The following is a 72,089-nucleotide window of genomic DNA, read 5'->3' on the forward strand; positions in this document are numbered from 1 at the left end:
AAAAGATACAAATACTAAAAGTGCTACATTTAAGATAAGTATATAACAAGAATTTGCTAGAAAAACTCCTGTATAAATATATCACTGCATGCCAAATGAATCAACTTTCGCTAAAGGGTTTTCCTTTTTTTAGGCATATCTTTAATGATAGGTATCTGCAATACCTACCATTACTTCATTAGCAGTTTTTGAATCAACCGCAAAACCCTGTTAATATGTTTAGACAATGGCAGCTTTCTGGAATAGTACACTCGGAATGAGGTCTTTTGGCGCATGTTACAAGTTCAGATGTTACCTATCTTTTGTTGTGGCTTATGAATCAAAAAATTTAAACTAAAAGTAGAAGGAATAATCTTTGGATATTGGCAACATTCCCACATTTGACAGAAATAGCTTGCAAGATCCATCAATTAAATTTTGGCAATTTTAACATAAAAAGTTACTTCTTACGTACCCTGAAAAAAAGTATTATCTGTGAAGCTTCATGGGAAAAATAACTCTTTTTGCGGGCTTTTGTTATTATCGTCGTATTATTTATTTACTGTTTATACTACTTTCCTTGCTTCCCATAAAACAATGCCAAATACTACTAGCTACAAAAAAATAGTCGGCCTGTAGCACATTTGAACTTGTTAGTTAACAACGAGAGTTGTGTGCTCCAGACGGTTGAAGAGTCTAGAATAGCATATCAATGTGTATTCTCTAAATAGAAAACAAATTGTTTTAATTACTATGAAAAACCATTTTCATCGCATTGCTTGACATTCGCATAGAAAAAAACTAGGAATGCTTGCAGAAATACAGTTGTTCATTGCCAACTGCCCATTTAATTCACCATATGCTGTTAAAAACACCAGAAGGAAGAGTTGAAATGCTGCATAGATATAATGAACAAATTCTACTAAGACAAAAAAAGACTTCCAGCCAATCAGAGAGTTGTGTATAGCATTCTGTCAATACTGGCACCCAGAAAAGGTCAATGGTAGGTATCTTTAACATGAGAGAGTTTGTCATAGAAATAAGAGCTTGAGATTTTATTCAAAAATTTTATGCATCATGTCTTTATAAAAGTTAAAAGAAATGGACAATTTTAATGCAAACGTAAAATTTTGTTGGTGGAATTCTATAAAGTATATTTTTTTAAACTACTTTTTGAAAGATCTTTGATTATTTTTTCAGTTTTTCAACACTAGTACAAACATTCAAATCCTACCTACTAACTATTTGGAAACAAAACATTTATTTTTATATATAAACAAGTTTTTGTTAAATGAACTAAGCGCGTTTGTAAAACCTTTTGAAATAGTCTCATGTGACAACCCTCATAGTTCATAATAGTTGGCTGATAAACGGAGCAACAACTTTAGCGGTCTGGCACCATTTTCTGCTTGTTCTACAAAAAAAGTATTCATAATAGCTAGCCTTGGTACCTATCCAAAAACATTGATCATGGATCATAGAGTTAACAGATCTACCCAAACTTTTGCCAGAGTAAATTCAGGATATCGGGTTATCATTTTGCTAAAAATGATTTCCAAACATATTATTGCATTTTCCGAAGTTTTATATGTTTGGTTTAGGATCGACACAAAAAATTGTAAACATGGACCTAAAGTATTTCTGTAAAGAAAATTCTTCAACATTGGAGCTCAGATATTTCTGATAACTATATTTTATATAAGAGAATGGGGGTTTGAGAAGATGATAGCGTTTTTTTTTCAGTTCTTTTCCCTGAACTATAAAATATACTATGCACAGCTATGATTTGTCAAATAGATTGATTTTTGTACAATATTTTTTCTGCTGATACCTAAAAATCTTAAACCTTTATTACGGAATCTTTAGCATTTACAGCAAAAATACCGTAAATAGCATGTACTACTTACGTAAGCAAAAATACCTTGTTCATAAGCAAAAATACCATGTACAGTTTATGTTTTATAAAACGTTATATTTGATGTTATAAAACGTAACTAACTTTATGTAGGCAAAAACAGGCATAAAGGCATGCAGGCATGAACTGATTCCAAAAAACCAGCAAAATATTCCCTAGTGAAAGAAAGAACCTTATGCTGACAGAGGCTGTGATAAAATATACTAACAATAATATAAAAAGAGTGCAAGTGGTAAGAGGTATTTTTTCTGGCTGACTACCAACTAAACATATGCCAATGCTCAGACAAAAGTTAGGTTTCAGTTGCCAACTTTCAACTAGAAAACATAAAAGGAAGTTTGTACAATAACTGACAAATCAATTTTATTAAAAACCGTTGTCAACCGTTGGCTACAATAATAATTAAGGATCGTCTTCTTTTGTGCTTTTACATTTGAACAAGATAGAACAACTCTTTATTACTAGATTGTGTTTCACCGCATTCTATCTAACTTAGCTACAGATGAACTTGCACAAAAACTTTAGCAAATTATTTAGAAAAATCATTATTTTTCTATCATTCGCGACTGTTTTTGATGCTTGAGGTTATCTGATTGCCAGGATGTTCAAGATTAAAATTAATAAAATTGGATCGCAGTTAAAATGCCGAGATTAACCAAAAGTGTAATTATGACATGTCTAGTTGGCAAAGGGCCTGCCAAATAGAGACGCTTAATCCTGGAACTTGAATACAATAACTGATTTCAACTACCACAATGACAACAACTAGTGACACCATTCCGCATATATTTTTCTTCTGTGTGTTTGAACCGCAATCAAGTTTTGTTGATTTTTATTTTACAACACTTTAACAGTCAGATCACCTCAGCCATCACAAACAATTGTAAACGATAGAAAAATACCAATACTTTCAGATAAAATCTACTAAATCTTTGGTGTAAGTTCATCTCTAAGCGCTTGTCCACAGCAATATTTCCAAAGTTGTCTTATTCAAAATCTTCTATCAACACTGTTGGTGCAGACAACATGTTTAGAATAAATCTCTGGTTGTTTTGTAATCTCTGTACCATAGCCTCAGCAACAAGCAAATTTCCTGAGATGTTAATAAGCACCGAGTGGATACTTTGCAGTCACTTTGGATTAAACGTTATAAACTAACAAAAGTCATAACTTGAGGCTAAATTACTTTACTTGATATGGAATGAGCAACAGTTTTTTTAATGCACTGTAGTTGTTAACCCAGCATACGACTGCAGTAGTGATTGACGTAACTCATTTGCAATCATCGAGAGTGTACAAGTATTGATTGGTTATGTAAAATAATATTTAATCTGTAAAAAAATCATAAGCTGTTTCAATAATGTCTTCCGCAATAGTTATACTCAAAATACTAAATCTATGTCGACATCAGTCTAAACATGAAAAGCATCATGAAACTTTAAAATTGATCGATTGCATTCAATCTTCAGTTGACTCTGGAATTGAATATGCAGAGTCAGAAAAAGAAACGGAAGTGAAGGCTACGTAAATTAAATTAAAATTTTTTTTAATGTTTTAAAGGTATTATGAACATTTTATACTTAAGTTGTGTTTTGTTATGATTGAACAACAATTCACTTTCTAGTAAGTCACAGTTACGTGAAGTGAATAACTCAATTTAACAAAGCTCTGCGGATGCCATTCACAGATTCAGTATAGCTTAAAAATTGTAGCTCATGAAATTTATAAAAACTCTTTGAAAGTTTATGTAACCTCAAATTTTTTTCTCAAAACATTAACTGAAGCTAAATAGTTTGAGAAACTATAAATAGTTAAACATCATAAGGGCGGTGTTTGCTGGTAAATTGATGTTCTATGCTTTTCTATATTTTATTTATTTTTTAATGTAACAATAAATTTTCCCAAGTGAGGACATATATGTGAATAACAAAAATAATTTTTTTTCCAGTGTTGAAAAAAAAATTGATATTGACTGTTTTATGTTGTCTATTTTTAGTGTAGCAATAAGTTTTCCCAAAAGACGACATACGCTTGAATAAAGGTAATTCGACTTTCTCTTTTTAAATGTTGTTGTATTAATGGACAGACATGAAATATGCACTACCATCTTTTGTAGTCGAGATAGCTGACACGCATCCTTTTGACCTTCTCAACCATTCAGAGTTTGCTTCGTGGTAAGACCTGACGCTAGATGACAATAGAAACATTACTTGCTCTAGTTCATGCTTTCTCAGAAGAGAGCCTCTTTATCCTGAGGAGCCATTTGGAAGCTGTCAGCTATTTCTGAAAGGAGAGCAAGAGTGCTAAATTACACCGGCTCTTGCTATGAGCATTACCATGGCTACTATTGTAGCTCACAAACCGGTGTTGAAAACTTTTCTGTAAATAATTTTTCAATTCAACTAGTTTGAGATTTGAAGATTTGACATCTTGAGATTAATGATTTTTGTTAATATGACATTAATTAAATATATAATATATATATATAACATATTGTATACAATATATTATATTAATATTATATTATCAAAAATGCCTACTCTCAATGCTTGCTTCCAGAATCATGTAATAATATATTGTATCTATAATACAATAATAATTAAATAATAAATTATTATCAATAAAATTTAAATGGTTTTATCAATACTGTGAATACTATTCCTCATGTAGCTTCATTTGTGTTAAAATACAATATCATATATTTGGTTAAGAAACAATTCATATATTATTGCTATCAATCTGGAAATCCAAAAGTCACTAAAATCAACACATTATGAGCAACATTTTACTACAAAAAATTAAGCTTCCATAAATATGCAGAGATAGACCCCCACAATTGATGCCACCACCATTTCATCTTTATAATTTGCCTGTGCTAGGTGATGGGGATTAAGGCATGCAAACTGAATGACTTGACCAAAATCTGTAGCAGCCGAATATAAGCTCGCAAAAATTAGTTCTTTTAAAAACAAACTTTAAATTGATAAAAATATTATCAGTATACCTGTAAATTCTTATGTCTTACATTTGAATATATTGAATTATGTTGCTGAAATAAATAAAGCCTATACACTAAAATACACCTGAATTTGAACACACTAGAACATTCTAATCCACAAAATTGAGTTATTTGTACAGTGAAATCTCTATTTAAAAAAACTATTATTTCTGGAACTCATTTGGTAAGTAGAAAATTTGGGAGGTAAAAACTGATTTTACCTTGTGTAGGCCCTATACCCTAATCTGTTTCATGCCCCACAAAGCTCGAAAAGAACATGTGTATGAATTATACCAATGTGTAATGGTAAAAACCTGTAGCAAATGCATGCTAGATTTATATTACTATATATAGGGAACAGAAAAAGTACACATGGAAAAAAGAACAACAGAAAATTAATGAATAAAAACTGTGAATGGAATTTTCATCTTACTTTTGCTGTTTGCTGAATTAATGGGTCGCAGCAAAGACCAATGGAAATTGGGAAAGTATATTGTTTTATTTTTTGCCTTAATAAATGTTTTTAAGAACATAAGAAGAAAGATTTATTTATATCGGCATAAGCTGAAAGACAATATCATCATACAGAAAACATAGAATTGAAATTGTTGAAAACAAAAGTTGTTCTGCTCTGTACATGGTATACAATAACTGCAAATAATACAGAGAATGAACACAAAACACTTGTTTTTACTAACTTTTGCTAACATATGAAAATTAAATGAGTTGCGTTGCACAACTAAAGATACGAAAAACAAAAAAACAAACAGATTTTCGGTTTTTTTGTAGAAATACTTTTTGCAAGTCAAACCGTAATTTCTACCAAAAGTAATTTCAAAACTCAAAAATTTTGCATGTAGATCCTTTTGTAAGTAGAGTTTCTACTGTATTGCATAATCATTTATGTTATTGTAAAATAATATGTGAATATCCAAAGAAGTTACTAACTATTAAAAATTTCATCTTTCCCATGATTAGCCAGTAATGCAAAAGCTAGCTTGTATGGAAAACCAGTAGACTGGTTGACATTACTTGCTTTAGGAGACTTTTTGTACATGTGAAGGGATGGTAAAAAAGAGTGAAGAAGGATAGCTCAAGCATTAGAAATCAAGAGTTCTTAGTCTTTTAACATTTTACCATGTTTGTTACACTGTAGTTTTACAAACTGATTTCTTTAAAAGTTAGGGATCTCAAGATTATTTCGAAGTATACCAAGTACATTGCAATAATATCTCATCATCTTACCTTTGGAATGAAACAAAATCAGAATGAGTGATAATACACTGTTCGTATTGCAAAAGAACAAGAGGACAGAACAACTAGCTCAATTCAACCTACTCAAAGCAAACACTAACTGCTTTATGTTGTGCTTAATGGATGCATAGTATCCAGCCTGACCCTGTATAATGGAGAAGCCAGAAGAAGTAGATGTCACATATACAATTGTGCACAGCCTTCATATGCGCCTTCAAAATACTCTGCAGTACCTTAACTATTCCATTTATGAGTAAAACTTTGTTAGTATAGCTGCACATAAAACAACTTGCCATTATTATCACAACATCAACTAATACTATTCCTTAGTTTGTCATCCACTTAGACACACCCCCATCCACCTCCAAAGCCAGCATGGAAACACCTGTGTTGTTCTCATTCTGTCGTGAATCAGTGTCACTGTTTGTAGGTGAAACACTGATGTGATATGCAACCTTTGTGACATGGAAATTACCTTAGCAACCAATGGCTTTGCACTTCTGTGTTCACATAGGTCTCGCCTTTCTGTTGCTTTAAATGCAAAAAATTTTGTTGTTGAAACACTGTAATCTGTTTTTACATAAAACCATTGTTCCATTATAACTGAAAACATGATCTGCTTGCAAGAATAGTGAATACTTTCACTATAACGTTTATTGTAATACTCCGCTGCATACTTTCATCTGTCCTCCCGGCTGCAAATCTCTTGTTGATTAGCAAGAGCAGGCATAAGGTGATCCGGAAAGACCAGTATACGCGTTTTGCAAGAATAGTGAATACTTTCACTATTCTTGAGTGTTATCCTCAGTTGAAGGCGTAGTCTAATTGGTAAGTTTAATGCATCTAGACTTGAAGGTTCTAAAATAGAATCCTCTGCAAAGCAGAATTTTTGTTATTAAAACTTTATCGCTGAGGGAGCAGGTAAAACAGGTTAAAATATGCAAGAATTTCCATTCCATTGCAGCAGCTGATTAATAGATAGATATGTTCATCCTCATCCTCTAGATGCTGCCACGGCATCTCACTGAAACAGCGCAGCACTTTCACAGGTGGTGTTTCAGTTTCTGTAAGGGTGTTAAGGTCACGCTCTCCGTTTGAATGGAGGTTGACAGTTTAATGCTTGTCGGCCCATGTACAGGTAGTACCAAATTACACATAAAGATCCACATGACCTGATTATATTATAGTAAGGATCTAATAAACGTAAATACTGTTAATGTTATTTCAACAACTACCTCTGTAGCCTCAACACAGTACGGCTATTCTAAACATCAAGAATTTAACCTATGACCTTAAAATTTCAAGTATAGCAAAACATCTTAATGCTGTGGGTTATGGTTCTTACTAAGATGTATATGTGTGGGTAGATGGTTAGATTGCCATCATAAAGCTTAAATCAAACTAACTTTGCGTTATCTATTCTAATATAGCTAAATAATTTAATACAAGTTATGCTTTTGTTTAGCTGTTTATTAAATAGCCATAGCTAATGGTTATATAAACTAGGTTTAGAAGGCAACAGTGCAATACATACTATGAGAGTGAATAAACCACATTTTGTGTTATTATTCATACAGAAACATAACAACAGTTGTTGGCAACAAGGATGGGATATTCTTAAGCAGTACAATTGAAATTCTTACAAGACTATAACCCGAAAACTATACAGCATCCTCAGTATATACAAGTATGTTTTTGGAAGTGGATAAGTTGATTGAAGTAATTACAGCTTATCAAGAACAACAACAAGCTTATCTGGAAGAAGTTAAAAAACCCATGGAACTACTGGTGAAAGGTCAAACCGAGACAACAGCCGCTAAGCTAGCACCATCGGCAGCCTTACCCAAGTTTTCAGAGTATGATACAGCCACCGAACTATTGACTGATTATATGAATCAATATGACACTTTTGTAGCAGCTCACTCTATACCTGAGGAAATTAATTAGTCACCTGTTCTCTACAAACAGATCAGCAACATGGCTAGCCAACTGGAGACTCCAGAACTTATAAATGAAGTTACCATGGAAAAAATAGATAATTTCTTAAAAGAACAATACGATCCCATACAATTTTTAGAACGTGAGCGGTATAAATTCTGGAGTACTATGAAGAGGAAAACTGGAGAAACTAATCATGAATTAGCGAATAGAATTAGACAGAAAGCGACCACGTGTGACTTTTCTAATATTAATGGATCCATTTGATGAAGCTATGACAACACAGTTTGCCTGCTCAGTAAATAATGAAGCAGTTCTCAGAGCACTGTTCAAAGTAAAAGAAACTGAGCTATCTTTCAAAAGAGCTATCAAAATTGCAACTGAAACAGAGGATGCAGCTAAGATAGCCAATAAAACTGTATATGAAGAGCAACAAAAAGTCAACAAGGTATAACCAGATCATAGAACTAAGACACGAACAGGAACTTCAAACTACAAAGAAACAAGACAGACAACTTTCAATTGCTACAGATGCAATAAACTACACATGCTGCTAAGGAATGTCCATACAGATCTGCTACATGTAATTTTTGCCAGAAGGTAGGACATGTAAGAGTTGCCTGCTGAAAAAGAAAAGAAACTACTAATGAAAGACCTATAGCACAGAAATCTACACCAAAACAACAGCTTAAAACTATTCGAAGAATGCATACGGAAAAACTCCAAAAGAGTATTAAGATACAAGAACAGATCATAGAGATGGAGTTAAATACAGGAGCCTGTGACAACTTCCTTACTGAGGAAGTCTAGTGTAAACTTGGAAAACCTGTACTCTCTACAACAACGACAAACTATGAATCTGCTTCAAAACATCCTATTGAAGTAATTGGACGGTGCCAGCTGAATACTAAAACCGTAAAGGAAATCATATTGCTTTGAACTTTGTAATTAGCCGGGTTCCAAATCTTAACCTGATAGGAAGAGGAGCAATCAAACTATTGGGGATATCAATAGACAACCTGCTCATTCAACAAACTACTACGACTTGTAAAGTAGTAGACCAGGAAACAGCTGACAAAAGTCTACAACAATCTTGCGAGCAACTCTGCAATGAATTTCCTGATCTATTTAACAACGATCTAGGCTGTCTAAAGGATTACGAGCTAGAAATAAGATTCAAAGCAGATGCAAAACCAGTGTTTCGCAAACCTTGACCTGTTCCATTTGATATTCAAGATAAATTAAATCTAGCCTATGAAACTGTAATTCAAAGAGGAATTTGGAAACCAGTACAGTTTAATCAATATGGTACGCCTGTAGTTCAGGTCAAGAAAGCGCAACTTTTTAACAGTCATCAAAGATTGATCAGAGTATGTGGAAATTACTCACAAACAGTAAATCCACAATTAAAAACTCACTGAAAGCCTATACCTCTACCCGAAGACCTGATGAACAAATTAGGAGGAGGATACGGATACACTAAAATTGATCTAGCTGATGCATACAACCAAATCCACCTAGGGCCAAACAGTCAGAAAAAGCTTGCTCTTAGCACTCAAAAAGGAGTACTCTACAGATGAGACTTCCGTTTGTAATCACTTCAGCACCTGGATATTTTTAGGAGATAATGGACCAATTGACAGTGGATCTACCAGGTGTAGCCGTATATTTAGATGACATACTGGTTAGTGGTACTGATGCTACAAGTCATTTACAGAATTTGCAACAACTACTTACAAAACTGAATGAGAAAGGTTTACGATGTCGTAAAGAAAAATGCCAATTTGCTCAACTCTCGGTAGAATATCTTGGTCATCACCTTTCAGCAAAATGAATTTCTAAAAGACTAAAAGCAGATGCTGTTAAACAGATGCCTGCACCTACTAACGTGAACAGTTTACGTTCATTCCTTGGATCAGTACAGTTCTACTGCGAATTCCTACCTAACCTATCAATGATTACAGAACCATTACAGCAGCTAACGAAGAAGAATGTGCAGTGGAAGTGGAGTGCAGAACAGGAAACCAGTTTTCTTCAGCAAAAGCAACTGCTGACTGCTGACACAGTTCTTACATGTTTTAACTCAAAGCTGCCTATAGTCTAAGAAATAGCATGTGATGCTTCAGAAAAAGGAATTGGAGCTGTGCTATTTTACAGATATAAGAATAGTAGTGAAAGACCTATTATGCATGCTTCTAAAACATTGACGGCTACCCAAAGAAAATATGGTCAGATTCAAAAAGAGGCACTAGCTATCATATTTGCATTAAAGAAGTTTCACCAATTTATCTATGGCAGAAAATTCACCATTGTCACTGACCACAGAGCGTTGACATCAATGTTTGCACCTAACAAAGGAACTCCTGCATTTGCAGCTAACCAATTAAAAAGATGGGCTCTCTTACTCAGTCAATATGAGTATAAAATTGAATATAGAAAGACTAACCAACATAGGAATGCAGATGTTCTTAGTGGACTACCTGTTGGACCAGATGTTGAGTTTGACAGAGAGGAAGACAATGCTGACGTAGACATCATTTGCACCATTAAAACAATTGGAGCTCAACTAATCTTACAGATCCAGGAGTAATAGTCAAGGAATCTTCTAATTCCCTTACAGTAATGAGATATATAACAGAAGGATGGCCGCATCGAGAAGAAGCAACTCCAGCTACTTCTGAAATCAAAGAGTTTAAAAAGTTAGAAAACTCACTATCTGTGTGTAACGGTTGTCTACTTTATGGAAACAGAGTAGTAATTCCTATCAGCCTACAAAAAGATGTACTAAAGATATTGCACCTTGGACATTTGGGATAAAAAGGATGAAGCAGCTAGCATGCACAGCAGTATACTGGTCTAGAATGGATGCTGACATTGCGGAGACAAGCAAGTTGTGTACATCGTGTGCTGAAAATCAGAGACTAACTTCAAAGTATCCTGTACATCTGTGGACGCTACCAGAGAAACCATGGAGTCGTCTACACTTAGATCGCGCTATCAACTTTATAGGAAGTAACTGGCTAGTTCTCACAGATGCCTAAACGAAATACCCATGCATTCACAAGACCAGTTCTACATACACAAAATCAACTACTGATATTTTATAACAAGATTTTTTACACTTTAGCTATCTACACACATTAGTTACAGACAATGCTACTACCTTTAAATCAGAAGAGTTCCATCAGTGGTGCAAAGAAAAAGGAATTACACACTTATTAGGAGCTCCTTATTATCCTGCAATAAATTGAGCTGCTGAGAGAATGGTGCAATCATTTAAAATAGCTTTGAGGAAGTCTACCCTACCACCTAATACAGCATTATTTAAATTCCTGATGTAGTATAGAAGAACACCTTTAGAGACTGGATATTCACCAAGACAACTGCTACATGGAAGGCAAATCCGATGCAAAATTGACACAATTATTCCATCACCAGCCCATTCAGCTCAAGGGAGACAATCTAGAAGTACACAGCTTCTGAATGACACAGTAAACAAGATTCGCAGCTATCAAGTTGGAGATCCATGCTATGCGTTATACCATGGCCCTAAAAGATCTAATCAGCCTCGATGGGTTCCAGCATTAGTGACTAAAGTCTATGGCTAGCAAAGTGTTAATGTTAGAGTATGGCCAAGTGGACCTACATGGAGAAGACATGTAGAACAATTACAACCTAGATTTAGCACAAAAGAAGACCTACACCCTGTAGATATATCTCAAACATCATATAAAGATAGTGACAGGCTACCTATCCCGGTACCTCCCAAAGAACCAGTGTGTCAACCAAAAAGATCAAATCCTAGACATCCTCTAGACAGTGAATATGGACCAGATAATCCACGTAGATCATCTATAAGAAGACAGCAAACACAATTTTATCCGTAACGTTTTGTCTGTTCATATTATCTCCAGACTAGTGAGGAGGTGATAGATTGCCATCATAAAGCCTAAATTAAACCAACTTTGCGCTATCTATTCTAATATAGCTAATAATTCTAATACAAGTTATGCTTTTGTTTAGCTATTTATAAAATAGCCAGAGCAAATGGTTATATAAACTATGTCTGGAAGACAACAGTGCAATACATACTATGAGAGTGAACAAATCACATCTTGTGTTTTTATTCATAAAGAAACATAACTGTAGAGCATAAAAATTGTCAACCCAGCAGGAACTATGTTAGTCAATTTTGTTTTAATCACAATACTAACCGGCTACAAGGGTGACTATGAAGTGATTTCAGGTTGACTGCAGGGGTGTCTACAAAGATGGCTGCAAGAGTGGCTGCAAGGATAACTACAGTGGTGGCTGACTGGGGAAGCTACAGGGATGGCTATATTATAGATGACTGCATGGATGGCTGCAGGGATGGCTACAGGGGTGGCTGCAAAGATGTCTACAGGAATGGCTGCAGAGATGGCTGCAGTGGTGGCTGAAAGGATTGCTACAGGGGTGGCTACAGAGATAGCTACAAGGGTGGCTACAAGGGTGGCTACTGGGATGGCTAGAGGGGTGGCTACAGGAATGGCAGCAGGGATGGCTACGAGTGTGGCTATAATGGATGGCTACAGGAATGGCTAGCAGGGATAACTACAGGGATCTATGCAAAAACAACAATTAACACTTTTAAAACAAAAATATTTTTATTGTTTGCTTAAATAGCCACATTTTGGCTGTTGTCTTCAATGGAACGAGCTTCTTCTGGTTGTCCATTACCTTCCACAATGTATTTTGAGTGCGACTTTTCTTTTCTATAGCTGAACTAGTCAATATTAGAGTCCAAACAACTTTTTGGCAGAGCAATACTTTGACGAATTGTTTTTAGCCCAAATGCAATGCGTAAAAGTTTTGCTCGCTAAACACAACCTTCTCCCTAAAACTAATTGTTCATTTACTATCGTAAAGGTAAGCCGTTTTTTATACATATATTATGAAATATCAAGATCCCGTTGAACAAGGAGCTGCAATTAGCTTGAAGCAGTTGTTGATTATTTTTATGGTGTTGCTTTCAAAGTTTTAACAAAACAAAAAAGAAAATATTTGGAATTGAAAATCGAGAGAATTGATTGTTATTGATATAAGCAATTTATTATTAACACGATTTTGTGGACACTTTTCTACTGATCAATTGATATTATGGGTTCGTAATGATCAAATAATGTCAAAGTGATTGTCAAATGGAGGTGGCATTCATTTAGAGAGTAGCAATCTATTTTTAAACATTTCTCTCAGGGTGGCAGTAATTAGAGAGGGCGTTCAAATAGAAGTGACGTTCAATTAGAGGTTTAGGGTAAATGGCTGGAATTCATACATATGACTGTAGTGAAACTGGGCTGACTATACTCTAAGTGTTGTTTTTCCTTGCTTATGTTATGTTACGTAGTTCTTTACCTTGACATCGGTGATCATTCTGGGCGGAAGTTAACACAATAAACTACAAAAAAATTGCAACTCTTCAAGTCTACCTTTAGCCAAACGTAATAATACTTTATGGTGGCAGCAAGTTGGTTTGGTGATTTCCATGTCCAGTGATTTTTGTTGAACCAGAGAGCCAATTATTTAACTAAAGTACCGAAAATATAGCAACTGGCCAAACTGTTTTTGTGAGCTTTGAGTTGACCTGCAACATTTCAACAGTATATCAACCTGTCATACAACAGCCTGCTGCAATTGACTTACTGCAAGACACGGAGGAAAGTTACAGGTCATTTGTGTCAAGCTAAAAAACGTTTTATATACTAACCGAGCTAAACAAACGGCCAAATGAACACCAAGTGGCTATGCTAAAACATTGCGTAGACGTTGAAGCGGTTAAAATCATTGAAACAAGCCAACATTATGAGGAAGACTCGTGTAATATTGGATGATATTTTTAAAATTTTACACATATACTGTGTCGGAGAATGTAATGTCATCCATGATCGATATTTATTCAACTCTATATCACAGACTGAAGGACAGTCACTTGAGGCATTTTATCTTAAGTTGCGTCAAAAGGCTCAGAAGTGCCAATTTAGTTATGTAGAATCAGACCTCATTTGCAACAGGATTGTTCTAGGCATCCGCGAAGACTGTACTAAGAAAAATCTGATAGCCTTCGGGAATAATCGTACACTAGAAGAGGCCGTAAAAATATGCAAATCACAAAAATTGGCTGCCAGGGCGATGAAAGATATTAGCTCACAAGCACTCATTTCTGACTTGCCAACTAAACTAGTCGAAGTCATCTCCCAGTCATCACGACGGCAAAAACCAGCCCATTTAAGTAAACCAAATGTTGGCAAGTCAGACACATGTAGCTACTGTGGAGGAATAACACATCCAAGGTCTCAACACCCAGCTCGGTCAGATAGGTGCAAGGAATGCAACAAAGTTGGCCACTGGGGAAAGACTTGCAGATTAGCGATCTATTCCAAGCGAGTCAATTTGGCTTAAACAGAGTCTGATAGCCCCGCAGAAGAAACTCTGTTCTGCGAGGACCTCAAGATCGATAGTGTCCACAACCATCTAGGATGGTCAGCTACTATAGAAGTTGATAAGATACCAGTGAAATTCAAGCTCGATTCTGGCGCAGATGCTTCAGTTATGAAAACTATAGAACCCATGGTTCAGAGGGTCAATCTAGACCAAGCCCGATCTCGTCTTCGTGGTCCTGGAAATCACAGCATTAATTGCCTAAGAACTTTTACAGCGTGCCTCAGATATGGCAGAAAATCTACCAACGAGACTATATATGTGATAACTAACCAGAACACTAACGTACTAAGTAGGGAAGCCTGCAAAAACTTTGGGCTGCTAACATGCAATGTGTACCAGGTTGAGACAGACATAGAGGAAATATATCAGCAATACCCTACAGTCTTCAATGGACTGGGTTTTGTCAAGGACTACTCTTACGAAATAAGTCTCAAAGAAGATACCCGACCTATGTGTATATACACTGTTCGCTCTGTACCACAGCCTCTGTTACCGAAGGTTAAAGATAAACTCCAAAAGATGGTAAAAATGGGCGTTATATCCCCGGTAAAGGAAGCCATGGAATGGTGTAGTGGAATGGTGCCGGTACCAAAACCAGATGGATCCGTGCGCATATGTGTGGATCTGTCCCACCTAAATCAATCAGTTAGGCAAGAGATTTATCCAACTGCTTGTGTCGAGGACAGCCTGGCCAAACTTGGACAGAGTAAGGTTTTTCTCATCTGGATGCCAATTCTGGGTATCATCGAATCAACTTCACAAAACACTCTTGATTGCTGATCACTTTCCTTACACCCTCTGGTAGATATGCATTCAACAGACTGCCATTTGGAGTTTCAGCCGCACCAGAAGTTTTTCAGTGATATATGAATGAACTACTAAGTGATATCGAGGAAGTAATAATTCACATGGATGTTATTCTGATCCATGCCGCTACTAGGGAAATTCACGACGACCGTTTCAGGAAAGTTCTTAATCGTATCGCTCACTCAGGCATGACTTTCAATAGAAAAAAGTGTCTATTCAGGCAGACATCGGTCAAATTTCTTGGACATATCATAGATGGGGAGGGTATACACCCTGACACAGAGAAGACCAAAGCCATTTTAAAATTCCCTGAACTTCAGAACCAATTAGACATCAGACTCCTAAACGGTATGTTGAATCAGCTAATGAAGTTCATCCCTAATCTAGCGGAGCTCACGGCACCGATTCGTCAGTTACTCCGAGAAAACCAAGAGTGGGTCTGGGGCACGGCTCAACAGGACGCATTCGAAAGACTGAAAGGAATACTGGTTTCTGACAAAGTTCTTGCTCCGTATGACCCAAAACTTGAGACAATACATGCCACAGATGCATGTAACAGCGAAGTAGGAGTGGTCTTGTTTCAGAATCAAACTGATGGTACACGATGACCAGTCAGCTTTGCTTCAAGATCCTTAACGGAGGTTGAAGGAAGATATGCAGTCATCGAGAAAGAGGCGCTGGCAGTAGAGTGGGGCTGTGAACGATTCAACCAGTACTTACACGGGCTAATGTTCACCGTAGGGGTAGACCACAAGCCTCTAGTGACGCTGCTCAATTCGAGGAATCTTGCGGATATGCCGGCCCATGTCCTTCGATTTAATTTTTGTCTGATGAAGTATTCTCCCACAGTTACCTATGTTCCATGGTCGAAACACCAAGTAGCAGACTATCTATCAAGGACCAATGGAGCGTCGATTACTTTTAGCAAGGTGCAGTTCTTTGATGAAGTGGAATACTTCAATAAGGTGTTCATACCAAAGCACTCATCTGTGAATCGCACATGGGATGCTCAAAATGATGACCCAATCCTGTGGAAGGTAATAGATTTCTGTCAATGTGGCTGGCTAGCCTACAAAAGTGAACATCCATCACTTACACCTTATTTTGATCATCAGGGCCATCTAACTGTAGATAAGGAAGTGTTGCTCTATGATGGCAGACTTGTGATACCTGGCGGTCTTCAGCTAGAGATGCTCAATCTTGTACACAAGGGCCATCAGGGCATAGCGAAATGTAGAGAGAGAGAGAGAGAGAGAGAGAGCAAGGAGAGATATATGGTGGCCAGGTATGAGTGGCGACATAGAAGCGGTAGTTTGTCAATTGCAACATCTGCCAACAAGTTTTTCCTACTCCAAGAAACACTGGCACCCAAATCCTTTCCTGATCGCTCATGGGAGAGACTCGAGATAAATTTGTTTGAATTAGACGAGAAGGTCTGCCTTCTGATTGTAGACTACTATAGTCGTTGGATTGAGGTTCATGAAACTACAAAAAACCAGACTTCTGCTAATACAGTAGCCATCCTAGACAAAGTCTTTGCGACACATGAGTTCCCAGACAATGGTCCTCAGTTTGCCTCACAAGGTTTTGAGCGATATGCGAGAGACAACAATTTTACACTAATTACCTCGTCACCCCGCTATCCATGAGCTAACGGAGAGGCTGAACACACAGCTGGCACCATGAAACGCCTAATGGTTAAGACAGGGGATCTCTCTACAGCTCTGCTGAATTATCAATCAACCCCTCTGGAGAATGGATCATCTCCCTCACAGCTTCTGATGAGCCAACGCCTCAAAACGCGTATACCGGTCCTTCCGGATCACCTTATGCCTGTTCTTGCTAATCAACAATAGATTTGCAGCAGGGAGAAGGACAGACGAAAGTATGCAGCGGAGCATTACAATAAACGTCATTGTGCTAAAGACCTTCCAGAGATGAAACCAGATCAACAGGTATACATCCGGGATCAGAAAGGCATAGGAGTAGTCTTACGACAAGTAGCTCCTCATTCCTACACTGTAACCAATAAAGCAGACAACACAGTATGCCGAAACAGATCAGCTCTTGTTCCAATGACAGCTCCTTCAGATACTCAGATGATCACACCAGCTAAGCAACAGTGTAGACCAGTAGATATACCGGAAAAGGGGCAAGACATTCAGTCTCTGAACATTAACAGTAAACCGCGACGTGATCGCAAGCCACCGCTAAATCTTGTAAAAAACTACCAAATATCCATTGGATAATTATGACACTTTTTGTACTGAGACAAATCCTACTGATAATCATTTTCGTGGTATATCCTAGCTTTTGCCGTACACACTTTAAGCTGCATTTGTTGCTTGTTTCAAATCCCAGAAGGGGAGATGTAGTGGAACTGCGCTGACTATACTCTAAGTGTTGTCTTCTCTTGCTTATGTTATGTTACGTAATTTTTGACCTTGACATCAGTGATCATTCTGGGCGCAAGTTAAAGCAATAAACTACGAACAAAATCGTGACTTTTCAAGTCTACCTTTAGCCAAACGTAATAATACTACAATGACAGCAATTTTTTTTTATGTATGTAGCATGCTCACTCCTACTCATTAGTTCCTGATAGTAGTTATTTTTACTATAATAACAGCTGTGTCTGTCTGTCCGGTTACAAAAAATAGTTCAGGAGTAGTTTCAAAACCAGTTCAATATAGTAGACTCGAGTAACTACAGTGTATTAGTAACAACCTTTGGACTGTTGTAAAAATACTGTTAATGATTCACACATTACTACACCCACAAAGGCCAACTTTGGTTAGGCAAGTATAGTAATAATGTAATTTGCAATTTCTAAAGCTATTTATGACGACTGAAGCAGTTAATCGTCTGTTGTTTTTCTATTTAATAATTTAGCTAAACTACCAAAATTTTAGATGATAAAGAAAAATTTAGAAATATTAAAAATATGTAGTCTGTTGTATGACAGCTCAAAGACTATAGAACCTGATTATACTATTTTTAGATATCACTCAAAGCCAACTTCAAAACCAAGATCAAAGCCAAAACTTGTCAGATCTGTAACCTATTTAAAACTAGCTAATTTTTATGGGATGCTCCAAGGTACGTGGGCTTCTGTCAACAGGAGTGTGATTTATATCAAAACATAGCAATTCAAATCATCAGAATTAAATGTTAATAATAGGTTTGAAAAACTAAAAGTTATTTTTTAAGCTTACTTTTGCAGTCCTTGACTGTCATACCCCTTTTGACTTTGTGTATTCCCTTTTAGAGTCAATAAAAAACTCAATGCAATCACTGAAACCTGAAAAAGCTGAAACATTTTTTAGTTTACATGCAGGTCGATGTCAACATATGTAGGCTAAATATTTTAGTTATAAACATTGCGGAAGATGTTATTGAAGCCAAGGTTTAACTTTTTCTGATTAGTCAGAATTTATGCTACAAAACCAGTCAAAGATTTTTTTATAGCTTATAAATGACAATACTTGAATCGAGGAAAATTTGAAAGCGAGATAACTCGTGTAGGTAGCTTGGCAATGATCTAAATTCACGAGTATACTCACAATGGTTGCGAAGGAGTTAAAATTTATTAATTGATAACATACACTTTCCACATACTCCCAATTTAAATTTTTTGAATGATACAGAAGTTACCCCTTTGCCACTCCACAACAGTCTTGTATCCGCATCTAAAACCCAAAAACATCTCATATAAGAAACAATGATGTAACATAAAAATACTTGCCTTTTTTACTATTGGTTTAGAATTGATTGTTTGATCTGTGGGATTAAATTAAAAAATAATGTTTTAAATTTTTACTGTTGTATGAGTCTAGTGAAAAAAAAATGTATTAAATTATGTGTATAATAATTATATAATGATATAGTAACATATAATCATGATACATTGATGTAATTATGATATATACATATATATATATAATATAATATGATAGTATTATATATATATATATATATATAATATAATATGATAGTATGCCATAAAATATATTTAGCTATGCTTAGTGTAGTATTTAACCTAACCTTACTTTAAGAATGTACCTTTTATTAGATTGATGAATAGCAATGAAACTAGTCATCATATCACCTGTCACATCTTGCCATGCCTCCTGTCACAACTCATCACATCCACCTGTCCTATGTCACCACACCGCTTGTCACTAAATCATGCTTTACCAACTGTTTCACTACATCACAGTCTAGCTAAAATTCATTACAACCCCTATTACATCTCATTACTCCACCTACCATATTTTATCCCACCACCTGCCACCTGCCACTGTTTACCCAAGACACCCCATAAAGCACCTGGTAGTCTATCGAATCAACTTTGTGACATAGAAATTACCTTAGCAACCAATGGCTTTGCACTTCTGTGTTCACATAGGTCTCGCCTTTCTGTTGCTTTAAATGCATAAAAATTTGTTGTTGAAACACTGTAATCTGTTTTTACATGAAACCATTGGTCTACTATAGCTGAAAACATGATCTGCTTGCAAGAAGAGTGAATATTCTCACTATTCTTGAGTGTTATGCTCAGTTAAAAGCGTAGTCTAATGTGTAAGTTTAATGCATCTAGAACTGGAGGTTCCAAAATGGAATCCTCTGCAAAGCAGATTTTGTGTTATTGAAACCTTATTGCTGAGGGAGCAGGTAAAACATGTTAAAATATACAATAAGTTCTATTGTATCGCAGCAGCTGATTAAGACATGTTGGTTCATCCTCATCTTCCAGTTGCTGCCATGACCTCTCACTGGAACAGTGCAGTGCTTTCATAGGTGATGTGTAAGTTTAAGTATCCGTTCTAACAAACGGCAGTGCAACTAACTCATTATTCTATATAAGATTTTATAATTAAACATTAACATGTATTGCTAGACATACTAAAACAATAATTGTAATAAACTATGTCATCTGCCAAATAAGGACTGATACAATGCCAGCTGAAAATTACCCAGGGCCAATTGCCAGCTGCCAATTCTTCAGTACCAAGTCTAACCCAAAACCTTTTAAACAGAAGTGAGATAAGTTATAATTGGATAAAAAATTTTGTAGATGTGTAGAGCATCATAAGATCATGTAAAAATAAACAGTTTAATAAATTCTTTCTGCAACATGCATGATAAAACCACTTTTATTGTTGCGGAAAACATTAGTGAATTATTTTTATACTAAAATGTGATGGCTGAGCTTTATTTCAGCACCAAAAGTTGCAGAGCTTCTCGGCTGATTTTTAGCTGTAGAATGCACAAATTATTTCAATATTCAGCAACCTTCATAGAAGTGCTCATGAGATGATAACTCTTACATTGAGATGATAACTCTTACTTGGCCACATGGTATGTTCCAAATTCTGATAGCTAGTAGGTTCTCCCAGACATTTCTTTTGTCTGGGAATTAATACTTACGAACGAAATACGTGACACTGAGCCTTGCAGATGTTAGTAAATGATCAATGTTTTCCAAATCTGTACATTTACATTAAACATCATTTACTTTTTTGACATCTCGACATTACGACATTACATAAATTTATTAACTGTTTAAGGAAATGCTAAGATATTATAAGCAACACAGACAACTCAAACATGGCATTTTAACGCATCATATTATAAAGGTGGTTAAACTGTGTAGGAACAAGATGAGATGCTGTCAACCTTTTCATCAGATCCTTTGCATAATACAGAAATTCCTGCCCCACTCCACGACGGTTTTGTGTCCACACCTAAAGAGAGTACAGCATATTGTTATACATATGTTTGTTATGACTTATAATCTAGATTGATCAACAAAATATGTCACAATGTTAAGGAAGAGTAACGATGTGAAAGTCATATGTCAAGGGCATCACAATTTTATTTAAACATATTGAGACTTATGGCAAAATGAGAAGATAAATCTTACTTGGCCACATGGTTTATCGGATATTTCCCATAGCTAGTAGTTTCTCCCAGACATTTATTTTGTCTCACATTCTTTTCATATCCATTTGTACTACTGTAGCCTTTGAACTCAAAGTAACCACCTGGCAGCTTAGAACAGTCCATCATCACATCCCACATCCAGTAATGGTCACCGAAGCTAAAAAGCAAGTTCACTGAACCCTTAGACCAATAGATATATATTAGGTGGTTAGCTCATTTTGAAATGAAGTTCTGGCATTGGTCAAATAGGATAATAATAGTAATTAACCACAGCAATGGCCATGTAAGAGATAACAGCAGGTGAAACTATTTGTGAAGGAAGAAGCTCAGCAGACATCTTTTGATTTATGAATATAACTTTAATATTTAGTTATACCCAATTGTCTAAAGGTAGGTTCAGAGGTCATGGTTTTGTACCCGGATTCCTTTGGCTGTTGTTTTAATCAGTTTATATAAACGATGTCTGATTGGATTTGTCCTTTTTTATTGATCAAATCTTTTCTAGCTTCTCCCTGCCAACGAGTCTGTTAACTTCTTAACCCTGATTGAATGACTGATGAATAGGTATGAGTTAAAGAGACTTTCTTTATTTGTATAGCAGTCGTGAAAACTACAAATGAAACTGAATGATATGATGCAACTTAACTAAAAGTATAACATACTAAACTGATATACATATAACTTTCATAGCATAAAAAGCAGAACAATAACAAACATTCTTTAATTGCCAATAGTAATAAAACATTAGTGGTCGTATAAAGTAAAAACTACAATTAAATGTATAAAATGTAAATTCATATCTTGTCTGACCTTCAGGGTTAAAGTTAAAGTCCTTTGAAATAGTTTTCAGTAAAAAAGCTGCTTTTTAACTTATAATAAGAGGCAGCCGAAATAGCTGCCGACTATATAATAATGTCGGTAAGTGGAATAATGTATGAAATAGAAATACACATGCAAAGTAGTCAGAATGAAACTGACGGCGTGGTCAAGAAATTTCTACATGGTTGTCCGTAAGTGGCATGTAGAAAACTAATAGACAAAGAAAGTTCTGGTTTATATCCTGGTTTATAATTTCATGATGTCACGCAAACAATATGTTTTGCAAAACTTTGGTAATATTGTGACAGTGAAATCATATTGAAAGCAGTAAAGGGACAGCATCTTGGTGTAAAGGTTAAATATAATGACTATATATTCATCACTGTTGACTGTTGTTGACCCCAAGACCAGGCTGCACCGACACAAGTCAAATGAGAGTAGGATATTTCACAACTAGTTTCTTACAGAGTCTCTACCAACAATTCCAGCTAAATTATACATTAAAATCAATATTCGGTTTAAAAGAATCTTAGAGATGTTCAGTTAATGTTATACACTAAATGATACAAATTTAAAATTATTGCGTGATAATTGCCTCTGTAATATATATCTCAATTTATTTTCCCTCATATACTCGTTGCTCTATAATTTACTATATATCAAATTGATGAAACCCTTTCTTTCCGAAAAACTGACGAGTTTGTTTGTAACAAAAATCTAGTCAAGTTGAAACATGTTCACGTCTCCTCCGAGCCATTTAACATGCCTCTGACAATTTTTACTGGGTTTTTAAATGCTTGCTTTTGGTGCATAGCAGCATTTCTGCAGCAGAATTTTTCCACTTAAATCAGTTTTATCTTTTTACAATTATTTTCACCAATTCAGTCAGTTTTGAATATTTGGTTCTAATTTGTTTTACTCATCGTCATGTTCATGATTCGCTTTACTGAAATTTTTGTCACTACTTGTTTGATTAATAATCGTGTGGCTCTAAGACTTAATGAAGCGGTCGATTGTGGTTCAACTCTCTACTTTGGTTGGGTTACAGTAACATCATTCTTAAATTAATGTAAATTTTGTTTCACTAGCTAGAACTGGCAGAGTTTCGCTATCAACTGGCGCTCCAATTGCACCTTTTGATCTGCGTTCAATTGTTTCGGCAGTCTTAGGTAGAAAAATACTCTTTCATTAAGTGCATTGCTAATCACCAGCCATCCTACCACCTAGTGAAACTGTCCGTAAAAATGAACACACATTTGGTGCCTTTCGGAAGTAGATAGGAAAGTATACTGGCTAGCATTACAGCTACTTTTTGCGAAGGTCAACTAAGTACAGTCTTTGCTTTTTGCCAGCCCTTCTAGCTCCACCATGCTTAGCGGCCTGGCACACGCCGAAACTTTTGATTAGCTTCTGGATGCTTTCTGTTAAACCGAGCTGCAAGTTAGAAGCAGCTCCTCTTTTTCTCCTTGCCAGAGTTAGCCAGGCAGGTATCTAAAATACGCAGTTCGATAAGGCTAGCTGTAGATTTTTGTAAAGCCAGTGAGCATACGATACACCACCTTGGTTGGTTTTGCGAGCTACCAGGGCTTTCAGTGCCTCATCTGTCGAGATTCTCAAAAAACCCCAAAGGTTGTGCAAAAACTCGACTTTATTTTTTCCAGCTATAGTTGTTCCGAGGGCATCTTCTTGCAGTCGGCTATAGCTCTTTACACGGTTGCCACAAGTCTGTGACATTTAGCCAGTAACCTTGCTAGTTCGGGGATTCTTCAAAAACTGTTGTGGATCTGACTCGGTTAATCCTTGAGAATACCTGGGTTCAACCCCGACCTTTCTTGAAGTGGGAGACATTTCCAACAATGGTTTCTTATTGGACCTGGCTGCCTACAAGAGGCTTCCTGCGGTGCCTAGACTTGGTCTTTCCACTTTACAGGCAAGAGACACTTTCAGGCTGCCAACCGGCAGCCAACTTGGTGCATGTCGGTAAATTCTGAATTGGTCTTTCTCTGCTTAATTGCCGAGTGTTGGCCTGCCATTCCTTAGCTTAATGTGTTTGCATTGGCAGCAATCCTCGCAGGTCTGTCTGCTCAGATAATCTGCGTTTCCATGTCTCTAGCTAGCCTATTGCTTCAGAGTAAACGGAAAGTTGGATAGAATTTCCAGCCATTACACGGCTTGGTTGGAAAGCTTTCTGCTCCTGCATATCTACCAAAGATGGGCATGATGTGTTTTTAAGAGCAACTCCTATTTATAAAAATAGTCGGAAGTCCTTTACAACTTTGATTACTTCTAGCATTTCCCTCGTGTTACGCAATAACTTCACTATAAAATATATACATGTATATGGGAGTTATCTCTTTTGCCAGCTTAGAGCTGCACTGATGAGACTTCAACAGCCAAAACAGTACTGTCTTTAGCAGGGGCATTTGCTCCCTTATTTCTGGTTGATTGAGGTACCTGTGAGGGATGCAACACTATCAAGGTGCAGTCACACTAGGCGATATTCACAGTAGTGCGATATTGCACTCCGCTATGCTAATCTGCGCTAGAACTCGCTCAGCAAGCTCATGCAGAGCAATAACGCTAAACATTGTCTATCACAGCATTGTTGCGAGCGTGGTGCAATTTGATTGGTTGGTTTTTCCTCAAGAAACATTTCTATGACTGGAAATTTTTTTCGTATCGGTGTTTACCAACATACAGCAACAAAAATTTGCTAGTTTGTTATAATTGAACTATCATCAAAACAGACACCGAATTGTTCAAAGATTTAACAAGCGCACACCCAGTCCTGTACAACACAGCACACAAAAATTACCAAGAAACCCAGTTGAAAACCGACATTTGGGAGTCAATCGTTGTGCAGGTTGACCATCTTGAGAATAGTAAATATTGATTATATTAGACATAAAAAATGCTCTAAAGTGAACTATATATAACATTGTAAAATATTGCTAGTAAAAATACAAGAATCGTTTTTTATGTCTACTTGTAGTGAACAATCCATGAAAGTGATAATAAGCCTAATAATAAAAGCATAAAAGCGGAAGTTGTTCACGTCGTTGCCTAGAAATCCCATACCGGCTTAAATTTATTAACAACTTCAAAGAAACTATTGATACAAAATTCTTTTGGCAGTTTGTGAGCGTGCCCACATGATGGTTTTTTGGTGAATCACTCTAATGTGTTTAGACACACGTCAGCGATATTTCCGCACTCTTCATGACGCGTGATAAAATCGTAAATGTGTTTGGATCTTCAGTCTTCATGAATAGCTCATAAGTTTAGTGATTTAAACACTCTTGCGTTAGCACATGGACTTTCCTAAAGTGTGAAAAAACTTAATTGTTTCACGAAATGATGTCAACTCTCATTGCTAATGGGATTTATCTTCCCTGTCTGTTTTGGGTTGCACTAATGAAGCTTCAATAGCTAAACACTACAGTCCGTAGCATGAGTAAAAGAAGCAAGTACTCATGCTACAGACAGTACTGTTTCAGTTATTGGAGCCTCATCAGTGCAGCTCAAAGCAGGCAAGGGAGACAAGTCCCATTGCCAATGAGAGTTGAAATCCTGCCATGAAACAACTAGGTTGCTTCACAGACTTTAAGAAATTCAATGTTCGGACACTGACAATGTGGCGTGCTGCATTGAACTGGTGAACAATAGGGCTGAGATCAATTCTTCTTCGGTACGAATTCTTTATTCCAAGATTTTAATAGCTATAGCCCAAGGGCCACACATACTTTCAAAAGAAGGTTGCAGCTCACTAGAAGAGAGTGCTCAATATTGAAATAGAGGCATATTAATATATTAATGTATATATATATATATATTTATACACTAATATATATATATATATTTATACACTAATATATATATATATTTATACACTAATATATATATATAAATATATATATATATTTATATATATATATATATATATACACACATACTTTCAAAAAAAGGTTGCAGCTCACTAGAAGAGAGTGCTCAATATTAAAATAGAGGCATATTAATATATTAATATATATATATATTTATACACTAATATATATATATATATATACTTTAAGAAAGTCAATGTGCTGGCATATATATATATATATGCCAGCACATTGACTTTCTTAAAGTCTGTGGGGCAACTTAGTTGTTTTGTGGCAGGAAGTCAACTCTCATTGGTAATGGGATTTGTGTCCCTTGCCTAAGCTCTGAGCTGCACTGATGAGGCTTCAATAGCCGAAACAGTACTGTCTGTAGCATGAGTATATATATATATATATATATATATATATATATATATATATATATATATATATATATATATATATATATATATATATATATACGTCATGTATCTCTATTTTTTAAACTTTTTTCTGTAGTGGCAGACAATTGGAGGTGGCGTTCAAATAGAGAATGGCGTTGTATTTTTCAAATAGCTCGTCTGAATTTTTCGGAGGGTAAATTTAGCACTATTACGGATGAAACGAATGTCGCCTATATTTTCCTCTCTTTTTTGGTGAAGTGATATTAAACTTTTTTGATGCAATAAATCTACTAACTTGCCTCTAATTTGTCAAAGATCTTTTAATAAATGTACATCAAGAAATATCTCTACTACATACAATTAATATCTATTGCTTGCAATTGACCTTCGATGACATTATAGCCTATAATCCTCTTTGCAATTCGCTGGCATTTTCAATTTACATTGCACTCTAAATTTGAAGACATAATTTATTTTATATTTGTATTTGACATTGTTGAATAAAATCTCATTGCATGCTTTGATATGTTTGCTACAATTTTTAGCCAAAGCTTGCGTTTTATGTGCAATAGAAGTGGAGTTGTGAACATCGATCCATCGTAAGCCGCATTAAGATAGCTGCAAGGGTGCTATTAAATAACATGCTATAAATCTGCATATGTGTAAATTATGCAATAATAATTTATCAAATGATACAAATAATTATTTATATTTGTGAACAAGTAACATCAGTGAATCATACTTATAATACATGCAGAAACAAATGTCATGTTTTTAACACAAAAATATTTCTATCGTTTGCGCAGATGGCTGCGTTCTGATTGTTGCTTTAAATGGAAAAAACATCTTTTAGTCGTCGAATACCTTCAACATTCCGCATTATCTTCTGAGCACAACTTTTCTTTTGCACTACCGAACTAGTCGATATTAGCGTCGAACAAATTTTAGCGCTGCATTTAGCACGAATGCAACGGTTAAAAATTTGCTTAGTAAACGTAACCTTTGGTCCAAAACTTGCGAACCGGTTTCTATATGCATGTCCTTCAAAGTATTAGGACCTCATTAAACAAAAACTATTAGCCTGAGACAGTTAGTAGTTATTTCTATGGTGTTGCTTTTTATGGTGTTTCTATGTTGTTAAACAGAGAACTACTACTAGCCTGAGACTGTTATTAATTATCTCTATGGCGTCGCTTTTAAAGTTTTAACGACAAAAAACGAAGCTTTAGAATTGGATAACGAGAGAATCAGTTGTTATTGATATAAACAATTCATTATTAATATGATTTTGTTGTACTCTTGATCAGTTGATATTAAAGGCTCACAAAGATAAAATAATGTCAAAGTGGCGGTCAAATGGAAGTGGCATCCAATTGGAGAGTGGCGGTCTATTTTTCAACCCTTTTCTCAGAGTGGCGGTCAATTGGAGGTGGCGTTCAAATAAAGATGGCGTTCAATTAGAGGTTTTACGGTATATATATATATATATATACTCATGCTACAGGCTAATGCACAACTTTGCACGGGTAATAAAAAAGTTTTTGCACAGTAGAACGCTTGCAGGTCGACATGCCGTGAAGGTTCATGACGTAATGATTATAAGCACAATTAATCCAAAATAAAGTAGGTGAGAGACAAAATGCTACATGGCTTAGACTGTAGTAGTGCGCTTGCCTCCACATCTGTACTTTTGAATGTATGGGTTCAGTTCCTTTGAACTGCGATTCTGTTTTCTAATGCCAAGATAGAAGTATCTTACTATAGTAAATATTTAGACTAGCTCAAGCTACTCAAATTCATATTGTAAAGAAACTCAGCCAATGGCAACTAAATTACCTACCACTGTTTATAAGCTGTTTTGAATCTTGAACAAACGTGTAGCGCAAGAAGTAAGAAATGTTTTTTAACAATCGGTTTTAGCTATGCCTTGAGCTTCCAAATATTTGAAGTATGCACTGGCCGGACTCTCACAGAAATAACAAACACTTTCATCTAAAAGTTAAAATAGTAAATGTTGTATATGCGGATTGAAAATAAATTTTATGTGCAAAACAGTTTTATTATCCAAGCGAGGTTAGGCATTTATCTAATTTCTACTAAAATGAAAGCCGTGTCTGTTGATTTATTAGCCATTTATCGGTTAAGAAAAAGATAGCCTGGTTCAGGAAACGAACTCATAAACAACGAAATGACAAATGTATGTGGCCTCATAATATCAATCAACAGTGGAGTCTGGCTAACGTGCTGTGCTGTGAAACAAATTGTCAATTACAAAATTTGCTAAAAGCTAATAACGTATTATTGCTAAACTGGGAGAAAAACTGATCATGTCCTTCAAAGAAGGAAGAAGAGGAAAGTAAATCACAAACTCATAGATCTTCGGAACTCACCTATTTTCAGGAAAATATTCGTTGCTAGCACTGTTGCTACTTGTCCAAATCATAGGTGATCCCAAGGCCTTTTCACCATTCTGTAACCTTCCTTGTCCATTCTCAGCGCCACCCCAGCTCAATGCTTTGTCTCCGTGGGACCACGTGTTGTATGCGTGGTACCAAGCTTTTCGTTCTTTTGTCTGCAGTTTGATGTAGTTGTAGGTGATAGGAATTGAAGCAAGATTTTTGGCAGCTGAACAAATAAAAACAAGATTTCTGTAAACGAAACAATTTTAAATCAAAAGTCACTTACTCATTTAGAAAATTGAAAAAGGAAAAATAGTTGAATATAATGTCAACATCGCTTGCTATAGGTCTGTTATTTTAGCCCAGCATGTCTGAGCCTAATGGCAAAGCAACCTCACACACTAAAAAAATGCCAAGTTGCAAAAAAACAGCTTAAGGTTGGATGGCTTTCCTGCTACTTTTAGTTGCCTTCTAGAAAAATAAACCGTAATTTGACTTAGCAGTCTTACAATCAAATAATTAGAAAGGATTATTGATTTATAGTTTTATGAAATGTCAAAAAATTGCCAATTCGTTACCTGCATTCCCACAAACCCCTTCGTACTATTTTGAATAATGATAACAATAGTAATAATGATATTATCGGTGGTTATCAGTTCACCTGAATTACATATTACTCCAATCACACTGGCTTCTGTATATTTTTCAGAATGTAGCTCTTATACAGTATAATTGCCTCAATACTAATGAGGTTGAGACCAGAATATAGAGAGCAACATAAAAGCGCTTGGCTAGATGAATAGACACAGAGACAGATGAATGGACGCAGAAACTGATGAATGGACACATAAATTGATGAATGAACACAGAAACTGATAATTTGGCACAGAAACTAATAAATGGCCACAGAAACTGATGAATCGTCAGAAAAACTGATGAATAGACACAGAAACTGATGAATGAACACATAAACTGATGAATGGACACAGAAACCAATGAATGGATACACAGAAACTGATGAATGGACACAGAAACTGATGAATGACCACAGAAACTGATGAATGAACACAGAGACTGATGAATTGGCACAGAGACTAATGAATCGACACAGAAACTGATGAATTGACACAGAAACTGATGAATAGACACAAAAAGTGATAAATAGACACAGAAACTTATAACTGACCACAGAAACTGATGGACCGACCCAGAAACTGATTAATCAACACAGAAACTGATGAATAGACACAGAAACTGATGAATAGACACAGAAACTGATGAATCGACACAGAAACTGATAAATTGACACAGAAACTAATAAATGGCCACAGAAACTGATGAATTGACACAGGAACTGATGAATCGACACAAAAACTGATGAATGGACACATAAATTGATGAATGAACACAGAAACTGATAAGTTGGCACAGAAACTAATAAATGGCCACAGAAACTGATGAATCGTCAGAAAAACTGATGAATAGACACAGAAACTGATGAATGAACACATAAACTGATGAATGGACACAGAAACCAATGAATGGATACACAGAAACTGATGAATGGACACAGAAACTGATGAATGACCACAGAAACTGATGAATGAACACAGAGACTGATGAATTGGCACAGAGACTAATGAATCGACACAGAAACTGATGAATTGACACAGAAACTGATGAATAGACACAAAAAGTGATAAATAGACACAGAAACTTATAACTGACCACAGAAACTGATGGACCGACCCAGAAACTGATTAATCAACACAGAAACTGATGAATAGACACAGAAACTGATGAATAGACACAGAAACTGATGAATCGACACAGAAACTGATAAATTGGCACAGAAACTAATAAATGGCCACAGAAACTGATGAATTGACACAGGAACTGATGAATCGACACAAAAACTGATGAATGGACACAGAAACTGATGAATGAACACAGAAACTGATGAATAGGCATCATTATAGGCAGAAAAATGATAAGCCTGCACTAGAGACTTAGAATTAGATGATAATATGAAGTATGAAAAGAGGAACAGAGAGTCTGATACTAGCAGCACAAGACCAAGCACTATAAACCAATTACAGGAAAGTAAGGATTGAGAAGAGCATTAATGATGCTAAGTGTAGACTGTATGTAAGATGAAGAATGAAACAGTCAGTCATGTTGTAAGTAAGTTCTAAAAGATAACACAAACATAATAAAAACATTGACATGATAAACCAATAGTAGCAGTTCACTGGAGCATCTGTAAGAAGCATAACCTCTCAAGCACAGAGAAATGGTATGACCATTGGGAAGAGCCAGTGTCTGTAAGTGACAGAGTGAATCTGTTATGAGACTTCAACATGCAGACTTATAAAATAATAGAGACCATGAGATCAGATTTAGTACTAATCAACAATGAAACAACAGAGTGTAAGATTATTGACATAGCAATACCATGAGACGCCAGGGTGGAGAGGAAAGATTATTGACATAGCAATACCATGAGATGCCAGGGTAGAGAGGAAAGATTATTGACATAGCAATACCATGAGATGCCAGGGTAGAGAGGAAAGATTATTGACATTGCAATACCAGGAGATGCCAGGGTAGAGAGGAAAGATTATTGACATAGCAATACCAGAAGACGCCAGGGTAGAGAGAAGAGATTATTGACATAGCAATACCATGAGACGCCAGGGTGGAGAGGAAAGATTATTGACATAGCAATACCATGAGATGCCAGGGTAGAGAGGAAAGATTATTGACATAGCAATACCATGAGATGCCAGGGTAGAGAGGAAAGATTATTGACATTGCAATACCAGGAGATGCCAGGGTAGAGAGGAAAGATTATTGACATAGCAATACCAGGAGACGCCAGGGTAGAGAGGAAAGATTATTGACATAGCAATACCAGGAGACGCCAGGGTAGAGAGGAAAGATTATTGACATAGCAATACCATGAGACACCAGGGTGGAGAGGAAAGATTATTGACATAGCAATACCATAAGATGCCAGGGTAGAGAGGAAAGATTATTGACATAGCAATACCATAAGATGCCAGGGTAGAGAGGAAAGATTATTGACATAGCAATACCATGAGATGCCAGGGTAGAGAGGAAAGATTATTGACATAGCAATACCATGAGACACCAGGGTGGAGAGGAAAGATTATTGACATAGCAATACCATAAGATGCCAGGGTAGAGAGGAAAGATTATTGACAAAGCAATACCTTGAGATGCCAGGGTAGAGAGGAAAGATTATTGACATAGCAATACCATGAGACACCAGGGTAGAGAGGAAAGAAGATGAAAAGAAAAAGTTTAAAGAGCTGGAATTCGAACTTCGAAGGCTGTAGAATGTCCAACCAAAAGGGATACCTATAGTGATTAGAGCTATTCAACAATATCAAGCCAGATTATCTCATATCTGGTTGAGGCCACTGCTGAACTGTCTCTCAAACCAATTCAGAAAACTGCGCTTTTTAGGAACAGCCCAGATTTTAAGGAAGACTTAACAGCAGAAAAGATATTAAAGTGTTTATCTTTTAGCTTTAAGCTTAATCCTGAGCTTACTTACTACCAGTCACTCGGTTGTGAAGATAGTGTATACAATAACAATTATACTATAATATGGAGTGCCATTTGTAAAATTTTGTGATATCCACAATATAAAAACTTTTTTAGTATATAAGTTCACATGTTTAATATGTGAAAATTCATGTTTAGTATGCTAACTTACATATTTAGTATGCCAACTTACATGTTTAGTATGCTAATTTTCATGTTTAGTATGTGAAGATTGGTGTTTAGTATGTCAAAATTCATGTTTGGTATGCTAACTTTAATGTTTTGTATTGCGAAACGCGCATGTTCGCTATTCCGCTGCGATCCTGTTTGATATGCCAATACGCATGTTTGTTATTCAACTTTTATTTTATATGCGATCTCCTTTTTATTACATTTCGAAGAAATGCTCCTAAGTCAATCGCGCCCTGTTTTACACGTAGCCCGTGGCCCATCGATAAATAGTTGGCAAACGTGGAGAATTTCCATCAATAACCCTGGGGAGCGAAGACACTATAGCGAGATTTCCTCACTTGCGTACATCCGAAGCTAGCTTTGCCACACTCGTTTAATAGAAAATTCTTTCAAATTCAAAAGTTGCTTGACTTTTAAAAAATGTAAGAGTCAAGATTCTATTAAGACTCAACTTTCTATATATGTGATTTTTTATTACAGCAAGTGAGTATTGTAGGTTACTGTTCTGTTTTGTAGTAACAACGACGTAGAGTTCTTCAACGACCTTTTTTATAATATATTGAGGAAGTTAGTTACGGTATTAGATGTTATTAAAAGTTAGATAGTTATTGAGGAATTCTCCAAGTTTGCCAACTATTTATCGATGGGCCACGGGCTACGTGTAAAACAGGGCGCGATTGACTTAGGAGCATTTCTTCGAAATGTAATAAAAAGGAGATCGCATATAAAATAAAAGTTGAATAACAAACATGCGTATTGGCATATCAAACAGGATCGCAGCGGAATAGCGAACATGCGCGTTTCGCAATACAAAACATTAAAGTTAGCATACCAAACATGAATTTCGACATACTAAACACCAATCTTCACATACTAAACATGAAAATTAGCATACTAAACATGAATCTTGCCATATAAAACATGTGAACTGACATACTAAACACGAATTTTCACATACTAAACATGTAAGTTGGCATACTAAATATGTAAGTTAGCATACTAAACATGAATCTTCACATATTAAACATGTAAACTTATATACTAAAAAAGTTTTTATATTGTGGATATCACAAAATTTTACAAATGGCACTCCATACTATAACGAATAATGACTAGAAATTCCACTGCCATACAGCCCATGACCAAAGTGATATCGGAAAAAAAAGGGTACTGATGGTTGAGAAATGCAATATTAGCAGTCAAATGGCACTGCAGTGCAATAGGATAACTGCAATGGTAGCTGTAATGTACTGGGTGTGGGTGTTATTATATACAACAAACAGCAATAATGAAAGGAAAAGATTATATGTTTATATCTCTTCCCCCAGCAATAGGAGAAATGCAATATTGGCCAATATTAGAAGTAAAATGCACTGATATTATTAGAATAACCAATATTATTAATATAGTAATAGTATAAAACCAATGCACAATTTTGTTTACATTTCAAAACGTCATAGCTAACAATATCAAGAAGTGATATTTATATAGATTTTTAGAAAATCTATTTAAAAAGTGTTTGATCATGACAAACAGCAATAATGAAAGGAAAAAATTATATGTTTATATCTCTCCCGCTGCAATAGGAGAAAGGCAATATTAGAAGTAAAATGCACTGATATTATTAGAATAACCAATATTATTAATATAGTAATACAGTAATAATAGAAAACCAATGAACAATTTTGCTTACATTTAAAAATGTCATAGCTAAAAATATTAAGAAGTATCAAAAAGAATATCCAAACTTAGTAATAGTAATACAGTAATAATAGAAAACCAATGCACAATTTTGTTTACATTTCAAAACGTCATAGCTAACAATATCAAGAAGTATCAAGAATAATATCCAAACTTATAAATAATTAAATATCGTAATCTCATAAGAATCGTTAGAAAAAATATTGTCATTACCTTTACTTACACTGCGTTGGACATCAGTTAGAATACCAAAGTACTGGAATGTTTTTAAAAAGTCATATACTTTGAAATTGGCGAAGATGAAACAATTTCAGTACTCCTACGTTAGTGACAGAAACCGTCGACAATGCCATAGACTGGTGAAATGTGCACGTTATTTTTTTGCGAAATGCGCACGACTTAATCGTTCTATTCTCTGTCGCCCGCCATTTCAATTTCCAGTCTTAACTTTTATTAAACCAAGCTTTTCAAGCGTTTTGTGACAATTTTCGTCCTAATAAATCTGTCTATTTGTGTATAATTCGATCAGATGGGTAAGTTTTTAGAGAATTTTGACAATTTACACAAACTTTGTAACATATTTAAATAGGCCTATATGTGTTTTGTATCGTTATTATACTTTACCTAATCTACAAAACAATGGTTAAATTTGTTGATGAAATTTTAATACAAGGGTTCGTCTCCTTGTTGATGAATAATTTTCGTAAGTTGTGTGCACATGCATTTATCATAAAAACTCCCAAACTTCGCATCCACTCGTTTGGTCGTGGGATAATAATAATTGAGGGTGCGGATTTTACTAAAGGTGCGTTTTCACTGGAACAGTTTGTCAGAGAGATGCAGCCGGAATAACTTCTAATATGTTTACATTTGAAATACTTTTTTGCGAAAGTTTTACAGCAAACCGACTCAAACAGCGGCTATACAAAATAGGTCCAACTTTTTAGCCAAATAAAGACAACATTGATAGCCACTCAATTTGCTTGGATTTTCTGCGCTATTAACATTGCAAGACATGATTGGTCAATTCCATGTTTTTCTCTGTCAATGGTGGCTGTCAAAAAAGTACAAAGCATACAGAATTTCACTGATATTGTGTCAGTGACTGGAACAAAACTGTTTGCACAAACTGTTTTCATTTTACTTCAAATAGCTTTTGTCTTTGTGAAAGTAACTCCAATAAACATCGTAGTGTGAACACACCTTAATCCTAGCTCTACTGTTTTTTCAACACATTTCAATTTCCCAACAGAACCTACAAGTATTGATACATTCTTTTTGTAAAACAACTATTTTAATACAAACCAAATACACCTTGAAAAAACATAATTTGAACAAGAAATTTTTAAAAAATTACAAAATACCTAACAATGAGCTTATACAAAGTTTTGATAAATCTTTTCAGAAAGTATTGGTATTTTTCTATTACTTGTAATTTTTGTTAATGTTGGAGGTAATCTGACTGCTAGGATGTTTCAAAATTCAGAGCGACATGACTTGATTGCTCTGATTAAGCAAAAGGGCAATTATGACATTTATAGTTGCAACACAAAACAGAGGTACCTAAATCTGCAACTTGAATGCAGAAGCTGATATTAACAGTAACAGTAACAATAGCAACTAATGACATCATTTTGAAGGTATTTTTCTTCTGAGCATTTTTTGTTGCAATTAAGTTTTGTCAATTTTAATCTTGAAGCAGCCTGGTGGTAAGAAAACCCCTAACAAAAAAATAATTGCAAATGATTGAAAAATACCAACACTTTTTTAATAAAAGCAACTAAGATATTTTGTGAGCACATTTTTAATGTTTTATTGAGTGAAAAACTGACCATAGCAGCATTGAAGATATTTTAGATTACTATCGACAGCCGATCTAAGCATGATAATATGCACTTTTCCATTGAAGACTACAAAAAAATTACCTCGCAATTAGGTTGGTTTGTTGATCGGCTCACTTTTTATAGATTACCTTTTGATTTAATTTTATCATAGCAGCTAAGGTTTTAATAAGAAGAATTAATTTATTTCACCATGTTATACTACACTATGCTATATTGTAGTTTTATTAATTACATAAAAATATGTTACATTATGTCATATTATAAAAGCAACTAAGATATTTTGCGAGCACATTTTTAATGTTTTATTGAGTGAAAAATATAATAGCATACTACACTATGCTATATTTTAGTACTATTAGTTACATAACAATATGTTACATTATGTCATATTATGCCACACTATGCTACATTGTAGTACTATTAATTACATAAAAATATGTTACATTATGTCACATTATACTTTGTTACATTGTATTAGATTATGTTATAATATATTATTTGCAAAATATTAATATATCTTGTTATATTTTATTATTGTAGATTATAATATTTTAAGTTACTGCTTAATTATAATGTGCGATATTATATTATTTTCACTATATGCTGTTATGTTGTATTATATTTTATTTCATCTAATGTTTATACTATATGCTAGTACGTTATAGCAAATTACATATAAACTATTGTATTGCGTTACATTGTTTTAGATTACATTATACCAGAATATATAATATCGTAATAAATTGTATCATAGAGCGATTCTTTTGAACTTTTGAACATACAGTTTATTATATTTTACTACGTGACGCATTATATTACAGTGTATGGGACTATCATAGGCTAATTTATACTATTTGATATTATACTTTATTTAATGTTATACTTTATTTAATGTTATACTACCTAATCATATACGTTCTAATACTATGCTATCTAACATTAAACTACCATGTATCTAATAGTATATTAACTAATCCATCGTTTATTTTGACGTCATCACCCTGTTTGCACATACGCTCGTCCATGAAAAAGCCGTCATCTTTGTAAAAAACGATCGTCATTCTCCTGAATAATAGTATTTTTCGATGTTGTTTTGATACTAAAGTAAAAAATTTGCAAACAAAAACATTGTTTGCAATAGTTAATTGCAGAAGCTTCATGTTTTTAATGATAAAAGTTGTCTATAAAGATGGCACACAGCGATAGAATGACGTCACGGAAAAACAAAGGATATGGATCTATTTAATATTACATGTATAATATCTAATATTAGACTCCAATATTATCTAATATATCAATAACTATCTAATATTTTACTATCTAATATTATACTATCTAATATTATACTATCTAATATTATACTATCAAATATTATACTATCTAATATTATGCTATCCGATATTATACTATCCGATATTATGCTATCCGATATTATACTATCCGATATTATGCTATCCGATATTATGCTATCCGATATTATACTATCCGATATTATACTATCCGATATTATACTCTCCGATATTATACTATCCGATATTATACTATCCGATATTATACTATCCGATATTATACTGTCCAATATTATACTATCCAATATTATAATATCTAATATCATACTATCCAATATTATACTATCTAATATTATACTATCCGATATTATACTATCCGATATTATACTATCCAATATTATACTATCCAATATTATAATATCTAATATCATACTATCCAATATCATACTATCCAATATTATACTATCTAATATTATACTATCCAATATTATACTATCTAATATTATAGTATGCAATATTATACTATCCAATATTGTACTATCCAATATTATACTATCCAATATTATACTATCCAATATAATACTATCCAATATTATACTATCCAATATTATACTATCCAATATTATACTATCTAATATTATACTATCAAATATTATCCTATCCAATATTATACTAATTTTCATTGTTTTTTTTGCTCTATGTTAAGGCTGACATTTCAAGTATTACACAAAACAGAGTAGATAATCTCACCTCCTCTAATAAATATTTTTTCACCATAACTAGTAATTTTTCTAATGAACACAATCGTCCTCTCCTTTTGGGAAGGAGGCAACTTTGTAGTATCCCAGAAATCAGGAAAATCAGTAGATATAACAGGCAGCTCAGACACCTTTGAACCTAAAAAGGCACAAACCAAAACTGTACCAAAGATGTTTGACTGAAGGAGTCTGTTACGATGAAATCAATGAAAACCTTTAACGGAACCATATAGCCACTGTAGCATTTTCACCTAAAAATATGCAGCTAATTTATACTACTATATTATATATTATTAACAACAGTGAACAAAAAAAATTATGTTAATGTTATCTTACTTTATATATATACATTTGTACATTTTTACAATTTCCTAATTTACATGTATATATATATATATATACATGTATATATATATATATATATATATATATATATATATATATATATAATAGATAAGTTGTCAGGCCTACTGCTAACAGCACTCTACGCTCTAAAAAGTGCGGAGTGTTATAACTCTAAAAAGTGCGAAGTGTTTCAACACAAGTCACCTGAAGAGTGCACCAGCACGAAACAGACCTGTCATGACCCCAGAATAAAACATCAATCTAGAATAAAGATAAGTAAAATTAACCTATTCCACACTCTAGTTAGTTATATATATATATAAATATTTATTTATTTATATATAAATATATATATATATAATCTTATGTTTTATTTTGTAAATGCAAAGTTTTTATCATGATGCAACCTTCAGACAGATGATCTCATTGACGATGCTCAACTACCTGCTCCTACGATTCAAAGGAATCATATAAGCAGCTGGTTTATAGTTTATAGTTCATAGTTTATAGAAGCAGTTTATAGTTTTAGCTTCCAATAGAATACAATGTAAAAAATCTCATTGTAAGCGGTTTTTAAATCAACAGCATTTTATGGATCACATTGGAGAGAAATACTTTAAATGTCGCAAATATAACTTCAAACAAAACCTTGTCGGAGAATACAATAAAATCATGAGAGCTGTCAAGTGTCTCCAATCAGACTCACCGAGATGAAAAGCTATTATTGGGTCTTGTGAAGTCCCATCTATATCAATCTCAGCTTCACAGTGATATCCAACCCTAATGGTCTTTCCTGTACAATTTCTATAAAACAGAAAAGTTCCGATTTGAACAAAATACGTGTAGGTGTATTGAAAAAACTCAACTTGTAAAAATTACCTGTGCAAACGGAATTATGTTAATTAAGTTTATTTAGTTTTTTATACTTTAGATTTTTGTTATACCTGATTTATTGAAAACAAACAAAAAGTTTAGTTTTGAAATGGTTTAAACTCCATGAAGTATGATTAAACTTCTTTTGCTTAACTTTTCTCAGCTGCTGATTAAGTGGTGGTTTTACTATCACTCATATTTACTGACATCTCCAGAAAAGTGTAACTATCACATGATGTAAACTGAATCTGCAGCTTTTGATGATTAGATTTCATTTTTCAATTACTGAAAACGTTTATAGCTTATTAAAATAATATAAAATTTTTTGGTCAAATAAAAACCTATTTAAGCTTCTATTTAGAAGGCTCAATAGTAAAATAGTAAAAAAAGGAGACAATTGTGGCTTAAGATACTTTAGACCTTTGAACTTTGCTTGAGCTATCTAAGCACTCAAATGTTAAAGTGTTATTATTTTTTTCAATAATTACTATTTCCAAACACCACCACTTTGTTTTTACTTGAGAAAATGAATTCAATGTCGTATGAATCTGTTGTTTTAGAAAAAAAAGGTTATCAAAATTTATTTTAAAAATTCAACTAAATAAATTGCTTTGCCTCTCAGAGACACATTGACATACATGTAGATACTAGGTGCTATCAAGAAACCTGGATGTCTTGAAGTTGATAAAAAAGCGAGGTCGATCTCTTGTAAAAATATAATTAAATTTATTTTCATGTAGTGTTTCAGCAAAATATTAAGTAACCTGATTGAATAAAATCTGAAATAGGATTTGTTGTTACTTCTAAGCACTGCCTACCTATAAACAAAAAAATGTTTCTAGAAAATTCCTGGATGGACAAGCACATTTCACATCAGTTGCACAATTATGAGAAATGCCTGATGAGTCATGCAGTAGTCATGTACAGAACATTATCTAATAAACTATGCAGTAGTCACATCAAACCATGCTATATGTTCACAAACACTGCAATCCGCTAGCAACATATAATAGAGTTATTAGAAACACAAAACAAGTGAAGGATAGAAATTGAAATGATGAAAAAATTTGCATATACAACTATTTACATGAACTAGTTAAGCGTTGTGTTTGTACCAATGCAATAAAATCACTGTTCTCAAATGCTGTAAGAAATTATCAAAGTTTGTCATTTTATATTAGACTAGATGAATGCCTGTTGATGCATGAGTAAGAAAAATGTTTTTGAGTATTTAATGAATTTGTATAAATTCTTGAATATGAATATGAAGACATGAGTTGAACCATATTGAGTAACTTGAGCTAGCCAAACTAGATATAAACTTGGTCCTTCCGTTTAGGCGTTAAAAAAGATTCCACCTATCAAGTATTGAACCCATACATTTGGTAGTTACCTAGGTGTGACACTAATCACAGTACCACTACACCTCACAGCCAGCCTGCACAGCTTAGAATAATTGTATTTATAATTGTTACGCATCATCATCTTTTATGCAATCATGATCTTCAGGTTTGCTAGTAGTATACAATTATTCTATAGTATGGCAAAGTGGCTTTGTGGCATAGTGTTAGCATGTCTGTCCACAAAACTAGTGTTTTAGATTTAAATTCGACAAGAAAGCCAATACGCCAGTTTTTCATGCCAATAAGTTTGTTGGACATACGGCAGAACAGCAAACAAACCAACAAAAAACCAACACACATTTAGATTTACATACATGCATATATATAAATTGATAATTTATCTAAAGTCTTCCTAATTCACTCATATACTGAAACAAGATGGCTGTTTTGTATGTGAAGTATAAATTTTTTGAGCAATGCCAGTTAATGAAAAATTTAATAACTTATTAAGCGTTATCGACTAAGCTGTGCCATACCTCATAATCACTCAAAGTTCAGGTCTCATACCTCATGACCAATAAAACACCACGTCTCATATATCATGACCAATAAAAGACCAGGTCTCATAATTTATAGCCAGAGAAAGTCCATCTCTTATACACATTAACCAATCTTTCAACAAGGCTTTCATTCCTCAGCCATTTGCAATTGTTGAGATTAAATCAACTTAGAAATACAAGCATTCTTCAAAATCCAGGTTGCAAAAAAGGTTAAAATTTTAACAAAAGATGAAAATGGCTAAAAAAGAAAGGATTTTTAGATTTACTTGCCTTGGGTATCAGTATAAAATAGCTATATATTGAATCTGTTCATGTACCAACCCATTGAGCAGATCTCCACTGATAATGTCGCAGTACTGCCCTGGAGGAAGGCTGGTGAAAAAAGACTTTGACATGTTGCCATCCCCATTGTTAAATGCTATGAAAGCAGCTTTGCCCCGGCTATAAGCTATCTGGTTGTCTCCATTTGACCACCAATTCTCTACAGGAGCCTTGCCTATAAAACAGGAATACCTGATGCATTCTTGCTCTTATGTCTATTCTTGAATGTAGCTGTTTTCCAACTCATCCTCTCATTCAGTAAATTCAGTGACACATCATTTATTTCAATCACCATCCACCTGAACATTTACCTATTCTTCTACCTACAAACTCGTTCCTTTATCAGTATCATTGTTTACGCATAAATTCACCTACATGCATGTGTGAGCATGAACTCGCACATTCCCCCGCATGCACACACACAGACAGAGACACACATACACACGCATTTGCGTGTGCACATGCACACTCACACACACGCACACACGTTCACACACACACACACACACGCACGCACGCACGCACACACCTTGCACGTGCATGCACACACACACACCTTGCATGTGCATGCACACACGCACATCTTGCATATGCACACACACACGCACGCATGCACGCACACACCCACCTTGCACGTGCAAGCACACATGCACACCTTGCATGTGCACGCACTCGCGCACACCTCACACAGGCATGCACACACGCGTCTGTACTTGTACATGTATGCCCTCACACACCACGCTTGCACACACGCACACACCTATGCACATATATGCACACACGCACACACACACATACACACACACTCACACGCACACTCACACTCACACGCACACGCACACGCACACACACGCATCTACACCCACACACACACACACACAAACACGCATGCGCGTACACACATTTGCAAGTTCAGATACACAACATTACCTAGCTACAGACTCACCTACATATAGACTCTATTACCTACACCGGCACTGACATACACACTAACCTACCTACACAATTGTTTTGGCACTTACGTTTGCCTCACTTAATGACTCATGTTTTAATCTTTTTTTATCAGTCTTATTATGCTTTCTTTTATCAATGCTAAATAACCACCTGCTTGGTTGCGCCATTCGACCATATTGGCAATTTGCCTCCACCTGTGTTCACAAATCCATCCATTTCCACAAGAGCCAGTCATATTGGGACTGGAGGATGGAGGACCTGTCCAGTCTTTAGTAAAGTCATAGCTGCTCATAATTCTAGGCACTCCGTATGGCCAGGACAACATAAATGCAGTTGCCATCTTGTATTCCTTAAAATAAATAATAAGAATTTAGAGTTAGCTTCTTATTGAATACTACTTTTTTACAACCTTTACTATAATAAAAGCTGTATCTATCTGTCTACCCAAAACAAGATTTGAAGGTAGGGAAAAACACTTTGCACAAAAATCAACCCTGATATTCAAATTTGCCACCAGGTGCACTACTACCTGTGTTACTCCAGTGGCACAGGTGCTGGTGTGTGACAATTCTGTGTGTCACAGATTGTGTAGCACAGATTTGAAAATTATTCCACATCATGAATTAATTGTGCTGTTAAATATTACACATGACAATCTTTCGTGGTGCACCACACCATTCTGCCAGGGTACCAGTGTTTTCCTAAAGTTGTAACACTAGTAACAATTGAACTGAAATTTGTATAGCTGTGAGAACTTACTAAGATTTGACGTTTAAGTATTTTGTAGTAAACTTAATTGATAAAAATTTTGCTAGACACAAAAATCTCCATGCAGTTACTAAATGATCTGTACCTATTTTTGACTCGCAATATTATTTCATACTTTACTTACTTCCTCTCGGCAATTATTCATCAACAATTTTTTCTATAAACTGAAGGCATTGTCGAGGTAACAGGGATATGCCAAAAAGAGTTTTGCTGTCAAACTTTTCGATAGTTTGCCAAACATCTACGATAGCTTGTTGGGAACTTTAGAGATAGTGATTGGCTATCACTGATTGTTTTATCTGTATTTCTTTATATAAAATTTGCTGCTGGATTATTTCATGATTTTTGCGACTGATTAGTATAATGAGAGCTCTATGCCAGGAACAATTCGCTAATGTAAACACGATTGTGTTTGTGATAGTGTGAACATTGTTATTACAAACAATCATAAAGAAATCAATTAAAAATAGCAGCAAAAGCTGCAATAGACATGAAGAGTAATAAGATTGATGAGAGGGACCTCTATAAGCAGCTTTTTAAAGTAAAATTAAAAGTTGATTTAAACTTATAAAGCAATTTAAAATAAGGCTCTAAGACACATGTGAACAATTCCTTATTTTTAAACAAAGTTGGTCTGTCAGTCAGCTAGGCAGAAGTATTTCTGTCTGCAAAAGAATTTTCCTATATTGTTACGTATGCTCTAATAATCCTCTTGTACAAATTGCTATGAATTGTAACTTCTGACAAAGTTTCATCAAATACGTGCACTAAGGCAAGCATTGCTAAGACTTGTTTTATTTTAACTCAAGTTGCTACGCTACTTTCACACCAACAATTTATGAGCGATTTCATTGAAGGCAATTGTCCTTAATGCATACAAAGGTGCATTCTTATTCGTGAGTTTTTAATCTTGTAGATTGTAGTGCATTTATTTGGAACATTAAAGTTCTAAAATTGCCAATTTAGCCATTGCTTTAAAAGGGCCTGCTTTTACGCAACAAGTAAGTTTTAGTGAGTCAGCACTTATAACTCTTCCCTAAGGCACAAATAGAAAACCAGTTCTTATTGTACCAAAGATTATCATGTGAGATTAAAAGAGTATTAGTATAACAAGATGAATATTCAAAGTTGAAGCCCTGTGCATAGACATCTTTGATGAGGCACTTCAATTATATTTATATCGTTGCTTAATATCGTTTCTTCAACTTGTCAATTTTAAGCAAGATAACAAGATAAAAAGTTTATAAGTGGATAACTATATATAGAAACTATTGAAGACATGAACCACCATTTCTCTTAACACCTCAAATATTACACTAAAACTTCTATCATTTCATTTGCTCACCCGAGGTTGTTTAAAGGTGATGATGTTTTTACCAGCGCTATGGCTTCTCTGGTTGTCATGATTGTCGATAAACACCAAAGCGTCATCACCTGATAGCATCATCCATGACAAGAGTTTTGATAAAGAGCTTAACTTCTGACTTTTTGCTAGGAATACTTCCGCCATCTTTCTTCCTTTAATCGAAGTTGCAAAATCACGTGAATATCAAAATATGCAGAAATTCATCAATATATTCTGTTTTATTGTTGAATGAAAATTGATATAAACGTTTTGTAATAGTTTTTTATGAGAAGTGGTAAATAAATGTATTACCAAAAAGAAACTCTGTAACTCTTCCAAGGCTCATGTAATCGTAAGAAGTAACAGCTGCACTGGTCGTGTAACTGACAACTTCCTGAACAACGAAAGGAATATCACCATCATTCGTACGCCGCGTTAAGCTGAACATCGCATTTAAATCTTTTGGCCACATGTGTTTGGCAGCATCAACTCTATAACCTAAAAAATATTTATTTTTTAGCAACAACAGAAACAGTTTTAGCTACAATTATTTGAACAGATAGGCATAAAACTGAGAATATGAAGACACGTTCACTTTTAGTCCAACATAGTTATGAACAGCTATGACCAGCATCTAAATGCCCTTAATGCTAAGAAGCTAAATTTGCTTATAAATATTTCCTGTTTGAAACACTAAAACTTTATTTCCACTTTTCTTCAACATCCATTACGTACCTACTTTTCCAAAAAACTACTACATCTGGTACCAAACGCTAAATACCTGGCCAATTTACTTTATAGAACATTGTTGTGCAAAATAATTTTTTCATTTAAGGTTGACTTGCAACAAAATGAACATTACAGTTAATTGGTATCGAATGGCTTAACACTTCTTAATCCGCTGTGTTGTAAGTTCAAAATATGTAAAAATGTGATTACAAGCTTTTAAAACCTCAAAACAAACAGTTAAAAACGGCCGTAGGATGGAATCTCTCATTTTGATGACAATTTCAACTCAACATGGTTATTGTTTTTACATGTGATGCTATCACGTGAAATAAAAAGCTCAATATAAAGTGTTTTGTAGCACAAGTTTATGATAAAAACTTCGGGCTCTACCGGAAAGCCCTTATTAAATACTGATGCTCGCTACATTACAGTTTCGTTTTAGCTTAGTCTAATCATCTAGTCATAATCTGATCATACCATCTATATTTTCCCGCCAAATGGTACGAACAGTTTCTGCAGCCTTTTTCACTTTCACAGGTGACCAGCAGGCTTCTCATATTTTTTGGAAAATAATATGCACCATCTCAAGCTAAGGTTACAAAATTAAACTGATTTTTATGTTAGGTCTTGAGACATTACTGCTCAAAGTGACAGCATTTTAAAGTTAATGAAGTTGACAAGTAAGGACAATAAACACGGTTTTATTGAATGCGTTAAGTTTGTTTGTGAAATATTTTGACGAATGAGGCTGCATGAAAGTGTAAACAAAAGAACATTGTGTTCAACTACGTCACATTTGAGTCGTTTTGAGAAGGATTCTAACCAAAGTCGTTTTCCTTGATAACTGCGATTGACTGTTCGTTTTTTAGCTTTTAAGAGTTTGCAATCCCATTCCTACATATTTTGAATTACAACACGGCAGAGTAAGACATGGTGAACTTTTTGATACCAAATAACTGTAATGTGAATTTTGTTGCAAGTCAACCATTAAATACACATAGTTTCTCTGCTTCACTATTTTTGTTTTCGTTTTTTGCCTTATGGTCTAATTTGCTTTGAACGGCTGTAACCAGTATAAAGAAAGTCTATATCTAGCTAGATAGCAATAATGATTAACAAAGGTAACGGTGGTGCTGAGATATGAATAAAGGATTTGTGATAATATGAGCTGCTTTAATGTATTACCAGAAAACTCTTAGTTACAAAAATTAAAAAGCACACAGATGTGACTTAATGATATTTAGTCAAACCTACCATCAATTCCTATGCTTAACATGTCATCAAAGTAGTCTGCAATCTTCTGCCTAACATATTTGCTGCTACCATCCAAGTCCATTAATCCCACTAGTTTACAGTTTCGTAGTTCATTTGGATCATTGTAGTTCTCAATGCCACCACTCGCTGTCTTGCATGTCTTAGTAAAATCGTTTGGCCCGTAAGGTACTCCATTGAAGGATTCTGTCTGAAGAATTCAGTGAAATATGTAAAGGATCATAAAAGTCAAACAATAGCGTGATGCTATGTAGGACTAGCTGTCATAGTAGCCATGTGTTGCTTGGGAGACAGTTCATTAATACAACTAAGATATTTTGTTTGGCAGCCAGGCGCATTACCATCTGCACAACTTAACCACCAAAGTGGAGTAGTTGGGCACATAGTTAAAACACATGATGATCTATCACGTCCTAGAATATGGGCAGCATACTAGCATACTTCAACATACAAGCCTAATGCGTTTTGGAACTAGGCTCATGCCTGTATGTCAAATTACTTGGGTCTAAAAGCAATATTTCCTATATAAAATAACTAACTACAAACTAATCTATGGCAATATTATAAAAAAACAACCTAAAACATGATATTACAATAGAAAAAGTGTTTTTAATTGTAATCAAGTACCTATGCTAATAAAGTAACAAATACCTATTTAGTTGTTAAGATCTACAATAAAATGTAGCATTACTATGTACACTACTGTATAGAGTTATACCTTAGAGACAGACGTAGTGGTGAAAAGCAATACGAGAATGATTTAACATCAACGCTTTTGGAACACTAAACTTTTATGAGGCCAAGTCACAGAAACTTTGAAATTAACCTATATAAATTTAACGTACTGAAAACACAGTTGAAGTTAAGTTTGTGTGTTTAGTCTTTCACTAAACTTACTTTACTCTAATTTTCTTTTCTTAATTTTATTATCTGTTTTCTGTTTGGCCCTTTTTGCCTTGTATTTGCTAAAACCGTTAGCCAACTTTTTATAAACTTTTTTCAAACTGTTTCAAGGGGAAAAACCGAGCTATGCTTTTCTCATAAGTAGCTACTCGGGCATATATTAGACATTGAAAACTGAATCGTATGTTTGTATTCAAAAGGTTACTTGTATCTCAAGGAAGAAACTTGCTTGAAATTCTGCTCGTATCTCAATTTTTCCGTATGTCGAGCTACGACTGTTTTAGTAATAATGCAGGTTTTTGCTTTAAAAATACTTATTGACAAATAATACATGAGGTTGATGTACTCATTAGTATATATGGCAATATATGGCATTACACTTATAAAAAGAGAACAGGTTGGGATGACACAACAAGCAACTAATAATATACTGCCATTCTAAACACTCACTGAAGTATCATATTGACTTCCATCACTACCAACTCCAGAGCCAGCATCTACTCCTGCCATGTGATTAATAACGGCATCTATGTAAACTCTTACACCAGCAGCATTGCACCGTGTCACCATGTCCTTGAACTCTGTGCGATTTCCAGATGCACTACCTAGCTTGTAACTGACTGGCTGGTACCTTTCCCACCATGGTCTGTTTGGTTTGGTAACCACTCGATGTTCATTTGGAGGAGAAACCTACAGTAAGTATTTTACAGCTAATTTTGAGAACAATTCTGGGGGATCCTTTTAAATTTATTAAAAGAAAAGTCACAGTAAAAATTCTATCAGATATTTACATGTAGCCAAAATGTGATAATAAGACTATTTATGGTTAAGTGAAACTATATTTGTAAAAAGTGAACATTGTAAGCAGTTTAATCAGGTTCAATGATCTATCTAAAATATTTTTCCAAATATTTCACTAAAAGAACAAAAATGTATTTTAATTTTTTTAGCATTGCAGTTTTTTAAACAACAGCTAGAAAACTTCAGCTAATTTCATCAGACATTTCTACAGTTTAGCTGATTTAGATTGCACAAACGCCGGCAATTCTCAGCTGCAAGCACCTCTCATTAAATTGGTAAAATTTATTAACTTCTCTTAACACCTGATTGTATGAACACATGCCATTAACTTATTTTAACATCTGATAGTTCAACATATGTTAATAATTTATATCTACCCCTGATAGTAAGTACTCATTTCATGAACTTCTCTTAACACCTGTTAGTGCAAACACATTTTGTTAATTTCTTTAACACTCTATAGTAAGAAAAAATATTAATAACTTTCCTGAACTCCTGATAGTAGGAACATAAGTTACACAACGGTTAGCTGTCCACTTGACAATATAATTTGTAAACTTATTGGCTTGTTAAACCTTTTGATCTAACAAAGATTCAAATGTAAATTACAGGTAGGTGTAGGTGACACTACGAGTCACTTGTAAGCTTATAAGTATATTGACTGCCCAAAAGCATATTTCCATTTAGAGTATACATTTTGTTATACATGATGGATGACTGATCGATCAGACTTTAGTTTGGATACAAGTTAGCTTGTATCCAAAATGTATTAAATACAAAATGGTCAGGCATGACACATGCAGTGCAGTTGACATCTAAACAATTGTGATGTTGCAGCGGTGGAAAAATTCAATTTCGCTTAAAGGTTTCTGACATCAATAGTCAAATCTACTTTGAACAGGTAATGAATGCTGCTGAAGAATACAAGAATGTAATGTTTTAGCACAAACAAATGAAATTAAGCTAAGAAATAAAGAATTGATACTTTTCATAATCTATTGAAAACAATCTAATGCATAGTTTAGCTGAAACTATAAATTAATTGGCTTTATGATAGTACCAGCTGAGTTCTCAAGCTGAGTTTAAAAGTTTTTGGGTTATTTATGCAAGTTTGATTTATTGCTTTAAGGTGATGCCTTTATAAAGTGTGCAAAGACACTTTGGGTGACCTAAATACCACTGTAGCCTTAAAGTTCAAGAGAGTCTAGTTTACCTGAATACTGCAGGGACCTATAAGTCTAAAATGTCTAGTTTACTTCGAATATTGTAAGTAAATGTTTATTTTAAAACACTCCTGTTTACTTGGTAATCACAATAATCAATAAGTCCCAGAAGATATGGCACACTTGAATAACACAGAAGCATTCAGGTCTAAAAAAGTCTAGTTTACCAGACCACAACCAAAACCTTTAGGTACAAACAATCTAGTCCACTTGAATACCACAAGACCATTGAAATCCAAAAACGTCTAGTCTATCTAAATATTACATAAGTCTTCAGGTGCAAAAAGGTCTAATCTACCTGAATACCACAGAAGCCTTTGGGTCCAAGAATGTTTTCGCACTCTTCTGCGATGTCTTTCCACCTCCAAGAGAACAGATGTACTAAAACCTCTCCAGTTCTATTTGCATGACAGTGTGGTGTTTTACGAAGATCGTTTAAAGCTAGAACAAATATGTTGACTGAGAATAACAAAATTACAATTACTAAGCATCCCCTCATTTTGCAATTGCTCTATCTTTCTGAACACGTTCACCTTTGTGATAGTACAATTTATTATGCCATGTGAAAATTCCCACCTGTACTGATTAGGATGTGATGCAAGTCAAAAGATAAAACTTTGACCTCATATAACCAATTTAATTAGATAACCTGCTTGTTCTCATAGAGCGTTCACATTTTTAGGAATGAAATATTTTTGAAATTTTTTTGCGATTGTGGGGGAGTAGGCGCATACACGGATCACCAATACTAGGTGTAAAATAATAGATGCTGAGAGAACACAACTCATGCTTCTGCATAAAACAGAAATCATTACATGAGCTACATATTAGCTGTTTAGTACAAGAGAACACACTTTCATGTCATTGAAATTATTATAAAACAATTTCAATGTTCTCGCTATGCTTACTTGAAAACAATTTTCAAAAGTTGATATGCGGGTTTTGAGGAAGTTTGTGATCATCAAGCAAATGTTGGTGAAACTGTTCATTCATAATGTATTTTACTGGATGGTTCTTATGGTAACTGCACTCAATAGCCTTTACCTAAAGCTAGTCTACAGTATAAAGCTATTTGGTTACACAGAACATGTGGTTACAAGAGCATGATTGTAAGATGTTTCTAAGAACATAATAGATGCTTAGACAGTTATTCGGTTTTAAACTAATCAGACGCTGGAATTGGAAAGAGAAAGAGAGAGTAAGTTGGGTAAATATATGAGCATTTATAAATTCATGAATGTAACATACGATAAAAACAAAAAATATGATATAATGCAGTAACTTATAATATAATGTGAGATGAGACAATACAATCTAGTATTATATAGTATGATAAAATCACATGAAGTAAAACATAACATAATATAACACGTAAGACAATACAACACAATTATATCTAGTAAAGTATAATGTGGCACAATAAAACATAAAATCAAAACAAGATAACCTAAAATACAATATAGTACAATTATCATAGTATACTGCAGGCGAGCTCAACAATTACCACATACATTTTGATTAGTTCTAAGTTTTCTAACCTGATCCACTATTTCTCACCATTTTTTATTCAATACTGTCTGTATAGACTGCCTCCATATTCATCTTGCGTATATAATTGGGTATTATACAAAGGCATGTACAGCAGCTGTCGACAGAGAAAAAGGATCCAACATTTCAACACGTTTTAACTTTATATAAAGTTTTTGGATGGTGTGGCACAGGTAATAAAAAAGTTTTTGTACAGAAAGTATATTTTTATTTAACATATACCACATTTACCATTTTAGCGTTCAAGTTTAATTTCATGAAAAAAACCGTTTTGTGCAGATAAGCTTAGAGAGCAAATAAAATAATAGTAAAGGTGTATACATGTGAAATAATTAGCCCGTAATCTGACTAAAAATGAAAAAAAATTCCAGGTGTTGCCATCCAAATATTTTACTTTCAAGAAGGTCAATTTTTCTTTCTGCGTGTATTATAAATACAGTTTATTTTTACTACTTGTTTTCTAATATACAGTGGTGATAAAAATTATGGAGCCGCCTCTACTTTTCGTTATGTAGCAATGAATTCTGTGTTGTATTTGTTTTTTCTACAATCAAAATTTTACATAACTATAAAAAAACATATCGTTTGAATCGTCACAATTTTGGCTTTTTGATAAACCTACATTAAAACAGCATCTTATATTCTATAAAAATATTATTAGAGGTTTACTGAAAGCTGTCAGAGAGTTACTCTACAGTTGCAATTTCTATTAAATAGTGTCTGACCAAAAGTCACAATTCATATTTATTATGTTTGACATGACTTTTATTGTAAATTAAATTAAAGTCAGGGTATTAATATTAGCCTTAAAAAGAGCTGATTTGGTCCTTAAGATGATCAATACTAGGTTGGCCAGCTTTTGTTGTCAATCATCCCTCGGCAGCGCCTGGGCATACTATCTGTCAGTGTCTGAAGCTCTTCAGATGTCACTATTCGATGCCAGGATTGCACAATAAGCTCCATAAATCTTATTTTATTAGCTGGTTTGTCTTTAGTTACGAGATTGCCTATTCTGCTCCACAAATTCTCAATTGGGTTAAGGTCTGATGACTGAGCAGGCCAAGTCAGAGTGTTAACATTATTGTCAGCAAACCACTTCTTTACTCTTCTGGCTGTGTGGCATGGGGCATTATGTTGCTGGAACAGCCACACTCTATCAAACAGACTTCTAGCAGATGGTATCATCACACTTTGTAGTACTCCACAATATTTTTCTGCATTCATCATACCATCACCAAAATTTAATCTACCAGGACCAGCAGCGAAGAAACAACTCTACACCATTACTGAGGTAGGATGCTTTACCGTAGGTAAAATACATTCTGGTTTAAACTCTTCACCAGGTCTCCTTCTTACATAATTCTTGCCAGAGAGATTTTGCACAGTAAATGTGCTCTCATTGCTGAATAATACTGCTCTCCAGTCTTTTGGTAACCAATTCTCATCATCTGTTGCCCACTGTAGACGAGCCTTTCTTTGCCGAGATGACAGCAGAGGTTTTTTACAAGCTTTACAGCCTCGTAAGCCATTATCTCTCAATGATTTGCGAACAGTTGATGGTGCTAACTATGTACTTGCTGATTCTTTCAACTCTCTGGCTAGCTGAGAACTGGTTAGTTGTCTATCAGCCAAAGAAAGTCTCACTAGGCATCTGGTTACTCGATCTGTTGCTAACTTTTTCCTTCCCTTATCAGCCCTTTCTTCAACTTGACCAGTTTTTTTCCATCTGCAGATTGTTGTAAATACACTTTTCTTAGAGCAAACTAGCTCCCTTGCAAGTTCCCTTTGCGATTTCCCTTGCTGATGAAGGTGAACGATTTTAGCACACTTTTCCTTCGTGAGATGTTGATGCATGATGATAATGCTATTAGAATGACTTTTACTGAGAGCAGGACTTTTCAATGGTACTTGGGTTACATTGCGTAGGGCACAACGTCTCACTCAATGCAATTGTTGTCTTTGATGATTGTTAGACTTAGCAGATCAAAGAATTTGGGAATTCTAGACATCATTCACCAGAGTACTGTTTCTGAAAAAAGTGACTTGTTAGGAGACGCTCTGACTAGTTGCATTTTTAACTGCACTAGTGATGGAATTATGTTTGGATGCAAAAGAAAAATTAAACAATGCAACAGCTGATAAAACTCCCTTTCGTATGATATATAACTTTCCATTTCTGAACTGAATATAACTAATATGAGAGCCATTATAGCGCATTATGTACTAAAACTCAAAGGCGATTCCATAATTTGTACCACCACGGCATATTAATAGCATTCTATTGATTACTATTATTATAAAACATTTTTTGTAACAAACTTGCAGATTTATAGTATAATACTTAATAACATCTTTGCAGTCATTTGAACTTGGCTTTCAATGGATCGACACTCACAACTCACCTACTATTGCACGTAAAAGCCAATTTTTGTAGCAAACTTTCAGCAGAATAGCAATGAACGCAATGAAATTTAAAGCAAGATTTACAAATATAGTTGTTAAATAAAGTTATGCCTCCAAATATGAAATAAATGAAAAATGAAAACTTTACCGAACCGCAACACAGGCTATAAAATCATTGAAGGTTAATGGCACTATTGATAGAGATCAACTGGTAGAAATATTTTTCAGCTTTCCAATGCATATTTTTTTTAGAGATCAATGACAAGTTGGGCGTAAAATACAAAATAATTTTTGTGTTTAAAAAGGTCAATGTCGCTTTGCCCCTGCTATAGGAGAGTGCAAAATATAGACAACATTTGTTCGCTGGTGAAAAATTTATATTCCCATAACTATGATGAGCTATTTAAAAGTACAACGCTATCTTTTATTTGAATGCCACTTCTAATAACTTCTAATAACATGCTCTTATAAAAAACAACTTTTGACAAACAAAGTACTATGGCGCTCAAATAAAGGTTTTACAGTATATATATATATATATATATATATATAAATATATTGTAACCTATATGATACCAATATAAAAAATATAATATCTATTTAGTACCTTTAATTCTATTTAATACCTGGAATATACCTATTTTTGTAGATATATATATATTATATGTTATATACATGTAAATTATACATGCATACAATATCTCAATAATATAATATGTATAAATATGTGTATACATATAAACAGTCAACTTCTACACATAAATATACATAAACAATATATGTAAAATATACATGTATGCTTTATTCTCAGTCTCTTGCATTAGAGTATTAAATATTATCGATATTAAAATAGAAGGATGTATAATTGAGTAAAATTGATATTCAAGTTAAGTTTAACACAGCTTTATATCTGATTTGACTTTATATCTGATATGACTTTATATCTGATATGACTTTATATCTGATGTGACTTTATATCTGATGTAACTTTATATCTGATATGACTTTATATCTGATTTGACTTTATATCTGATATGACTTTATATCTGATTTGACTTTATATCTGATGTGACTTTATATCTGATTTGACTTTATATCTGATGTGACTTTATATCTGATGTGACTTTATATCTGATGTAACTTTATATCTGATATGACTTTATATCTGATTTTACTTTATATCTGATATGACTTTATATCTGATTTGACTTTATATCTGATGTGACTTTATATCTGATTTGACTTTATATCTGATGTGACTTTATATCTGATGTGACTTTATATCTGATGTGACTTTATATCTGATGTGACTTTATATCTTATGTGACTGATGCTTCATATTGTAAAAAATAGTCATTACATAAAAATTTTCACACAAAAAGTGTCTTTTATATAAATGATACTGAAGGCACAAGCATTAAAATACCTGTAAACACCCCTGATATGTTATGGAGATTAGCGCGCAATGCAGTTATAAGCTATGTACAATGATAGAAGGCTTAAAATTTTAGGTGTTTGAAGGTTTATTATTACAACTGCCAAAAATAGCCAGCATATTTACCTGGTAAAGGAAGTTTAGATGTTTGTTCAAACTAGCTTTGTATAGAATGCGGATGATTTAAAATTTCTCATATAGCCATAAGTTATACTTGCCTGTGGCTTCACTATATGATGCTGCTTTTCTCACAATGCTCCACTTGGTGTTATAACCTGTTTTGGTCTTTCAATGTCTATATATATTTATTTACTTTAGTGTTTGATCCGTAGCACACATCTATAAAAGTTAACATGTGATTATGATGGAGTTGTTTGAAGATGGCATATTTCAATCCTTTCTAATGTTCATCCAGTAATCTCTCTTCAGTGGTGACTATTGCTCCGTATCAAATTGACTTTCTCAGACACTTTCCTTGCAGTGGGCAGATATTACTAGTTCAGCAGTTACAATCATTTATTGATTCTGTAGATATTGAAGTCATATTATGGTGCTGCAGTAGTCTAGTGTTATATAAACAAAAAATAGTTCGAGAGGCTGTAGCTACTGTAATCTTGAGAACGCTACTATTGATAATTTTAAATAATTTTCTAATATTACTGTAATTACACATTATGACATAGTAAGTTAAGGAATTTAAATACCTTTTTATAAATACCTTAACAAGAGTCATTTTGGCTTGAAATATCTGAGAAACCATAATCCATACTGTACCAATGCATATATGTTTTCAAGTGATGGAGTACCACTGTTCATTCTGTTGATTAACCATTTCTAAACAAAACTACTTTATTGGTATAAAAAATAATGTCTTATAATCTCTAAATTTAGTTTTGGAAAAAAATTCTACAAAAAATTACTTTCAAAAATCTATGTAATGAATTTTAGTTTCACTTTCGAAAGCAATTGGACTTTAGTATTACATGAAAGCACGAAACATGGATGCCGCTAGACCGATGAGATAAACAAAATTGATCTGTCGTTTGAATACAATTAGATTTAAGTATGGTGTCTTGAGAAGATATTAAGTAACTGAACTGACTAACTTTTGTAATATGATGGATTTTTGCTGCGGAGAACTGCTTCCATATAAACAACAATAAAACTTGTAGATAATTCCGGAATGGATATTCAGGATTGCGCAATCTTGGGAAATGAATGATGAGTCATGCTATGGTCATATACAGAGTATAATCAAATAAACTGCAGAAATCATATCAAACCATGTTATATGTTCACAAACAACACAAAACAATAACAAAACACCCAAAATTACCAAAAACAAAAACAAAGGTGAATTATTATCAAACTACATATGCATATACATAGACTAGGAATGTACGCTTTAGTCCAGGCTTTTGACATGCTATTTGTACTCGTTGTAAAAGGTGAATTTTTTGTGTGGTTATACTAACTTGTGATACCTAAAATAGAAAAAATTAATAAAATTTTGTTCAAATGTCAGTTATTAGCAAAGATTCATCATGCATCTTTAATTTGCTGAGTATACAATTTCATTAACCAATGAAGGTTTTTAAACTCATGAAAAGTTTTATGCCAGCAACAAAGCTTTTAAACGTATTAAATACTTGACAGGGAGTTCAATACTCTCCAACAACAGAAAACTAAACTAATTTGATTAATTCCTACATTTATAGTCTGTTTTATATTCAATAAAGTTGATGCATAAAGACACTGCCTGCTTATAAACAAAAATAAATTTTCCAGGAAATTCTTGAATGCACATGAAAATGTAACATTAATCATTGAGAAATGCATGATGAGTCATGCTATGGCCATGTACAGAGCATAATCTAATAAAATATACTGTAGTCACATCAAACCAAGCTATATGTTTACAAATTACACAGAGTTCTAGCAACACACAAAAAATTATCAGAAGCCAAAACAAATGTGAATTATTATAAACCTGCATATGCCTCTACATATACATATGCATGTACGCTTAAGCCCAGACTTTGTGACAATGGAGTAACACGCTATTTCCGCTCATCGTAAAAAGTTAATTATTATTTTGGTGGCTATACTAATTTATGTTACCTATATTGGAGAAATAGCAACCTTGTGTGCAAATTTCAGTTATTAGCAAAGCATCATCGTGCATCTTTTATTAGCTAAATGTACAATTTCATTATCCAATGGATGTTTTTGAACTCATGACAAATTTTATGGCAGCTACAAAGCTTTTAAACTTATTAAATATTTGACAGAGAGTGCAATACTCTCCAACAACAGTAAGCTAAACTAATTTGATTAATTCATACATTTAGAACTCTGTTTTATATTCAATGAGCTTGATGCATAAATACATTTACTAATGTAATTGCCTGGTGCAATATAGACAGAGCTGGCATCTAATTATAATAATTGATTCTTTGAAAATCAATAATTGGCTGATATGTCAAAGTAACTCACATTATCAGCTAATCACTTTATCTAGAAATACTCAGTTATTTGCTGATCTCTCTTACAAGTAGTCATGATGCCTGCTAATAGACTGACAGCGTATCAAGCAGGTAAAACATCTCAAACAGTTTATACGCAATTAACAGCTTGTTAGCTTACAGTTCTCTGGCTTAACAAATGGTGATATATTTAGTTTGTATGGTAAAATAAGCACTTCTATGCTATCATCTTTTGTCTTAATATTATGCTGTATTTATTATATTCAGTATTTCTGTGCAATGCGGGGCATTTATTTAGTTTAACTATACTTGTGGAAATGAACCTATAATACGAGCAGTCTATGCCTTGGCCATATAGAAATTAAGGCACTTTGCAAATTGTCACCAACTCGAGAAGTGTTTTCAACCACAAGAAGTTTTAACATTCATGTCACATATATTTGCAAACGATCATCTTTGGGACTATAGCATAAACAAGTGTACCACACAATCACTGCTACTGTGTATTCTATAATCAATGTGTGCTCATTTAATATCTTTAGCTCATGATTGGCTCCACCTTCTTCTCACATACATGTACATTATATTGCCTGCTAGTGATGGTTTAGCTGATTGGCTACTTGTTAGTAAGCCAAGCTGGCTCTTTTCTGCACTTATTTGGCTTCCTTCTATTCTATTTAAAAATTAGTAACAAACAATTATTAGACTTTAAGTTGCCATATCAAAACTTCTAACAATCAACTAATTATTTATTTAGAAAAAAGATATATAAATATGAGACTTGATGAGTTTGGATTTGACAGGAACATATAAACAGTGTATTAAAAACTTTGACACAAAAATAACAACAGTTAAGCTTACTTGCACTCCAGAGATAGCACTAACTACTATATATGATTGACTCTCAGCCCAACTTACTCTATTTAGAACACATTTGGATTTAAATTTAGCATTTCACGTAGACTACATCCACTTTAACTAAACTTTCTGTTTTTGTTCAAAAATATGTATGACAATATTTATTCATAATAACAAGAGTCTTATGAACTGTGTGCCACTGATACACAAAGTATACTCTTCTATTACTAGTGAATGCCTCTCGCAACCAATTTTACTAAGTCGTTAAGTGCAATCCAAATATGTGTCACTAATAATTATTGGAGGTCGTAGTATAGTGCTATTGTTTTATAAACTTCATACAAGACCATGAAATTTAGCTGAGCTAGAAATGTTGTGATAGCCTGATTTGCGCATCGAAAGCTCATGAGGAAAATTACTTTGAACCATAAAACGCGTGTTCGACAGCATTTAATTGGGCATTGAAGGCACTTTGAATCAAAGAATCCTAGGATTAAATTTAGGTTTGCTGCATGCAAATATAAAGAACTGATTAGTGTACACAGCATGTAAAATTTTAACGTTTCATGTACAGTTCAAACGCAGGTCAGGCGCGCCCTCTCAAGAATATGGTAATATTTTCAAAAAGCTAAAAACACTCATAAAGTATAAGATCTTGGTTTGTAGGCTTCATATTGGTGACACTGGCTGTAATAGTGATAGAGATTGTAAGATCAGACCCTTTCCTCACATACGAAAAGCAAAGCATTCTGCCTCAAACACCAACACTCGCTGTCAATGAGAAGATCAGAAGTCCTATTGAATGTGCCTTGACCTGTACTAACATGTCAACCTGCCAGGCTTTCGTGTATGAGAAATGGTCATTCAGTTGCTATGTGGTGGACCTATCTGAAAGAGATTTTTGGTCACTTAGCTCAGACAAACACACAAGAGAGGTTTATGTCCCACGAGTTGACAAACTCATTGCTCAAGGTATGACTATAATTTATCATACATACAGTAGAGCATTGTTTAAAGGTTGACTTGCAACAAAATTCACATTATAGTTATTTGGGATCAAAAGATTCAACACTCTCACTCTGCTGTGTTGTAAGTGCAAAATATGTGGAAATATGATTACAAGCGCTTAAAAGATCAAAAACAAACAGTTGATCAAAGCCATCACGGAACTGCCGTAGATAGGAACCAATTTATTTCTCTGACATAGTCATTACATTTGGTTATTATTTTGTCACATGATGTTCTCACGTAAATTGAAAGACCAAAAAAAGGCTTAATATAAAACTTCTCGTAGCACTAGTTTATGACAAGCACTTCGGGTTTTGCCAAAAACCCCGTACCAACTACCAACCCCGTACCAAGATGCTTGCTACTTTACAGTTTTGTTTTGGCTTGATCTAATCATCTAGTCGTAATCTAATCATGTGACTCATACTTCGCGAAAAATTTCTGCAGCATTGTTCAATTATCACATGTGACCACCAGGCTCGTCATGTTTATCAGACATTGATAGGTACTCCTTCGAGCTAAGGTTAAAAAATTAAACAAATTTTCGCGGTAGGTTATAAGATATCAGTGCTGAAAGTGACAGCATTACATTGACCATAAAATAGATGCGTAAGAACAATCGACATGGTTTTATTAAATGCGTGAAGTCTATTTGTGAAATTATTTCCATCAATGAGAATTCATGAAAGTGTAAACAGAAGCCATCTTGTACAACTACGTTCCATCTGAGCCGTTTTAGAAAGCGATTCTAATCTATGGCGGTTTTGTGATGGCTGCGATTAACTGTTCGTTTTGAGCTTTTAAGAGCTTGTAATCACATTTCCACATATTTTGCACCTAAAACACAGCAGAGAAAGACATGGTGAATTTTTTGATATCAAATAACTGTAATGTGAATTTTGTTGCAAGTCAACCTTTAAGGTTTGACTGTATAGTTACACATATAAAGTATTGTTCAAGATTTGACTGTATTGTTACACATATAAAGTATTGTTAAAGGTTTGACTGTATTGTTACACATATAAAGTATTGCTTAAGGTTTGACTGTGTTGTCACACGCATTTAGCATGGTTTAAGGTATGACTGTACTGTTACATACATACATGTAGATGATGCTTTAAGGTGTCTTGTAACTCTGGTAGCTAATAAAATATGATATGTCTCGTTAATAGTACTATTAATATGAGTAAATTGTATTTGTTAATAAATCTACTTTTTTTGTAAAATATAATTGTGTTTAAATAATTATGTTCATGCTAATTATATTAATGTTAACTTCATTTAAAGAAAACCATAATATGCCCATAGGTACATGTCAAACAGACTATACTGAGTTGAACATAGAACATCATTTAGCTGATTGACTTTCATTATTTTTTCTTCAGTTTACCAAAATTAATCCTGAAACTTGTTTATAGTAATTCCTCATAAATTAGATTTCCTATCTATTGCTTTTCTCCATGTAGATCTTGTAACACAAATAATAAGCTAAGTTTAATGATGTGAGGGTGGCAGTGAACAACCTAAATTGGATAGTGGAAAGTAGACTGTGGACAACAAACTTTGGACAGTAGATTGTGTATTGTGAACAGGGTAGTTGTACAGTGGACAGTGGTCTGTAACCAATGAACTTCGGACTGTTGACACTGAACTGTAAAAGATGAACTTTGAACAGTGGAGTATAAACAATGAACTGCAGGCAGTTGACCATGGACAGTGAATTGTGGGCAGTGGACTGAAAAATGTTTTACTATTACAAGATTGAACTAGTTGATTTATTATACAAGAAAAAGGCTTAATGTTACTTTATATGTAGCTCCAATGAAAGTAGGTACAGCTGGTGATGACAAAGAAAACTAGAAACAATTTGCTAAAATTTACATGAGCTAAAAACTGCTATAGTTAATTGAGAAGAAAACTTCAAAATTAGCTTAGCCTTTTTAATAAAGATTATTAGTGAAATTAACTTTGAACCACTAAAATATCTTTCAACAAAAATAAATATGACCATTTATAAATATTTTCGAGCATCTTTAACTGACTAGCTAAGCTAATTAACTAAGCTTTTTAATGAATAAGTCTTATTCTGTAATATAGATCTATTGTTGATGATTTTGACATCTTTCAGGGAAACCAGCTAAGATGAGCAGCACTTTTGGCAGCCAACTTACTGCAGAAAAAGCTGTAGATGGACTGTATGTGCCAATTATTAGTGAGATAGAATCACTCATGCACACAAGCCTTGAGATGAATCCTTGGTGGAGGGTTGACTTACAAAAACTACAAGTGATTTATGCTGTTGATATACTCAACAGAGGTAAGTTGATGCTTCCAAATTTCAGTTTCTTTTAAATCTCATATAAGCTAAAAATATATATTTGGTTTATTGGCTGATTAGAAAATATATGGAGATAGTAGCGTAGCCATCTTTACTCAAATATTACATCTTTCTTAGTCACTCAACCATTGTTAAGGAATTTGGGTTTTAGTAAACAGGGAATCAATACACCATGTTTTTTATGATGCAGGTGAAGCAGATTTTAAGTTTGTTAAAGATTTTAAGACTATGTTTCACAATGTGATATGTTTTTAAATGGACATTTGCAAATTTATATAGGATTTCTATGTTAAGAGTCATAGCAAGGCTTTAAGAACTGCTCAGATCAAAATAAATGTCATAATGATTAAAGTTTGCAAAATGGTTAAAATGGAATAGTCTGCGTGGCACTTTTGGGTGAAATAGTTGCAAGAGATATTTTCATCTTTGCCGAGCATGAAACAATCAGTAAAAATTTACGAGTAGCAAAAATCACTTGGACTTGGAGATTTTGTGTTTTTTCCAGCTTGCGGATGACACGAACTAGCGGATAAACTGTGCCATGAAAACGTAGCGATAGGCATTTATAAGGTATTACAGTGAGTGACCATAAGGCATTACAGTGAGTGACCATAAATCTTTATTCTGTAACCGCACTCACAGCTTTTAAATTGTAGCTTTAGGCACCTACCAGCGTGCAGCCAATGCTTATGTCACAGTAGCTGATGATGTTTCTGGAATATTCTACGGTTCAAAAAAAGAGGATAACTTCTGTGGACATCATGATGGACTACTTAACCAGTATTACACTTTGATAAAATGTGTTTCTCTTGTACCGGGCAGATTAGTTCAGCTACAGTTTATGGTCACTAATTTTATGAACTTATACAAAATTGAAGTACATGCAGTAATATGAATGATGATGTTAGTTGGCATACCCAATACTTTGTGTAGTTTGAAAATATGTAACTGCTAAATAAGTAAACGAAACTCTTTCCTGTTGCAATGAACTTACCTAAAATTTCTTTTGAAAGTTGAATATTACCAAATATTTGAAGGCAAAACCTTTAGAGTAAACTACCAAGGGATGTGTGTTAGACCAAAATAGAAAATATTGCAGTTTCACTGCCAGGCACGCTTTTAACAAGACATCAATCTCATTTATCTGACTTCTTAGTATCAGCATTGTTCATGGTCAAACTATATTGCTACACACATAGACTGTTGTTTAAAATATGTCAATATTGCTACAAAGATTTTAATAACTATATGTTCATGCTGATAATATTTTTGCCAACTTTATTTCCCCTGCACACATGTACTTGTCAGACAGACCATGTTCTGTTGAACTTAGAAGCAATATTTTGCTGATGGATTTCTATTGATTTTTAGTGTTTTCAACAAATAAACAGAAATTATAGCATTTATTATTGGTTTTTACTAATTTTAAAAGTAGATAAAAAATATATCGTAGAAATGACCACACATATTATATCCATTGTTACTTTTTATCATATAGTAGTTGTTTTTTGCATAGAATAGGTAACAAGTTGTAGCGAAAAGTTAATTGCACAAAAGATACATGAAAACTACACTTTTTTCACGTTATGGTCTGAACTGAAAACCATTTGACCGAGAAAAGAAAAAAGTTTCATTCAACTGGTTTTCTGTTTTTTTAAATTTTATTGGAAGCTCACAATCTTTTTATATTGGTTGTATAATTTAAACATTGTTAACTGTTTCCTTTATCTAATCTTATTGATAATGTTGTGAAATGTAAAGTCTTGTAGTAGTGGCTTTCTGTTTTGGTAGCACTTTTTGCAAAACATGTTTCACGTGATTCCAGTAACTTATATAATGTTAACAGCTCTGAGAGTAGCTTATAATGAGTTTACTTATGCTGGTATATTTTATAAAGTAATAGGTCACCCCTTGTTATACATGTATTTACATGCATAGGGAAATCACTGACCACTAGCCACGCCAAAAATAAGTTTAAACAATACAACTTTGTTGAGAAGAAATATGTAGTTCCCTAAATATTAAGACAATTGATCAGTCGCGGTCAGACACAATTGAGTGTTCTGATACGTTTCTTATCACTTGTATACAAGGTTACCGCTATACCAGGACTCTATCTCTCTACTTGATAACATGGTGGGTGGTAAAATTAGGTTTAAATAATAAACTTGCTGTTTATTGTAATAATTCAGCCTGTAGACAGCAGACTGACTACATGTAGAGGGGAGTTTTTAAACAATTTAGGAAGTGAAAGTAACCGAGAAATATAATGAAATATGAGCATAATTATGTTGTTATTATTTTATTTCTTTTGTTGTTATTAGTTTTGAATTGTTTGTATTGCTTCCGCATACTACGTTATTTTGCAGAATTATATCTTATTACAATTATATTACCAGATCATGCAAACATGCAATATCTGTGATAGACTTCTATATTATAATTTTCTTTGATTCAAACATTTTTTTGCAATTTACCTGTGATTCTTCAAATGTTGTCTCTTTTTATGGTTCACAGTCTATTTTTGTGATTTACCTATTGTTCTTCAGCTATTATACATGTATCTTTTTATGGTTCATAGTCAATTTTTAGAATTTACCTATTGTTTTGCAGTTATTGTCTTTGTTATGGTTCATATTCTATTATTGCATTTTGCGTATTGTTCTGCAGCTATTGTATTTGATATTTAAGGAATGTTGTTTATACAATTTTTTAACTTATGAGTGTTCTTCAAGAGAAAGTAATATTGATGATGTAATCTTCTGTTGTGAGCTGCTCATTTGATAATAGTTGTATGTATGTCACAACTACATGTAATATATATATAACTAAAAATTCCACTGTCACACAGCCCATGACCAAAGTGATATTGGAAAAAAAGAAAGGGTACTGATGGTTGAGAAATGCAATATAAGCAGTCAAATGGCACTGCAGTGCAATAGAATAACTGCAATGGTAGCTGTAATGTACTGGGTGTGGGTGTTATTATATACAACAAATAGCAAAAATGAAAGTGGAATTTGTAAAATTAGTGACAGGTTAATGAATTAAATAAAATTCAGTAATTTTAAAATTACAGAAAATTTAAAAATCAGTAAAGTTAGTGACAGCGGAATTTTAAAGTTGGTTGCTGGTTAAAATAAATATTAATTCAAGCTGTAGACCTAAACTACTGTACACAATTTAACTAACAACAGCAATAATGAAATATGTTTATTATATCTCTGAAATGCAATATTAAAAGTAAAATATATTGTAATATACAGTTTGAAAGTTGGTTGTGTTGAATGTAGAACGGTTTTGACAACGATATGTAACATAAATAAATATTAATAAAATAAATATTTAACTATCTCAAACTTATGTTTTACAATAATAAAATAAATATTAATTTAAGCTGTAGACCTAACCTACTGTACGTAATTTAACTAACAGCAATAATGAAGTATGTTTATTATATCTCTGAAATGCAATATTAAAAGTAAAATATATTGTAATATACAGTTTGAAAGTTGGTTGTGTTGAATGTAGAACGGTTTTGACAGCGATATGTAACATAAATAAATATTAATAAAATAAATATTTAACTATCTCAAACTTATGTTTTACAATAATAAAATAAATATTAATTCAAGCTGTAGACCAAACCTACTGTACGTAATTTAACTAACAACAACAATGCCAACAATAAAGAAATATGTTTATTATATCTCTGAAATACAATATTAAAAGTTAAATGGCAAGCTGATGTGTAATATACAGTTTGAAAGTTGGTTGTGTTGTGAATGTAGAATGGTTTTGACAGCGATATGTAACAGAAAGCAATTGTTGGCATTTACGCGTCTGGAAGTTTTATGCAAACTAGAGTGAAATAAAAAAATATTCTTGTCATAAAAGGGCATTGTAGTAATGCCCTACGTTGTAGATAAGATGTAAAGAAATCTGGCTGATGTTCTAGATAATTTGAAAAACCTTTGGTAATTGGACAAAAACGTAGGCTAATAAACTGTGTACCACATTTTCGTACCTGTAAATTGGTCTACGCCTCAAACAGTCTCAAACAGTACACAAAACTTCTTGACAATTAAACAATGCCATAGACTGGTGAAATGAGCACGTTTTTCTCGTGCTGAATTGCGCCCTGCTAAATAGTTCTACTATCTCTTGCATGGCTTTATTGGCGTTTCGTAGGTGGATCGAAACTGTTAATAAACCAAGCTGTTCAGGCGTTTTATGGCGATTTATGGCAGAATTAATCTGTCTATTTATGTATAATCCGATTAGATGGGTTAGTTTTAGGAGTTTGCAGTAACCTTTCAAAGGCTTGGTAACATATTTAAATAGTTTTATATGCGTTTTGTATCATTATTATATTTAAACGACTCAACTGAAAAATAGTTAAACTTGTTGATAGGATTTCGTTACAAGGGTTTGGTGACGGCCGTTAACGGATAGTTTTTCGGGAGTTGTGTGCACATGTGCATTTATCATAAATATCCCAATCAATCGCTTTGCTCTTGTTTGGTCGTGGGATAAAAATATTGTTCTAAACAAATTGATTGGTCCAGCTAAAAACACTCAAAGCTTGCTGAACAAATAATTTATTGCATCTTTCGTATATTTTTGTCACTGGCATACTCACAGTTTTTATGATTACTTTAGGTAGCGTCATTTATGCTGACTAGTAAAGCAACTCACAAACTTCTGTTCAATATGTAAGATAATGAAGGGCTTATGTGCAGAGATCAGCAAATCGCTTAGATAACGGAATGATTTAAAAGTTGCAGTTATAAAAAATTTGCTGTTATTGTTTAAGAGAAGAGAATACCAATCTATGTAAAAGCATCAGTAGATTTTTACAAGCCAAATCATAACATTATTTCTATACCGTCTTTATTTTTATATTTATGTTTGATTACTATTTTTATGCTGTTTTAATGATTTGCATTTAAGCTATGATTCTACCTCACTTAGGTTTTGTACTTAGTATTTTTGACTAAAAACTTTCATAGTTGCCAAAATAGAAAATTAAATTTCTTCCTAATATATTGTACACAAAGATTAAAAAATATGGATGTTAAAGAGTTTTTAAAGCTTGTATGTTCAATAAGTATGATTATATCTTGACCTTGACCTTTGTGATTCTTAGTAAGAGCAATTTTGCTCAACTACAGCTGTGAGCTAAAACTTTACTTATTAATGTATAAAACTACATTAATTACAAAATGCATAAAAATACAGTTTCAAGAAGCAATAACGATATATAAAAAGTTATCTCTCTCATAGCATACGTGACAGCAAACTATTAATTAAATACAAAAGATATGTATGTTTTTAACATAATTTTAATTCCATCAAGATTGGTTGAAACTGTCTAATGACAGCTTGGCAGTGTAAGTCCTAGTGAAGAATTTAAGAAACTGACATTTTGCGTTTTTCCAATGTTCATGATATCATGGCCCTATAGCTTATCCTTCACCTTTAACATAGGCCCAGAAAACTTGCTCTATCAAGGAGTTGTTCTGCCAAATTAATCTACAAATCTATTTCACATGTTTGATTGCCAATTAAATGCTCTTTTTCACAAAAGTTTATAAGCAACTTAAATATTCTACCAAAGGAAAAAGACATCAAATTTGTCCTAGTTAGGTACAGTGCAATGTGACACTAAAGAGCAAGTACTTGTCCTAAGTGTCACTATCATGGATTGCTATTCTGTAATATCTTGCTAGCTAAGATGAGTGTATTCAGGTAATTAATAAAAGCACTAACTCACAAACTAGAAAATTTAGCACATGTCAGAGTGGTAGGAGATGAAGACTAGACTACTAAACTTTAGACAACAATATGAACAACCTACAGGTTTAGTAACATCACTGGTGAAAGTTAGCGACCTATTTTAAACACAGCACAATAATCAAAGTAGACTGAGAACATATATTTATTTATATGCTGTGTAAGCCAAATGAATATAGGGAGCCATTAGACTAAGGGTAAGGGGTTCACTGTGAATGCTGTACTGCTTCACTTAGAACCAACCGCTTAGTTTGAGTACAGAGTATCTATTTGTATCAAATATATATAATGCAGTTAATAGTGTGTATATATAGCTTTATCGGGTGAGGCTTTTCCTTGCTTCGCCAATATTTGGCGGTTGCATCTCTTTAGAGACTGGTTTGGCTCCTTCCTTATCTTCCAGGGCCAGCAGGTCATCTTACACCGACCTAGTGGCTGGTGGGTCATTTTGGTTATGAGGGTGGCTGGCCAGTCACTCATTTGTCGTCCGGCAGCCGACCAGACTTGCGCACAGCCGGTACAGTCTTTTCTCAATTTGACCATATAAGGTAGCCTTATTCCCTCTGGACCTGGCTACACACAGACATTTTCTTGTTGGCCAGTTGGTGTGGTAGCCAGGTGGTTTGTCTTGTAACTGTCATTTGACTAGGGTCTCTGTCGCTGTCAGTCACACAAGCATCGTTATTTCAAAGCCAAACACAGCTGATAAAATATTGAAATTGGAATTGGTTAAGGTTGTTTGGTTAAGGTGACTACCACTTTTTTGTTTGAACTCAGTTTGCTCCTGAATGTTGACTCAAGGCTGTGATAATCTTGACGTGCTCTGTGCTCAAATATGTAGAATCTGCTTATCAACACTCTCTAGTTATAGAAACTTATATTAAATTTACACAGAGATTGTACTGCTTTAGACACTCGTAACTGTAATTTTAATTCACTTAAATATTTTTGCATAAAAGTGTATGTACTTTATTCAGTACATTTAATTCTAGATTACCACAGTTGAATTAAAACAAAGTTACCTTTTTAATTGTATACATACATATTTGTATAATTTTCTATATAATATCATATATACTATATAACATAAATTATAAAAATAATATAAGTCATATTAAATTTTAATAGTATGATAATTTTTATAAATATGAAAATAAGATATATAAAAGTTATGATTTTATATTTTTTATAAATTTTAATTGACTATAAAAGTTAGCCTTTACACCTACAAATGAAATGTTAGTCCACTTTTAATGATTTTATTATTAAACTATTTGGTGTATGGCTGGGTCTTGTGACACATTAGATTCTGACGATTTGTAGTTTGACTTTTGAACTTGATGATTCTTTTTGTAAGGAAACGAGACACAGCCATACCTGCTGTCATACATATTTTTATTTGGTCTTTGACTTTGATAATTAACAGCAGGAGAAAACAACAACGAATCTTCTATAAAATACCGCACTACAAAAGGCCATGCATCACGTCTAACACACTGTAATGGCACTGTTCAATTTTAAAGCTGTTCTGTTCAGAGCCATCAGATGTTCACATTTTAATACCATTTAGAGTTTATCATTGCATTTCAGTTTAATTAATTGTTCTATTGTACATATACCAAGCCAAGGAGTGTTTTAACAAAATGCTTTTAGCAAACATTTGAGGATGCAGGTTGTTGGAAAAAACAATATATAAATCTTCCAACTGTTGAAGTTGCAAAGCAGTCATTTGAATGCTCTACAAGTTGTAAAACACCACTTTTGAAGCAGCAGTTTGTCATACAGACTTTACTAGGTAGGCTGTTAAGCAGTTCTCAAAAAATCATTAGATAATGTCTCGGAAAACTGTCTTGAACATTTCAACAAACAAGACGCTATGTGAGTACTCGTATAATGCGCACCTTTAATGTTGATTAATATTCAGTACAGACTTTTGCATAGTTATTGTATCTTAATATGTGAGGTTATCTTTGCTTCTGCTCACTTCAGTTATTACAGCACTTCTTCTAGCTTGTGCATGTGAATGTCAAAATCTGGTGCAATGATGGTTATGTCATCCAGGTAGAGAAGTGGTGTTTCCATGTGAAGGCCATGTACATGTAGGACTTGCTTCACTCACTTCAAGTATTGTTACATCCATTGTATTTAATCACACAATAATCCACTTTTGTATGATGGTTTTGTGTAAAAACGTTACACTGCATATTTTATGTTGCTGAGAGAACTTCTGTAGACAATTCTGTAGGGGTTGCCATGATTTTTGTGACAGTGTATCTGCATGAGAAGGTGGATTATCACAATCATTGGGATTATACTCTGATTCGAAGTCACTAAGATTCGAATTCAATACATTGTCTTCAGATTTGACCATAATACTTCCGAGGAACTGTGCACAAACATTTGAGGACCGCTTCAAGAATCGCAAAAAAATGAGGTAATTATATGTTATTGATGTAACCGAGCCAGTATTGATACCATTTTATGAACTGCTTCCGCGTGATCATTTTTATGGATTCTTAAAGATCAAAGAATGTTAAAGTGGCGGGCAAATAGAGGTGGCATTCACTTAAAGGGTAGAGCTGTATTTTTCAATCCTTCTCCTATAGTGACATTTTTTCAGAGGTGACATTCAAATAAAGGTGACATTCAAATAGAGGTTTTGCGGTATACAAAGTTCCTACTGCTCATTTACAACATTGAATAGTGGTTCAGCATGTTTGTTGGTATGTTTTAGCTAGAATTCTATGTTTACGTCTGTGACTGTAAAAATAATAGAACTTCTGTTAAATTGTGATTTTTTGTAGTTTTAATCTACAATTCACCATCTTGTGTTTCAGGCAAGTTGTGCCACAGGCATATTGTTTTTCACACATCTTATATCTCAGACATGTTGCTCCAAAAGTGTGTTGTGTCTCAGGTGTGATATGTCTCAGATATCTTGTGTCAGAGGCGTGTAATTTATAAACATGTTTATTTATATATACAGGCATTTAGTTACCTGAGCTAAATTTGAAAATTTTATCTAATTGCCTGTTCACATGTTGTTGAGTTTTACTTTACAATCAGCCATGTGATTTTTAGGCAGTTACATTAACTGTTCTTTTCTTATTGCATATATATTCATCTTTGAATTTGTGCATTGCTATGACTCTGTCTTCCTAAATAATTAAATTTTTTAGAGAAACATACATGTAACTCTATATGATTATTTTCTGTTTGTGATAATGCTAATTATCATTTTATTCATACAATAGAACAAACACTGCAAAAAAACATAACCACATGAGCAAATGATATAAAAATCAGACACTGTAAAGCTTTTTACCAAGCTCATAATAGGAAGCCACTCTGATAAATATAATACTTTTGAAAAAGCCAGGCAGAAGATTTTATTTAGTCAGGAATAATATAAGGTTAACAATAAAGTGCCAATAGTTGAGGTATATGGTAATATATCAGTAAGTATAATATTTAGTTTGTAATCAGGGATACCGTAAAGTGGATGAAATTAGTTAGTTAGTATATTCTATGTGCAATATGTTTCAATATTTTACACAGTTACATTTATCGAGTGACTTGTGAGAGCAAAAAATGTTTGAAGGTGAAAAGGTTTTTAAAAATAATTTTCATTCTACAAATATAGCTAGTTTGAAGAGTTGCTAATACTTTTCAAACTAGTCATAAACAGTTTAAAAAGGTAAACACTGATTTACTATTAATGTGAACACAGATCATTTTTGATGTATGCCAACAACAAGTTAAACACTCATTGAACTTAGTTAGCACTCATTATCCATCAAGTCTATAGAAGAGTACTTTGCTATTGTATTAATTAGGTACAACCAAGGTGTTATCAGAGGCAGAGACATCATCATAAATAGAAACCTTTCATTAAAATTAAACACAATTTGTATCTACTTGTTTCTATTTATAGTATGCAGTATACAGTACAGCTTATAGTGTAAAGTGTTGAAAAAATACTTTACTAAAGTAGTTTTCTTGCCTTGGAACGGATTACATAATTTACACAATTTTATTTTAATGGGAAAAATTGTTTCGGATTTAGAACAACTCGGTTTTCAGACAACCTTCTTACACGTCGCTGAAAGTTATGAAATTTTGAATCTACAGTGGTTTGAAAACCTTTACAGTTGTTTTATTTTTTTTAATTTAGTTGTCCTCCACAAAACCTTTTTTCAAAATATGAAGTTTGAAAGTTACAGTTTTTTGAACAAGTTTAAAAACCTTTACAGTTGTTTTTTATTTTCTCTCTTAATTTATTTCAATTACACAAAACACTTTTTTCATGAAATGTAGTTTAAAGCTCAGAGTGACAAATATTGTTATATGTTAAATAAAAACAAACTATACTTAATTATACTAAATTATAATTACATGTATATTAACATAAAATACACTTTTTATTACCTTATTTTTTAAATAATTTTTCATTGTAATCATAGCTAAACAGATTACATTTAGCCATTACTTGATAACTATTTTACATTTACATTTAAACACATTTATTGTTTTATTTTTCTACCTAATTTATTCCAACAAAACATGATATGAAATTTAAAAATTTGAGTTGTTTGAAAAAGCTTGGAAACCTTTAAAGTTT

The 72,089-nt window shown here is 33.8% G+C and overlaps 2 protein-coding genes across 2 annotated transcripts; one reads left to right on the forward strand and one right to left on the reverse strand.

Moving 5' to 3' along the window:
- The first annotated feature begins 8,337 nt into the window (after positions 1 to 8,337).
- Positions 8,338 to 10,188, forward strand: LOC137407950 (uncharacterized). Its single transcript, XM_068094336.1, has 3 exons — positions 8,338 to 8,532; positions 9,706 to 9,768; positions 9,955 to 10,188. The coding sequence occupies exons 1-3, from the start codon at positions 8,338 to 8,340 to the stop codon at positions 10,186 to 10,188; spliced, it is 492 nt and encodes a 163-aa protein (XP_067950437.1).
- Positions 10,189 to 21,293: 11,105 nt separating this feature from the next.
- On the reverse strand, positions 21,294 to 50,017 carry LOC137407951 (alpha-amylase-like). Its single transcript, XM_068094338.1, has 11 exons — positions 49,895 to 50,017; positions 48,023 to 48,262; positions 46,652 to 46,859; positions 44,981 to 45,166; positions 44,669 to 44,841; positions 42,706 to 42,904; positions 41,602 to 41,776; positions 39,211 to 39,308; positions 38,152 to 38,298; positions 28,794 to 29,028; positions 21,294 to 21,474 (listed from the first exon to the last, which is right to left on the reverse strand). The coding sequence occupies exons 2-11, from the start codon at positions 48,140 to 48,142 to the stop codon at positions 21,294 to 21,296; spliced, it is 1,722 nt and encodes a 573-aa protein (XP_067950439.1). The 5' UTR covers positions 48,143 to 48,262; positions 49,895 to 50,017.
- Between the last annotated feature and the right edge of the window lie 22,072 nt (positions 50,018 to 72,089).

The sequence above is a fragment of the Watersipora subatra genome, chromosome 11, assembly GCF_963576615.1.
Source record: "Watersipora subatra chromosome 11, tzWatSuba1.1, whole genome shotgun sequence".
In the NCBI taxonomy this organism is placed as follows: Eukaryota; Metazoa; Bryozoa; class Gymnolaemata; order Cheilostomatida; family Watersiporidae; genus Watersipora; species Watersipora subatra.

Bases quoted from the DNA above. Each gene is read 5' to 3' on its own strand.
- LOC137407951 (XM_068094338.1), bottom strand. From the start codon at position 48,142: ATGGTGACACGGTGCAATGCTGCTGGTGTAAGAGTTTACATAGATGCC. The intron at 46,860-48,022 runs GTGAGTGTTTAG...TGAATTCTTCAG, and splicing joins GAAGTCAATATGATACTTCA to ACAGAATCCTTCAATGGAGT. The intron at 41,777-42,705 runs GTGGTTATTTAG...CCTGTTTTATAG, and splicing joins CGAATGGCGCAACCAAGCAG to GCAAGGCTCCTGTAGAGAAT.
- LOC137407950 (XM_068094336.1), top strand. From the start codon at position 8,338: ATGGATCCATTTGATGAAGCTATGACAACACAGTTTGCCTGCTCAGTA. The intron at 8,533-9,705 runs GTATAACCAGAT...GGATATTTTTAG, and splicing joins AGCAACAAAAAGTCAACAAG to GAGATAATGGACCAATTGAC. The intron at 9,769-9,954 runs GTTAGTGGTACT...GCTGTTAAACAG, and splicing joins TATATTTAGATGACATACTG to ATGCCTGCACCTACTAACGT.